Source organism: Oryx dammah, unplaced genomic scaffold (assembly GCF_014754425.2).
Source record: "Oryx dammah isolate SB20612 unplaced genomic scaffold, SCBI_Odam_1.1 HiC_scaffold_10, whole genome shotgun sequence".
Classification (NCBI taxonomy): Eukaryota; Metazoa; Chordata; class Mammalia; order Artiodactyla; family Bovidae; genus Oryx; species Oryx dammah.
Genome location: NW_024070194.1, coordinates 20,457,472 through 20,528,450, shown reverse-complemented (window position 1 = coordinate 20,528,450; position 70,979 = coordinate 20,457,472). Strand labels below are relative to the sequence as shown.

At 49.3% G+C, this 70,979-nt stretch overlaps 2 protein-coding genes across 2 annotated transcripts; both read left to right on the top strand.

The window, feature by feature from the left end:
- The first annotated feature begins 20,521 nt into the window (after nt 1–20,521).
- On the top strand, nt 20,522–44,316 carry BPIFB1 (BPI fold containing family B member 1). Its single transcript, XM_040247531.1, has 16 exons — nt 20,522–20,608; nt 22,910–23,059; nt 25,466–25,601; nt 26,282–26,389; nt 27,363–27,512; nt 28,247–28,328; nt 32,017–32,080; nt 34,600–34,685; nt 35,682–35,861; nt 36,804–36,857; nt 37,320–37,478; nt 40,067–40,134; nt 40,602–40,647; nt 41,531–41,594; nt 42,558–42,634; nt 44,144–44,316. Exons 2-16 carry the CDS (start codon nt 22,945–22,947, stop codon nt 44,174–44,176), a joined length of 1,422 nt encoding a protein of 473 aa, XP_040103465.1. The 5' UTR covers nt 20,522–20,608; nt 22,910–22,944; the 3' UTR covers nt 44,177–44,316.
- Nucleotides 44,317–51,084: 6,768 nt separating this feature from the next.
- Nucleotides 51,085–70,753, top strand: LOC120869446. The gene is given in 18 exon segments (XM_040248764.1): nt 51,085–51,193; nt 51,784–51,856; nt 52,095–52,151; nt 52,277–52,455; nt 52,458–52,491; nt 56,575–56,679; nt 57,906–58,037; nt 59,028–59,112; nt 59,220–59,283; nt 59,732–59,817; nt 60,265–60,447; nt 62,816–62,869; nt 64,141–64,293; nt 65,577–65,644; nt 65,894–65,939; nt 66,434–66,497; nt 68,344–68,423; nt 70,721–70,753. Coding segments are annotated over 18 exon segments (1,605 nt in total).
- Nucleotides 70,754–70,979: the final 226 nt, after the last annotated feature.

Here is a 70,979-nt window from a genome sequence, read left to right as displayed (position 1 = left end):
TGCTATTAGATGCTTGGCCCTAAAAGTAGGGTGCCTGATCTACCAATAAAAATACCGGACACATAGTTGAGTTTGAATTTCAGACAAACAATGAATATTTTGTGTGTATGTCCCTGATATTGCATGAAACATACTTAAACTATGAATTATTCATTTGTGAGCTGAAGTCCAAATTTAACTGGGCTTTCTGTATTTTTTCTTCTGGAAAATTTACCCTAGTGGCATTTGCATTTGTATCTCCCCCCTATACTCCATTCCCCCAGAGATGGGAATATTTATTGAGCATCTACTCTGCGCAAGTTTTGAGTTGAGCCCAGAGCAGTCGAGGTCTCTGCAGAAGCTTCAGGCTGCAGTTCAAGCAGCACTTGTTTGAGCCAGATGATGAGACAGAACCCATGGTACTAGAAGTATCTGTGATGGATAAAGATGCCATGTGTTTGACAAACCCCACGCCATCTTCAGCAGACAACTGTACACCATTAGAAAAAAACAGCTCCTCACTGGGTCATCAAGTGACCGTGAGGCCAGAGCTTCCCATCATGCACTAGGCACAGTTATCCAGCAAGTTGTAAGGTCGGGCAGGACCTATAGCCATCCAACATCAGGTAGAAGTAGTACGTCTAGCTTGAGTTTAAGGTCCAGGGGGCATAAATAAGCTGCAAGAATAAGTTAAGCATGAGGCCAGACATCCACCTTCCGTGTCATATGTCACCTACTAGTGTTTTTGCCCTCCCACTTCTCTCTTGGTTCACACCTATGGCTACGTGACCAGTTGATGGAGGAGGAAAAAAACTGAGCATGGTCCTTTAAGAGGTTGGTGTAAACTGAAAACAGATGCTGTTTCACTATAGCTCTGCTCACTCAGGAGTGACCCTGAAAGATGAGAATGAGAAGGAATCCTGAAGTGGGCAAACTTCAGGCTGCATACGTGGTCATCCAACGGAGAAAAGAGAGAAATGGCCAGATAGTCACTGTTTTGTGGGCTGAAGAAAATGCCTTAATAATTTAATCATGGACCTGGAAGAAATAAGATTTAGAGATTGGGAATGCCAAAGCAGCTTTAGTAACTGCCACCGAAGGTATGTATGACCTGCACCAACAAAGGCCAGCACTGAGTGCCTGATGCGGTACCGTCCATTAAGGTGACCAACCAGCCTCTTGGCCGAGCAGAAGCACTGAGGATTAGGGCAACTGAGAACAGACAGCATTTTGAGTATCGGCTGAGGCCCTACGATCCGCTGCAATACCATGGACTCCAATTATTAATAGTATGGAAACGTCCCATGAATTACGACTGCATCAGTTTTGTAGGGAAGCCATAAGAAAATACTACAGAAATGTATTTTCTCACAGTTTGGAGGCTGGACATCTAAGATCAGGGTCCCAGCAGAGCTGGTTTCCTCTGAGGCTCTCTCCTTGGCTCACAGGTGTCCTGCCTCTTGTTGCTTCTTCACATGGTGGCCCCTCCATGAAACTTCGCCTCTGGTGTGATCTCCTCTTTTTATTAGGATACCAGCCAGCTGGAGTAGGGACCATGCTAATGACTTCATTTTAACTCGATCACCTTGGTGAAGGCCCTGTCTCCAAATATAGTCACAGTCTGAAGCATTGGGCAGTTAGGGCTACAACATATGAATTTAGGGGGACACAGTTCAGCCCATATCACCTAGAATTCTGGAGTGGCTGAGCCTGCAGAGAGCCAACTTAATATGAATAGCAAGTCGGCCTAAGCAGTGAAAGGAGTGGGCTACAGACGCTGGCACTCTCCCCCTACCCCTCCTCAACTGGGCAGAGCCTCACAGCTCCGCCTTCTCTAGAGAACAGCTTTCAGCCAACAAGATGGGTCCCACCCCCTTGGGGGACAACCTGCCACAGATGATGGACTAATATGAGGTTGGGAAAGGCCAGTCCCTGTGCCTGAGAGTGGAACAACTCTGTGCGTGCTTTTCCACTCCCTCTCATAGCAGATGATCAGAGCTGTGGGAGGACCGGCTCAAGGTACCATCTGGCACTGAAAAGGGTGTGAATTCACGTGCCTGAGATGCTCATTATTGGAGACAAGGGGGAAAGTTTATGGTAAATACAGCCTGTGAAATGAAAGACTCAAACTATGTGTGCTGATGAGGGAAAACCTCCAAGACACATTAATGATGGGTGAGGGAACAAGGTGCAAAACACAGAGCAGGTTGATCCTTCTACAACTGTGGCAAAAGGATAAGTCCTTTCTGGAAGGACAGACCAGGAAGTATCTACAATGAATACAACTCCAAGGGAGTAGAGTGGTTGGAATGAGGAAATTGTGTACCTGGGCTTCACTCAACATCCTTCTGTATTGGTGAAATTTTTATCCTATGCATGTAAGACTTTCCCCCAACATTTTACTATAAACATATTTATACATATAGGAAATTGCAAATAGTTACAGTAAACCCCCACATACCTACACCTAGGTTCTATAATGAACACTCTTCCATACTTGCCCCATCACATAAAGGTCTGTCCATCCTTCCATCTTATTTTTCAAAGTAAAGTAAATCTGTATTTCAAAGTAAATTGCAGATTGCAGTCCACTATGTCTTTAAACACTCCAGGAGACGTTTCATTGACTAGAGTTCGGTAGTTGTGCAAGTTTTTTAACTTTAAGGTAAAATGTATGTCAAATGAAACGCACAAATCTTTGTGTATGTATGTATCATTTTAAAATTATTTTGTTATACCTTTACGCTAGCATACACCTCTTTTTTCCTTTTTTATAAAGCCATTATTTTATTTTATTTTATTTTATTTTATTTTATTTTATTTTATTTTATTTAGTGAGTTGGTTTTGTTTTGTTTTTTCAGCCACACTGTGTAGCATGCAGGATCTTAGTTCCCCAACCAGGGATTGAACCCACACACCCTGCATTGGAAACATGGAGTCAACCATCGGACCGTCAGGGAAGTCCCCTCTGTGAATCATTTTTATACTTGATTTTCTTAAAGACTTTTTTTAAAAAAAAGAGTGCAGGCACTGGCAACCACTGCTGCACTTTCAGCCAGCACGTATTGAGCCCCTACTCTGTGCCACATAGTATGGCAGCGTGCTGGGGGCGATTCAGTGGACAGGACCAAGTTGCAGTTCTCATGAGCTCCTCGTCCAGTGATGGGGGAAGAGAGCAAACAATAAGCACATAAAAGAATAAGTAAATAAGATCATTGTATATTCAGTGAGAGAAGCCAGGTGCAACCCGGTACGTACAATGTGTTCTGTTTATATGAAAACCAAGTACAGACAAAACCAATTTACGGTCGGAAAAAATGAGAACCCACTCCCCCTACGGGGACAGAGGGTGTGAAATTGACTGGAAAGAGACAAAAGGGAACTTTCTAAGGGGATGGCGAAATTCTGTATTTTGATACAGGTTTGGGTTACACAGGTGTACACATTTGTCAAATCTCAGCAAATGAACTCTGAAGATTTGTACTTCTCACTGTGTACTGAAAGTTTTTCCACTGCAGCCCACTGATTGGACAGCCCCCAGGATCACTTCAATGGTTCCAGAGAGTTCTCTAGCTAAAGACCAGTGCACATCTATCAAGCAATGTCGACAGCCTTATCAAAAGTGATATTTCCAAAGTGCTTAATGTTTTTCTGCTCCTTTCTGTCCCTGCATGGTTCCTTGAGGGCTGTGATGTTTGAGCCTGTGTGTTCTGAACGGTCAGTTCCACTGTAAGCCTCAGACCCTTTTGGTCCCCAGTTGCCCTGGCAATGTCATCACCAAACTTTTTTGGAGAGAGACCAAGGGAGCCAATCTGGGAGGCCAGGGCAGACATGGCCCCCACTTTCTCATGGGCACACGACTTTGATCTCATTGGGATGAACCTGAACATCATAGAGGAGGCAGCCTATGTTGAATTCCAGGTGCCAGACAACCGGAAACAGGTACACCTTGGCCTCCTTCAAGCTGAGAGCCCAGCTGCAAGCAAGGTTGAATTCCAGGTCACCATACACGTGCTGAGGACGTGGTGGGAAGGGTACTCACATCTGCAATTTAGTCTGAAATGCATCAAACACATATGGATGGGCAGAATTTAGGTGGTAACACCAATGGCAACCCACTCCAGTACTCTTGCCTGGAAAACCCCATGGGCAGAGGAGCCTGGTAGGCTGCAGTCCATGGGGTCACTAAGAGTTGGACACGACTGAGTGACTTCACTTTCAATTTTCACTTTCCACTTTCCTGCATTGGAGAAGGAAATGGCAACCAACTCCAGTGTTCTTGCCTGGAGAATCCCAGGGACGGAGGAGCCTGGTGGGCTGCCGTCTATGGGGTCGCACAGAGTCAGACACGACTGAAGCGACTTAGCAGCAGCAGCTGCAGCAGCAGCAACATGTAGTGTTATATGTAAAACTAACTGCTCTGTGTTTGAAACTTTCTTAAGAAAACACTAGGTCTCTGGCTATACTGCAGAGAGGAGTTTTGAGGGGGCCAGACCAGACTGACTGCAGTTGCCTCAGGGAAGAAATGATGAGGCCTGAGTTGAGGCCTGGCAGTGGCATGGAGAGGAGGGAGGCCAGAAACACCATTTGGAGGAGACTCCAGAGGCGACCAGGAAGGTGAGAAATGACTGAAAACAGGCCAGAAGTCAGGACCCCGTGAAAGCCCAGAATGACCTCTCCCAAGAGCTGCAGATCCTGAAAGTGCAGAGATGATGGGCAGGAGAGCATCCTGAACGACCCTTCCCAACACAAAAGGGAATGTTGAAAAGAGGCCCTGTGATGCCCCCAACTCCCAGGTGGGTCTCCTGGGTCACCCACTAACTCCCTCTTTCTCCTCTCCTGGAGGACCGGGTGACCGAATGAACACGGGAACCTCCGTGGGGTGACTTCGAGGGAGGTGCCAGATGGGTCCCTGTGCTCTCCTTCCAGCCTCCAGGAAGTCGAGATAAGCCCAAAGCAAAACATTCACAGGCCAGGGAGGTCCCAAGTTCAGAAAAGACGCAAAGAGATTTGAGAACTCACTTGGTCTGGGTTTTGGAGCCTCCACTGGATCCTCCAGGTCAGTCACACTCAGAAAGAGCTCCTCGCCTTTCTTGGTGCATGACAGAGAGCTTGGTGCAGGTTTTCCAGAAGCCGGGCTGCCTCCCACACCATCGCTGGGAGTGAGAAAGGGGATTCCCCTTCTGCTCTTTCTCAGTCCTCCGCAGAGTTTGGGTATATCTTGAAAGCCTCTCCAACCACCGCCTGTTCTCCCCTCTAGGTGCCTTGAGTGGGTGACATTTCCAGCTAGAACCCCACAACTCATGCTGTGGCTCACCGTGGCTTTAGAAAAAGTATGTCACCTCTCTGAAGAGGAATCATCCACAAAATGAGGATAAAATAGTGCGCAACTCCAGGCATTGGAGTGGGCTTAAATGGTTTAACTCAAACAAGGGTGCATGAGTGCTCACTAAGCTTAATTATAGACTTTATCTTATCTTAATTATAGCCATTATCTCATCTCTATAATCCTGCTGTCACTTTTTTTTCTGAGAAGCGATATTGTTCTTTCACTTTTGGTAGTGTTATACAATTTTATGTTAGAAGTGGAAAATCAAATGTATTTAAGCTTGAAACTGATTCCATTTACCAAAATGCATGCTGAGTAAATAGTAATCTCAAGGGCAGGCAGATATTGCAAAATGTAAATGCAGTTGTGGCAGGCAAGGGAAGGTGGTACACAAAGCACAGGAGATGATGGCTGGAAGGTTGAGAGCGCAAGTTTCAGAATCAGATGAACTGGAGTTCAAATCCTGCCATCGTGTCCCCAAAGCTGTGTGAACTTGAGCCAGTCTTCCCACCTTTGTGTACCTCTATTTCCTTATGTACAATGGGGAGAGCTTCCCTGGTGGCTCCATGGTAAGGACCCCACCTGCCAATGCAGGAGACTAGGGTTTGATCCCTGGGTTGGCAAGATCCCCTGGAGAAGGAAATGGCAACCCACTCCAGTATTCTTGCCTGGGAAACCCCATGAACAGAGGAGTCTGATGGGCTACGGTCCATGGGGTCGCAGAGTCAGACATGATTTAGCTACTAAACAACAACAATGGGGGGAATAGCAATGACCTTGCAGGTGGAGGCTGTATCTGGCAGGTAGTGAGCCCTCAGAGGTGGTAGGGCTGTTCCTAGACTATAAAAGTCAAACTAGGAGAGATTTATACAAGGAGTGTGTGTGTGGTGTGTGGATGGAGGGCATCCAGTTCCCAGGCTGGCTGAAACCATTAAAGCCTCGTGATGCTCTGGTAGTACACTTCCAGCATCCCAGGTTTGCCTTTATTTTTGGTCTCTGTTCTCCAGAGGCTCACAGAGTCCTGCTCAGTCTCAGTTCAGGGAACTGGGTGATGACATCTCTGGCCACTTCTGCCAAAATGGGCATAGTCCTGCCTCAATTTGGAGAACAGGCATTGAATTGGACATATTTCTGAGTTCCAGGCCATGGATCTGAGTCTCATATGATTAAAATTTCAATCCCTTGGTCCTCTATTTTAGTGTAACAAACTCAATTAGTAGTTGGAGGAGAAGTGATAACTAGAACTTTTATCTAAGTAGATTTTAACTTCCAGTGGGGTATTAATATATACATAATTTCAGCCATTGGCCACTACACATCTCCTTTTTCTCCTAATATCTGATCTAAAGCAATTTCATTTTCTAAAAACTTAATAGTTATAAAAAATTTTTTTTTAAATTTAATAGTTATAAGAGGATACCTTGAAACCATAACTATAGCTACCAACTGCCAGCAGACATTGTTTTGAGAGTGGCTGGTGGCATCCCAAGTCTGACACAGCTCAGAAAACTCAAGTTCTTCCTAATTCAAGGACTTATCTAAAGTCGGGTCTATAATGCCACCTAGTATTACCTTGGACATCTGAACCACAGCTATTCCATTTTTACTTTCAGCTGCATTTCTGTCCTTAATGGCCAAAGCAGATGTCACCCACAGTTAATGATTTTGGTGTTTTTTCCATATATGAGAAGATACAAGAGTTTGGGCTCTTAAAAATCATTTTCTGAAAGTGCCTAACTATCTAGAGGCCTGTTCTGCCAGTTTTTCCTGGAGCACAAGTTGCTTCATTCCTGATCTCCACCCTGAACTCCTTTCAAGGTATGTTGAAGGTTGGTGGCCATGGACCTAATTCTTGCAGAGACTGACAGCAAGTGCCAGTTTGCAGTTGGCAGGGCCCCTTCGGGGTCATGAATACAACCATGGCTTGAGGAGCAGTTTATGACCATTTCATCCCATGATGCTAGGAATGTTCATTCCCAGGTCTGGCAAAAGTTTCAGTAATAGGCCACTCAATGTGCTAGGTCTTATCAACAGTGCCCAAAAATCTGGACTAGGTCTTATTAACAGTAACCAAAGGTCTCTGGACCATCTGTCTTACTAGTCCCTTATATCCAGGAAAATATTCCCCCTGTTGCCTCTTCCCATATCTAGAGTTACACTATTATAATCATTGATCTCATATGGGACTATATCATCATTTTATCAGAGGTTTAGTCATACATTTGGTGATGAAAGAAACAATTTCATAAAATAGGCAATATAAAAAAATAATATAGCAAGCAGTATTAGTAAGGTCATAAGGAAGAATATAAGTCAAGAACTTCCATTAGGTGCAACCCAGTATATCTCAGGTCTCTGACTTAGTCTGTTCTGTATCAGTCCTTATCTTTAAGGGAAATTATATTGGCACTGTCCATAAGGCACCCAGCCCAATTTTCTAGTTTACTAGACTGATTATCTTTAGTATGATTTAACTGTTCCCAATATAGAGAAGCCTTTAAACTTAAATTACCATAATTATGGGAGGTTTTATTCCTTTTATTCCAAGCTCAGTTTTGCCTGTTGCTCTGATTGAGCTTGAGTATAGAGGAAAATTCATGTTTCTGGCAAGGATCAGAGCAGGCATTATTAGTTTGCCAGGTGAGGGAATTCTACCTAGTAATATAAATAGTGTCTTCAACAGGACTATAACTTTTTTCTTTTAAAATATATTTCCTAAAAGCCAACCAATTAGAGCCTTAGAGTGGAGAAATCCACCAAAGTAACTCAGAAGTGTTGTAATTGGTCACAAATCTAAAATTGGATTGATTTTTTAACATAGCATTGGATCATGCCCATGGTAGAAAAACATTTGATTGATATGCAAAGTTCAAGAAGTCAAGAAAACATTATAAATAATGATATGAGTCAGGTGGAGAATCTTGAGCTAGCTATCTACTTCTGATGTTGTCTTCTTCTTATGCTAGTAGGAGTGTAGTTTCTCCTCTGTTTGAACATTGTTTTAAGGTGAGTCTTAGTAAATACAGACCTCCATTAACGGAACTGGAATTTAATATCCACTGAAACATAATCTGTTTCATCTCTATAATTAACCTCATTTTTACCAAAGTACCAGGCTTCTCTGGTGGCTCAGACAGTAAGGAATCTGCCTGCAATGCAGGAGATCAGGGTTCGATCTCTGGGTCAGGAAGACCCCCTGGAGAAGGAACTGGTAACCCATTCCAGTATTCTTGCCCAGGAAATCCCATGGACAGAGGAGCCTGGCAGGCTACAGCTCATGGGATCACAAAGAGTCAGACATGACTGAACAACAAACAGTTTCAGTTTTCAGTTTTTACCAAATATAGCCAAATTAAGACGAATCTGTTTGCAAAATAAGCCTGGTCTCAATAAACTTGGCCTGATGATTTATATAAACTATAATTGATGATATAGGCCTATTTTGCTTTGCTGAAACTTTTATAGAGTTTCAGACTGAACTTTTACAAGACTTCTCAGGGCTAGGAAAGTCATGCCAAGAGCTTGTCACAGATATCACCCACAGGTCAAGGTGAATTTCTCCCTTTTCAAGGTCGCCAACATACCTTGAGATTTCTGTACCTGTTAGTGAGCCTTCCTAATTTATCCTATAAAACTGCTGGGAACCCAAAAGTTTCCAATCTCTGTAGGGATCAGACAGAGAGAAATGTAAGTGTTTCAATTCTGTTTTCAAAGGTATAATTTACCAAGTGACTTGAAGTCATAATGAGTTTGAGGGGAAGGTTTTCCTTACACCTGGAAAACACAGATCAAACCAATAATTTTTCAGATGGAAACCATAAAAATTATAACTATATTCACCAGTTCACTCAGTCGTATGTAAGTGATCCTTTTTGTTAATAGTTTTATGAAGCCGTCAGGTTTCCCATCAGGGTTTCCCAGGTGGCGCTAGTGGTAAAGAACCCGTCTGCCAGTGTAGGAGACATAAAAGACGCGGGTTCAATCCCTGGGTCGGGAAGATCCCCTGGAGGAGGGCATGGCAACCCACCCCAGTATTCTTGCCTGGAGAATCCCACAGACAGAGGAGCCTGGCAGGCTGCAGTCCACAGGATTGCAAAGAGTTGGACATGACAGAATCAACTTAGCATGCATGCATGCAGGCTTCTCATTAGAATTCTTCAATTTCTTAGTTCAGCTTTATGGTGGGGTTTCCCTTGTGGTTCAGCTGGTAAAGAATCCACCTGCAATGGAAGAGACCCCAGTTCAATCCCTGGGTTGGGAATCCCCTGGAGAAGGGAAAGGCTACCCACTCCAGTATTCTGGCCTGAAGAGTTCCATGGACTGTAGTCCAGGGGTTGCAAAGAGTGGGACATGACTAAGCAACTTTCACTTTCTTTCTTTTTCTCAGCATTATGGTATGATAGTCAGAAACTTGTATTTATCCAAAAATTCTTTCTACAAATCTTCTTGAGGAGGGAGCATTTTTGCAAAAAGTTTAGAGTGAAACTGTCAGTGTCCATGAATGACAAAAAGATTTAAAACCCACAGTGAAAAAAAATAGATTACAATGCAACTGACAAATAAATTTGGCTACTGCTGTAACATACAACACTTGCAGATAATTAGAATCATAATTGATAATATTTTACCAAGACATATCAGAATTTTAGAAACTCAATATAATTTCTAGGATATCTATATTAATAACACTTACCAAACAATAAAACTTAAGATTTACTACTCATCAGACTATACTTCCCATGTACTTTAACACACCACATGAACCTAATTTGTTTAATATCCTCCATGGGGTGTTTCAGGAGCCCTTTGAAGAACCCCAAAATTAGCTAGAGGTCAAAAGGACTTCATTTGAATTTTCTTTAGGAAGTTTTGTCAAGAAAATATCAAAATGATAACTTTTCAATATTTTCCTTGACAAAACTCAGTCAGACAGAATCAAAAATCACTGTGAAACAATAGTTGTTCACTTAGCCAAAGAAACAATAAAAGATGTGAAAGACAAATACAGACCAGATGACTTAAAGGTCACAACACTGGAATTTCAAGTTACCAAAATCTAGAGAGACTATTTTTAGATAGGTATTCTTAAACATAATTATTCCTATAGAGTTTACCTAAAATCTCTTAGCTCATTTGCATTTAATTCACTTATAAAATTTCATCATACCAAGATATTTTTCTTGCTGACAAATTTGCAACAGACGTAATAAAACCTTATTTAATTTTTATTAAACCTAGGCCCAGTAAAAGTATTACACTTAATGTTGATGACTGTAAAAGTACGTCTATTTTCATTAGATCAACAAGTTTATACATTAATTCCAGATAATAACTTAATACTAAATATTTCCCAGTTTGCATTAATCTGAAACAAATTCTGGCCAGTTACCTTCTGTACTTTGCAGAATTTATATAAGCACTTAATTTCTTTAAGCCAATTAGATAGAGCTCATTGACAAATTAGCTTTGATAATACCCTCCAAAAGTAAAGTCAAAGATAATGTCTACATACACATAAAGACAGACACAATGTGAGATCTCATAGCTTCACTTTCTAAACTTTCTCATGAATCAGAAATTATAATATAAAACTCACTAGTTTATAAGCAACAGTTGGAATACATAACCTGTTAAAAGGCTTCTTCCTTGTTATATTTTTTTCCCTCAGTCTTAGGAATTAGAGATGGCCTAAATAAGATAAGTGTTCCTGAGAGCCCTGGTTTCAAGACCTCAGCCATGTCTGTCTCTGCAGCCCCATGGACTGCAGCCCACCAGGCTCCTCTGTCCATGGAATTTTCCAGGCAGGAATACTGCAGTGGGTTGCCATTTCCATCTCCAGGTCTCAAGGCACAGGGAAAGAAAATCAAGTTCTCCTAGTAGGACTTGTTCCAAGGTCAGAATTCTGAAAAGACATTTTTATCAAGCTTGCCTTTTATAGGCAAAAAGAACTAGTTTGGGAATTTTCAAGAGTTTTACCTAAACCAATTTTCTCTGGATTCTAAACAATATCATGGCCACATAATGTTGTAATAAAATAGTATCTCTTTCTTAGTCATAGGCTCACAGCTAAAATATTTCCAGTCAGACAGAATTCACTGAAGACAGCTTTGCCGTGGAACAGAACCAGAATTTCCCATTTCACAAGGCAAAATGGCCATCACAAATCACAACACACAACACAAAGTATTAACATGAGGCACAAATAGGCAAAACCATCCTCATCACACACTCCCTTAAATACAAAATTAGAATTTCTCAGAAAACCTCCTACAGAGATACCGAACTTCAGATCTGAGCACTGAGAGTAAATAGAAATAGCTCAGATTTTCAAAGATTTCAAAGAGAGGGAAGAAAGGCAAGTTGAAAGAAGTGGGTAAGGAGAAAGGACAAAAGAGATGACCTTACAGACGTCTCCTGCCACCTGCAGTGCTCAGATATTACAGGACTTTCCCTTGGGTTTCCAGGAAGAAAGGTCAGGAACTCCACCCTAGCAGAAATCAGAAACCAGATATGAGATCAGAATCTGAGTTCTCTGCCCACCAGAGGTGATCAGGCTCCGACCCTCAGATCAGGCTGAGACCCCTCAACCTGACTCCTGCATTCAGGATAATGGCAGAAGAAAAAAGGGTAGGATAGGAGGAGTTGAAAAGAGGAAAGGAAAGAGGTCAACAGAGTCTCTTGTTCCTTACCCAGTCAGGGTCAGGGCACTCTGACCAACCATCTGCATCAGGAGGAGACCAGGGACAAAGGGTCCCAGGTAGTGACCACTGGGTCTGGTCCATTGGCAGGCAAGCTTGTTCCCAAGTACCCCAAGTGATGGGGATGTCAGTCGTGGCAAAGAAGAGATCCCACCAGAGTCGCCATTTGTTGCAAGAAGAGGGCCTCCTTCAGGGTCTGAGAGTGGGCTCTCATCTCATACTCAACAGTGAATTGTCCGAGGAGACGCACGTGCTGTCAAAGCATGAGATTTTATTGGGAAGGGGCGCCTGAGTGGAGGGCAGGAGGGTAAGAGAACTCAGGACAACTGCTCTACCACGTGGCTCAGTCTCAGGCTTTACGGTAATGAGACAACTTACAACCTGTCTCTGCCCAGTCATTGTGATTCAGGGTCTTTCCTGGCCATGCGCATTGCTCAGCTGAGATGGATTCCAATGAGAAGGATGCTGAAAGCTTGGTAGGATGTATGGACTGGCATCTCTTTTCTCCTTTTGACATTTCCCAAATTCTTCTGGGTGGTGTTGTTCATTCCGTATTCCTTACCAGGACCTCATGTTGTATGATAACTCATGGTTTCTACTGTGGTTAGTAATAGTAAAGTGATTACTATTGTGCCTGGCCAGGAGGTGTGGGAATGGGCAGTGGCTTTCATCAGCGGTTCTCCTAACATTTTGAGGGTTAAGTGAGTTAATAGTGCTTAGAACAGGCCTGGGAAGGGCTTATGTGTCTGTGTGGTTCCATTCCCACATCCACAGCTGAGCCAAAGTCAGCCGCTGCTGGGTGACCTCAGTGACGAGGGCAGGGCCCAAGGCGTTTCTGACAGCAGAGGGTCATCTGTGCCCTCCACAGGGCTCCCCCTAGCTCCCTCCAGGGGCCCCTAATGTGGCCCCTGAGAGATGGAAAGAGAGAGACAGAAGGAGACAAGAAGAAAGAGATAAAGACATAGAGAAGCCAGTCTGTGTGAGAGATACAGAGAGGCCCTGGGAGAAATGGCGTCACAGAGTTCAGACAATCAGCATTCCGCAGGCCTGGTTTAGGAGGTTAGACCACACTTTCCTTCTGCCTGAGGGAAGCTCCATTGCAGCCTGCGGCTTTCTAGGGTGAGCCAAGGGGCTCCTAGGATCCCCGCCCGGCTAGTGCTCAGTTCCCATCGTCCACCTCCAACCCCGGGTCTTGTTTCCAATGGAAATGGCCCAAGCCCACTCAGATGTTACCCAAAAACTGGTTGCAATGCTTGGTGGGTGTTGAGCCAAAGATCAGAAGTAAGGACTTGTTACTTGCAGCCAGCAAAAACACCGGGGTTTTTTCCCAAAGCAGTGTCTCCCTGAACAGCAAAACTGGGGAAGTTTAAAGCTAAGGGTACATGTATATTCGTGAAGGGCTTGAGCAGAGGAGAATTCAGCACAGACTTGGGGCCAAGGTCTTCAGAGTCCAAGATTTAGTTGACTGAAGTCAGGAGGGCCAACATCATCATTCCGTCCACACCTGAGTGGGGGCCTGAGTTCCTGCAGAACCCAAAGGCTGTATGAGATTGTTAGGTATATCCCACAAGGAGGAAATTGGACTCTGTTTTGTCACTGAGCTATTGTTTCTCGACAGTTTTTCCTTTGTTCCTGCATTCACTCACTTCCTTTGAAATCATTGATTACTGAGAACTGTTCAAGGGCAAGCACTGTGGCCAAGTTTAGATCATAAAATGGCTTAAGCCAAAATGGCTTCTCTTATGTCAAGAAAGCCTTCTTTGTCCTCTTTCTCCAGAGGAAGAGACAGACAAGCCCCAGACTCACTCTCCAAAACCCACCTCCTTTCTTTGTCCTTCCACTTGGAAGGTGCTCTTCTCTTAACTCTCCATGTCAGCTTCTCCAACTCACCAGCCCAGATGAAAAGTCACCTCTTCTGTGAAGCCTTCTCAACTATTACTCTCCCCAAACAAGCAGGGCACCCTCTCCAGGCTGTTGGCAACTGTCATAGTCAAGACAGGTGTGGACCAAGCTACATGCTCTATCACCTGACACCTTTTGCCTGACTCCCACACTCTGGCCTTTGTATTGCTTGTCTGGCCCTGCTAACACTCCTGTGCCGACCTCCATCACAGCATGTCCAGGAGAGCGGAGGTTTATTGCAGTTTCAGCCTGGTAGCTCTGCCTGGATTTCCCTTTCTTAGAGCACTTGCTTACCAAGGCCAAGCTGACCACCACCTGATTCCAGGCTACCTCATTAATGAGAAATCACAGTCTTTAGCTCTCTCCCTGCTTTGACCCTCATGTGACCTGTCCTTTCTGTCCCTGTAAGACCCCCCACACGCACACACATCCTTGACTGTGAGTCCTACAAGGGCAAGGCATACCTGACCTTCCTGCAATGTCCCTCTTAGATCTAGGAGTCTGGTTTAGCCAAGTTTTGTTTGCATTGAATCTTAATCTATTCCTGCCCCACAAAAGAGGGATTGTACCCATGAAGTTCCAATACAGATTTCTTTTTTTCCTTTCTTGGTGGTTCCGGGACTAAAGTGAAGGGACTTTTGTTCCAGCTATCAACCTTGTCCCTGACAGTGCTTCCCAGGAATCTTGAGTTGGTGGGGGCTTGTGGGCCAGCTCTGGGAAAAGAATGAGTTTTCCTCCACCTCCTTGTCCTCTACCCAATCTTTATTTATTCATTTTCATGGGATTGTTTTTTGATCCAAAATATGACTTCAGCGTAACCTTTGTTAAATTCTGAAAACAGAAAGACAACAGTAAAGGTCACCGATGATGACACAAACCCAGAAAAAAGCATTGTTACTGTTTGGGTGTATTTCCTTCCAGTATTTTATCTAGATGGAAAAAAAAAATTTTATACGAAGCAGAAGAAACTATTTCCTTTTTCACTTGCTAAGAGTCTTTAATTAGTTTCTCCATATTGCTTTGTGACTGCTGCCTGGTGGCCCACAATTTATTTGACAAATCCCCTGTCGATAGACATTTAAACTGGTGCCACTTGATACATAATGTTGCAGTGTGCATCCAGTTTATTTGTCAACATCATCAACCTCCTGGTTCCAAGTGGTCTAGGGTCTACATGCTTGTGGGCAGCATATAGTTAACTTCTTCCACCCGGTAGGGGTTTCAGTATCTGTGACACAGACCAAATGACATGGCTCAGGATATTACCTATAGCTCTAGAGGAGGAACTAAAGGAACTTGGCCATATAATGGCTAAACTAATCTTATTTGGTCTTGCTTCACCATTTTCCTTTATTTCTTCATTTTCTTGCTATTCTGATTAACTTTATTCTCAGGAACACAAAGAAGGAGGCTAAAGTTTTTCTACAGAGAGGAGGTAGGGGTGGGAGAGGGAAAGTTTGTCCCAGGAAGCCCCATAGGATGCTGCTCAGTTACACTAACGGTCCATTTTGCCCACATCACTGGGCAATTCCCTCGGACAGAACTTATGCACACCCTGGGTCATGGATATGAGTCTTCCTAAGAACAAATTTGCTCTCTAGAAAAGGTCATTCCACACTGCATATTTACCAAGCTCCCACTGCTATAAGCAAAGGTTATCAGAGCCAGCCTGACCCACAGCATCAAAGAGTCCAATATCGTTATCTAACAGTTAGGGAGCCTAAGGCCCGGAGATAAGAACTGATTTATCTAAAGGCCTTAGCAAACTCTATGTTGTCTAGAGATTTTCTCCCTACTCAGTTATCTCTCTGACATTTTGCAAGGGAATGCAAAATCTTCAACAAGGATGCAGGTGGGATGGAGAGAGGATATAGCATCTATATTGCTCACGGCAGACATTGCTAATCAATCATCATAATTTCTTCCAACACTTGAGGACATCTCCAGCAGTCATTACCATGCAACAGGAGTTGGCACAAGAGGTGAAATGTTTCTGGTGGCATTTTTGGTGCCAACAAAGAGCCTTTTCAAATTGTGAGCTTGAGCCCATTTGAGTGAATGTCTCATGTGGTTTTCTTCTTGCCCTCTGAGACAGAAAAAGTCCACAAGTTCTCCTGATTTCCATCTGTCTAACGCTGCCATGGTCTCAGAGACCCTTTCTGATTTTCCACAGATTTCCGAGAAAAGGGTGCCCCTCATCCTACTTGGGGTGATGTGTTGGGCTGGGACAGAAGGGCAGAATGGGCTGCCTGAGTCGGACAGAACTGAGTCCAGATCCTGGCTCCAGTGAGGCCGTGGGCAAGTCACTGTCCTTCTCCAAGAACCTTCCTCGTCTGGGAAATAGGGGTGTTAATACTGCTCTTCTCTCCCTTCTGGCCCCTATTTTTGGTGATGTGTAGAATAGAGATGGTCTTTTCCACTCTGCCACTTTGCTGTGTTGGAGTGAACTTCTCTGGTTCAACAGCAAACTCTCCCCACGCTTAACCCAGGTTTCTGTGTATCGGCTTAGCAGGGGAAAGGAGCTCGCTTGTTCTCTCTGTCTCTCTCTCTGTCTGTCTGTCTCTCTCTCTCTCTCTCTCTCTCTCTCACACACAAACACACACACACACACACACACACACAGGAACACACATTCACCTTTTCTTCCTCTCTGGCTCCATCTGGATGGATCACAGGCAGGGAGAAGAGGGCAGGAAGCAGGAGAGAGTTACCTGGATTGGTACTGTTGCAAGATGGCTTCCTGAAGAGGCAGAAACTGTTTAGAGTTGAGTCTCATGGGCACCTTCATGGGGGTGTTTCACACCTTCATGCCAGGCCTCTCAAGCCGCAGCGCCAGAGGAGGGCAGAGCTGCTCCAATCGCTGACCCCCCTACATGCCACCCCAGCTTCTGGTTCTCTGGCACCCCTTCCTCACTGCCCAGAGGCTGAGAATGGGAAGAACGGAAATCAGCCCCAGACCAGATCGCTCTCCTGCAGGGTCCACACCAGGCCTTTGGAAAATCACACAGAGACACACACACACTTTTACCACATCCTTAGTGAGCAGAGAGCAGTAATTTTTCCCTCTCAAATGCCACTCTGCCCACCTGAGCTGATGATGTCAGCTCCTCAGCCTGTTTCTCTCAGGAATGAGACAGGATCCTGTCCATCGCACGTCCCAGGTCCAGGGTCACACCCCTCTAGGCCTGGACTAGGGCACACAGCCCTGCTCGCCTCACTGAGCCAGTGGGGGAGGGGCCCACAGCTGTCTGCTGAGAAGCATCTTCACAGATCTGCCTCCTTCGCCCTCTTGACTCCTTTCTCACCTTAGTCTGGGCCAGGAGCCCCCATAGGAGGGACCCAAGAGCGCTGCCACTGCCTCCTGGCCGCCTGCTCACACTGCGGTCTGGCTCCTCCTCTTGCTTTATAGCTTCTGTGGAAGTGTGGCGCCTCCAGCGATACTTGAGCTTGGGGACTTGAGGAAGCGCTGGGGAGGACACTCATCCATGGGCAGCAGCCAGGCAGCTTGAGGCAGATACTGCCTCTGAACTGGGCCTTGAAGGTCAATGATGTTAATATTTCAATAATAATAATCGCCTTTCCCTGGTGGCTCAAATGGCAAAGAATCTGCCTGCAATGCAGGAGACCTGGTTCGATCGCTGAGTCAGGAAGATCCCCTGAAGAAGGGTATGGCTACCTACTCTGATATTCTTGCCTGGAGTATCCCATGGACAGAAGAGCCTGGCAGGATACAGGCCATGGGGTCACAAAGAGTCGAACAAGACTGAACGATTAACACTTTCACTTTCACTGGCGGTCTAAGCATTTCACATTTTGTTATGTGTCCCTCAAAACAGCCCCATCTTACAACTGAGGAAGTGGCAGCTCCCAGAGAGGAGCCTTTTTCCCCCAGCCACACAGCTGATGAGCCTGGAACAGGGCTGGGTCCGCGGCCGGACTCCAGACGCCTGCAGCAGACAGGGCAAATGGAGTTCTCAGGGGCTGGGCAAGGCATTCTGGGAAGGGACACAGCACAAAGGCCCAAAAGCTGAAAAGAGGAAAGGCTGGGACAAAGAGGCCCTGAGCAGTTGGGGTTGGGGGGAGGGAGCTGAGTGGCATTGAGAGCAGGGCCGTGGTGCCCTGTGGCTTCCAAGGTGTGCCAAGACTTAGAGGCACCGTCACACCTGCTGACCCCAGTGAGTGCCTTTGGACCGAGAGGCAGGAAGCAGGAGCTGGTTGAGGCCTAGGCCCTGTCACTGAGCTCAGGCCTCCCACAGAGGCCCATTGTCCATGGGTGGCAGCAAGGCCAGAAGGAGAGCCCAGGAGGAGGCCTCTGCCCTCTGGAGATGTGCCCGGGGAAATGGCAGGCTCCCTCCAGGAAGTCTCTCCAGTCCCAGAAGCTTCTCACCATTAGGTGTTTGGAGCCGTGAGCCCGTTTCAGACATGGCAGGAGGGCAAACACTCTTGCCCTCTTCTCATCTCCAGGGAGGGCAGCCCTACCAGGGCCCGGCCATGTACTGGGTGTCCCCACAGCCCTCGCCGTCCCCCGCTTGTCCCCCTGCACAAGGACTCAGGATTCAGTACCAGTGCTCGCAGCTCTGAACCACATCCCCGGCCTCTAGACTGAAGCTGGGCAGCAAGGATTCCCCAGGCCCTGTTTGAGTCCCACCTCCCAACACTAACCTGGACTCACCAGGGACGGGTGGCATAGTGGTGAAGAGCATGTCATCTGAACGAAACAATACACTCAAGCCCCAGTTCCGGAAGCGCTGAGCGTGGACCTGGAGCAAGTCACTCACTTCTCAGGGCCTCAGACTCCCTGGGTACACTCAAGGCCAGTCCCAGGCAGTGTGCGAGAGGGGTCCTGCGGAGCAGTTCATTTGTCCCCTTGGTTCAAAACAAAGCCTCATTCGTTCAATCCATAAATATTCACTGAGATTGCTGAGGCCACAGGCAAGGCAAAGCCAGTGCTCATTGCTGCAGAATAACTCAGCCTGGGCCGAGTGCTGGGTGAGTGCGCAGCTCAGTTCACACTCTCAGCAGCCTGGGTTACCATTATCCCCATTTTACAGATGAGGACACTGAGACCCAGAGAGGTGAAGTACCTTGCCCACAGTTACACAACAAAATGGCAAAAATGAGATTCAAACCTGCTCTCATGGGTGAATTAATTCATGGATATGCGTATTCCTAAATCCTAAGATATGTCTAGGAATAAGGGATGGGCAAAGCTCTTCCTTCCATCCTCCCAGTCAATATGATTGTAACCTCTCTGCAAAGGCTTATTCTATTGTAAGAAATAATATTAATACAAAAGCAAAAAGCACACATTTATTGAGCACTTACTCTGTGCCAGGATGTATGACCCATGTGCTGACATTATTCCCATTTCACAGATGAGAAACAGAGACTCAGAGAGGTTAGGAATGTGCTCTGAGTCACACAGCATGGAAATAGTGGCGCCAGAACCTGAACTCAATCTCTCCCAGGGCCCCCTGCCTCCACCAGGACATCCCTAGATAGATTTTGAAGTCCAAGTTCCGGTTTAAATGTGGCTCTGCCATTTATTGGCTGGTGAAGCTGGTGCCTTTGTGGCAAAGTCAGGATAGCCATGCTGACCCTGGTGGGAATGAGACTCTGTTGATAGGACTGATGTGAAGCCTGGGGTGGAAACTTCTATGTTGCGGGTGCTTAATACATCATCCCTGCCCCTGTTCTCATCACGGTCCTGTTCTCATCACTGCCCTGTTCTCATCCCTGCCCCTGGTCTCATCTCTGCCCCTGGCTGTCCCTGGTCTCATCCCTGCCCCTGGTCTCAACACTGTCCCTCTTCTAATCTCTGTCTCTCTTCTCATCTCTGCCCCTGTTCTCATCTCTGCCCCTGGGCTCATCCCTGCCCCCATCCCTGCCCCTGTTCTCATCCCTGCCCTGTTCTCATCCCTGCCCCTGTTCTCATCCCTGCCCCTGGTCTCATGTCTGCCCCTGGTCTCATCCCTGCCCCTGTTCTCATCCCTGCCCCTGTTCTCATCTCTGCCCCTGGGCTCATCCCTGCCCCCATCCCTGCCCCTGGGCTCATCTCTGCCCCTGGGCTCATCCCTGCCCCTGGGCTCATCCCTGCCCCCATCCCTGCCCCTGTTCTCATCTCTGCCCCTGTTCTCATCTCTGCCCCTGGGCTCATCCCTGCCCCCATCCCTGCCCCTGGGCTCATCTCTGCCCCTGGTCTCATCCCTGCCCCTGGTCTCATCTCTGCCCCTGGGCTCATCCCTGCCCCCATCTCTGCCCCTGTTCTCATCCCTGCCCCTGGTCTCATCCCTGCCCCTGCCCCCATCCCTGCCCCTGGTCTCATCTCTGCCCTGGTCTCATCACTGCCCGTCCCCATCCCTGTGCCTGCTGCCATCACTGCCCCTGGCCACGGGAATGGCTGCGCAGGAGGCAGGGAGCCCTTTGCACAGGGCACACGCTGTCTGGCCCAGCTCCCCTGCCATGTGCCCCAGTGCCCCACCCTCACCCCCCACGTCAGCCGGATCCTTGTTTCTCCAAACTTCAGGAAACTGGAGTCCCAAGTCTGCCTCCCAGCAGCTCTGTGGTTTACCAGATGCCACAAATATTTACTTTGGAGACCTCAGTCCAAATGCAGAGGGTGTGCAGGATATAAGGCTGGGCTTCCAGACCCAGTGCCCAGGTGAGGAGAGCAGCAGGCCGAGGCATCTGCGTGTCCAGGTAAATGTGTAGGGAAGGGGTGAAGGGCCTACATCACCAAGAAGGGTCTGAGCTAGAGACACTTGTTGGGGTCAGGTCAGGAGCAAGAGAGAGGCCTGACCCCAGGGTCAGGCCCCTCTCAGTCCACTAGGACCCTGTTAGGGTCAGGGCCGGGGGTAGACAGGAGTCCATCTTTTTCACCCAGAAGACAAAACAGCAATGAGGAGGGAACTGGACTGGTCCCATCTCTCCCTGACCTCATCCCAGTGACATTAACCCACTCCACGCACACCAGCTGCTCTATGGCCAGCCCTGGGCTGGGGTGATTCTAAAGACAAAACTATCAGACTGTCCTGGACCCCAAGATACTCCCAGGATGGACCAACATGCTATGCTCGAGGAGAGCCCAGGGACATGGTGGTAGAGGACAGTCAGGGAAGGTTTCCCGAAAGAGGTGGTATATTGGTGGAGAAGCTGAATAGAAATTGGCTGGACAAAGAAAGAAAGAAGGGTATCTCGTGCAAAGGGGACAGCATACTCAAAGAGGCAAAAGCCAGGGGGCGAGATGCAATGTGGCGGGTGGGCGTATGGTGCTTGGATTTGTAGAGAAGACAATTTTCCACAGGAGGGAAGGCAACCATCCACTTGCCCCCCTGAGAGCTTCTGATCAGAGGAGAAGAGAGCAGTGTGAGTTAATAATGAAGGGAAAACAGGGTCAAGATACTTGAAACAAAAAGACAATGGAGTGGGGATGGGGGCTTCCTGGGCAAAGGAGCAGGTGCAGGGAGGGCATCCCCTCTGTCTTCTGGCTTTGACTGCAAGGTGGCTCCTTCTGACCCCAGAATTAGCGACAATACCTGTCATTATCAGAATAACAGCTAACCCTCATCGGGCACTTGTGGCATACGAGGCCACAAAGGGATGGTCCCATTGAATCCTCCCAACAACCCTGCGAGGTAAGTATCATTATCATTACCCCTTATTTTATAGATGAGGAAACAGACAGAGAGGACAAGTCACTTGCTTGAGAACACCCAGCAAGTTGTAGAGGCTGCCCTCCCACTCGGGTCTGTCTGACTCCCAAGCCCACAACACTTCTCTTCCTCCTTCAGGCATCCAAGACTCAGGAACGAGGGTCCTGTGAATCGACAGCAGCTCCCCTGGCCCAGACCTCCTCAGTCTAAGAAACTCACACTCCCCCATTCTTCCAGGGCTCCAGGGCCGTTCATTCATTCAGCAACCACTTATTAACCACTGTGTGCTATGCTGAGTGCTGAGGACTCAGAGGGGAGCAGGTAGACCCAATCTGTCCTCCTGGAGCTCACAGTCTGGTCGAGGGGATCCTGCGAATTAAGCAAAACAGCTTTCCTACCACTTTGCCTCCTACGTGAATGCTCATCTCCTTCCAGCCTGCACTTCCTGTCCTGGACACACACTAGCCCCCAGGGCGACCTTTCTGCAAGTATGGGCCAGGCTCTCAGGTTCCAGGAGAAGGAAATCTCTACAGAGAAAGGGACACGTGAGTGGAGTTTTCAAGAATGAACAGGAGTTCAGCAGGCAGATAAGGAAGGGGGACAGCATGGCAGGAAGCAGGAAGAGCAGGCCAAGGACACAGAGGGGAGAGAGCAGGGTTTGTTCTGGGAAATTCAAGCAGCTTGGAATGACTGGAACTTCATAGAGCAAGAGGGGAAACCCAGGGAGGGAAATTGGCTGAGGTTGAGGGCTTTAAGTGCCACAATGATGGGTGGGGAAAAAAAAACAGAAGCAGAAATGTTTTGTCCTGAGCACTGAGGGTGGATGTCCTGTAAGAAAATAACTAATATTTACCAAGTGCTCACCTTGCATGCTTGCATGCTAAGTTGCTTCTGTCGTGTCCAGCTCTTTGTGACCCTATGAACTGTAGCCCTCCAGGCTCCTCTGTCCATGGGATTCTCCAGACTAGAATACCGCAATGGGTTACCATGCCCTCCTCCAGGGTTTCTTCCTGACCCAGGGATCAAACCCAAATCTCTTATATCTCCTGCCCTGGCAGGCAGGTTCTTTACCACTAGTACCACCTGGGAATCCCACCATGCAAAAGGCATGGTGCTAAATGCTTTCTGGATATTATCTCATGTAATCTCGACTCCATGAAGTAGCAGTCATGATGCCTATTTTCCAGATGAGAAAACTGAGGCACAGAGAGGTTAAGCTGATTGTCAAAGGACACAGAGACTCAGTCAGGCTCCAGAGCCTGCTCTCTTAACCCCAAGTCACCAAGTATGGCAGGCCTGGCCTGGGCCTTCTCTGCTCAGTTAACGGAGCCCTCTGTGCTCATCCCAGGTTCTGCCACGTACCACCTCCCAACCCCGAAGAAGATGGCCTACCCGTGGACCTTCACCTTCCTCTGTGGTTTGCTGGCAGCCAACCTGGTAGGAGCCACCTTAAGCCCTCCTGTGGTTCTCAGTCTCAGCACAGAAGTCATCAAGCAAAGTAAGCCTTGGCCACCCAGGCCTTATCACTGTAAGGCAGGGGGCAGGTGGAGCAGCCCTCCAAGGGAGGGAGGGAGTTCCCCATCACTAGGGGTATACAAGGCCTGGTTGGATCCCAAGTCTTGAGTGAGACTTGATGGGGTGAGTTACAAAGGTTGGGAGGGTCTATGATCTCAAGTATTTATGATTCCAAGATCCCTTTCTTAAATTCCATGATTCTAAAATCTACTACTCTGAGGTCCACAGCCCTCAGAGGAGTATGCGGCCACCACATGCGATGATGGAAATGCCTCTCCGGCTGCTCTTGCCTAAACCCCGTTGCCAGAGCCCCTCCTCTGGGTTAGACCTAGTAGGCAGCTAGTCTCCAAAGCAAGCACCTTCAGCTGGGAGTCTGGCTGCCTGCACCCCAGGCACAGCTTTACCAAGCTCCAGCTCTGAGGCCCTGGCAGCTCCCTGAGCTTTGGCTTCCTCCTCTGCAAGAGGGCCTCCCCACTCCCCAGGTTCTCAGGATCATCCAGTAAGTTAGAAAGTGACAACGGCTTAATGACCTCTACAGCTGAACTTCTCAGCCTCAGCACTGCTGACTTTGGGGATCGAATACTTCTTTGTTACAGGGGGAATGCTGTCCTGGGCCTTCTAGCTGTTTAGCAGCATCCTCGGCCCAGCTGTGACACCAAAAATGGTCCAACTGGAGCACAGAGACCAACCTTCTGTGTACAGTGGGCCTGGGCTGTGGCCCTGTGCATGGGCCAGGTCCTACACGGCTGGAAGGCACTATAGCCTGTGGATGTATATATTCACTGGAGAGGATGGATCCCCTAGGATGGAAGGAGAGCTGAGAACTCCAGGCACTCCTGGGGGAGGCACATATGCTCTAGGCCCACACTGAGTTGCAAGCACATGGAATTTCAGCCAGAAGGAGCTTGGAGAGGGGCAGCCATTTAGGTTCCCCAGCAGCAGAGTATGAGTCGAGGAGCTGTGTCCAAGCGGGTGGTTTGGGAGAGCGGGAAGCAAGTCAGGAGAGGCAAGCCAGTTATCACTGGGAACTGGGGCTCAGTCCCACTGAGCAACTGCATTAGTCAGGGCCAGTCAGAAGGCAGAAACCACACAGTAAGCCCAGCAGATGGGTTTGTATCAGATATTATTGGCAAGAACTGAAACACTGGGAAACCAGCTAAGAAGGAAAAAAGAGAGAATGCCAAAGACTCCCTTAAGGGTTGGGACACAGCAGGGAGCTGAAATCCAAGTACAGAAAAAACCTGGTGGGGAGAATCCTCCCCCAGAACTCATGGAGGGAGAAGGTTGAAGCCCCCAGAATGGTGGGGAAATTCCCTGAACTGTCCCAGGTCAGAGTTGGTCCTTGGTTGACAGGCTGAGGTTAGATGGCAGAGAACTGCCTGCCAGGGAGCCAATGGAATTCTCTGCAGGAGGCACTACCATTGATTCACTGGGAAACTGTCTCTGGCAACTACCTAGAAGGGAGCCGGGGGTCACTGGCTGCCCGAGGAAATCCACTCAACTCCCAGCCCGATGTCTTGGGAGGTGATACCACTGGAGCTAGGCAAGAGGAGCATGCCAGGGCCAAGCTTCTTATTCCTCCTCCATGTCCTTCCAGAACCTCGACAGACAGTACTGAACAGTGCACTGGCTGGCAAAGGAGGCTTATTTATGGGGGCCAGCTCCATCGTCACAGTGCAGGCAAAAAGGCTAGCTTGGTCTCTGCGAGGCACTAACACGCAGGGATTCTGGGACACGGTGGGGGACATACACCTGAGTCATCCTGCCCAGGGGTGGAGGGAGGGAGACAGGGTCTTTATACACCAATTCCCACCAGTCATTCATTGGCTGAGGGCTGCTGTCCAATGCAGCTCTCAGCATCAGCTCTCCAGCACTCTGACCTGCTCTGCACACAAGCCAAATGGGCTCCAGTCAGGGGAGACATCCAGCAGGGACCAGAACCTGGGGCTCCTGGCTCTTCCTTTCTCTGTACAGCACCTGGGGCTCTTCGGGCAACAGCCTCATGGAATGCAGATGCCAGGGAATCATTAGCAAGTTCGTTTCAGCAGCAAAACAGCCCCAAACAAGGCCTTAGGAGCTCTCTGCCTCTCGAGTGTTTGCCAGTGGATAGTGAGAGACACGTAGGTCCATGTTCCAGGTGTCCTGGCCGGCACTCCTGGCGGAGGCTGGCAATGTTCAAGGTGGGAATGGTCCCGCCCATGTCCAGCCACAGTCTCCATGTGAACACGATCCATCCGGACCATCATCCTCAGAATGAAGTCATCCCTCCCCTCAGCTTATGTCCCAGTCCAAGTAGCCCTGAGTGATGTCCCCTCCCAGCCTGGAGCCCCCACCAAGCCATCCTCCTCACCCCTCGCACTGGACCCTGATCCTTGGGATCTGTCTCCAGTGCTGGCACAGAAACTGAAGAATTGCGACGTTACCAACACCCTGCAGCAGCTGCCACTGCTCACTGCCATGGAGGAGGAGTCGTCCGGGGGCATTTCCGGCAGCCTGGTGAAATCCATCCTGAAGCATATCCTCTGGTAAGTGGAGCAGAACCAAGCTGGGAGCTGGCTCTTTGCCCACTCCTCTGCCCAGGACACGCTTTGCATGCTCAATGGATCAGTCAACAAGTGTCGGTTCATGTCAACTCTATGCCTGACCGTAAAGGATGGATCAAAAAAAGCCTCTCCTTCAGAGGCTCCCAGAGGAGTTACCAAGAACCATAAGAGGGACCCAGGAACCCTAAGAGGGAAGACCCCAGAGGAAGATCGCCTGGGGTGGGAGGATGAAGAGAAAAGGTGATGCTTCTCAGTGGTGGGGACAGATGAGCCAATGACTCCATGCTCACCAGGAGACAAGAAGAAATGGCATTTTTGGCAGTGAGACTGACCTGGGCAGAGGCAAAGGGTAGGGGTGAGTCAGAATGGCTGGTGCTCAGACCCCAAGGCCAAGAGGGAGAAGTCAAAGGGGCCAGGGCACAGAGGGTCTTACAGGTCAGCCCCAGAAGCTCAGGTTCATCTCCTGAGTTAGGAGGGGAGCCATGCAAATGTTTCAGACAGTGGGGAGGGGAGCAAGACCATGCCAAGGGGAGTCAGCGGACAGGGCTTGGGTCCAGCTGCCACCTAGACACTTTGGGGGACAGCTAAGATGGGGACCAGTCTTGGGATGATGCTCAGTCGAATACGAAGCATGAATCTCAACCCTCCCGTGTCCCATCCAGGCTGAAAGTCACCTCAGCCAGCATCCATCAGCTGCAGGTGCAGCCCCTGGCCAATGGCAGGCAGCTGATGGTCAAGGCCCCCTTGGACATGGTGGCTGGATTCAACACGTGAGTATCCCCTGAGTCAGGCACCGCGAGCCAGACAGTTTCTTCCACTCATTCTCCCCACCCCCATCCTCCATGCAGGAAAAGAGAGTTCCAAGCAGAGGGGAGAGTAAGGGCAAAGGCTCTCAGGCAAGAGTGCAGTTGCTTGGTTCACAGGGTGGCCTAAGGAAGGAGGGGCGGGGACAGCCTGGTGGGAGGTCAGATTGTACAGGGCCTGTGGGCCAAGGTGAGGACTTGGTTTTACCAAGGAAGACAGGAGCCACGCAGGGCTCTGAGCAGAGGAGGGACGTGACGATTTCACATTCTTCAAGAAGCCTCCTGGCTGCTGTAGGGGGAGCGGGCAAGGGTGGATGCAGGGAGGTTATCCAGAAGCTACTGTAATAATTCAGGAGGAGACAATAAGAGTGTGGACCAGGGTTTAGGAGCAGAAAGGTAGTGAGAAGAAGCTGGATTCAAAATATGTCTTGGAGGACACAAGAAGATTTGCTGACAGATTCAATTAGGGCTCGGGGTGGGGCTAGGGTGGTGGGGAGGTTGAAGGGTCAAGACAGTATGGAGTGGCCAGAAAACAAGGCAGGGGAGATCAAGAGAGGAGAGGGGTTGGGGAAGGATCCGTAGTTCAGTTTGTGCATATTAATTGCTCAGTCGCGTCCAACTCTTTGTGACCCTATGGACTGTAGCCCACCAGGCTCCTCTGTCCATATACACATTAAATCTGAGACACCAGTAAGACGTTTGAGAAAGAAGTCAGGTATAAGTTTGGAAGCTGGCATGCATAGAGGATTTAAATCAGAAGAGGAATCCAAACACCGAGGCTGGGACACAGTGAGGTATACACATGAGGGGATGAGGAGAACCCAGCATGGAGCCCGAGAAGGGAAGAGCAAGAGGCAGGAGGCAGCTGTGGGCAGCAGAGGCAGTTGATCCAGCCTCGAGCCAGGCTGGAGCTCACAGCCTGGGGCTCCTCCACTCCCAGGCCCCTTTTCAAGACCCTTGTGGAGCTGCACGTGGAGGTGGAGGCCCAAGCCATCATTCACGTGGAGACAAGCGAGAAGGACCATGCCCGCCTGGTCCTCAGCGAGTGCTCCAACACCGGCGGGAGCCTGCGCATCACCCTGCTGCACAAGTGAGTGCCACCACCTCTCCCCGGGCCCCTTGCACACCTGGGAGGGAAGCAGGTGGTGCCCTGGCCCCATTTTACAGATGGAGAACACTGAGGCCCACAGAAAGAAAGGGCCTTTTCCCTCCTGATTCCTGGTCTGGGGCTCCTTTCAGGAAATCTGTGACACCAAAGAGGGCTCAAGGGTGAAGCAATAATGATGGGATTTCAGGCATCGTGCCAGAAATTGGAACAAACATTTGAAAGTGGAGAGGAGGCTCTTTTCTGGGCCCCAAACACCACTGGCAGGCTTGAGTGCAGCCATGGGTCTAAACTATGGAGTCAGGCGAGCATAATGCAACTCTCGCATTCACTGTCCAGGCAACATTCTGGACAAGTCACCTCCCCGTGCCTCACCTCCACAGTGAGAGGATGAGATTGGGCAGTGTCCTCAAGTACCCAGCTGAGTGCAGGGCACACAACAGCTGCTCAAAGACGGGATGCTTCCCTCCATCCCTCCTTAGCAGGAGAATGGGGGAAATGCCCACTGCCTTCATTCCAGTGTCCAGAGCCCATGTCCCTTGAACCACCTGCCACCATCTTCCCCAGGCTCAGGGCCTACACCCAGCCCTGTCTCTAACAGGCCCTGTGCCTTGGGCAAGTTCCTTCCTTCCCTGGACTTGGTCTCGCCTTCTATAACACAGGGGAGAGGTGACCATCCCTGACCCACCTCATCTCTCTCCTCTTCTCCTCCCTCAAAGGCTCTCCTTCCTGCTCAAATGCTTAGCTGACAAGGTCATAAGCCTTCTGATGCCAGCGCTCCCCAAACTGGTGAAAAGCAAGGTAAGCAGAGTCAGGGTCTCTCTGGTCTGTGAAGCCTGCCCCCCTGTGGGTCAGAGGTGGAACTGCAGGCTAGTGCTAAAGGACCTGTGTCTCCCTTGAGTGGGAAGTTTCTGGGCTTGGGTCATTCTTTCAGCAGTGGATCCTTGTGGTCAAGGTAATGAAACTGCCAAAAGACAGCCGAGGGACCTTGAACAATGATGTGCTGATAAATTGTTAACAATCGACTCAGGAAGATTTGGAGGAAGGAAGCCCTGATTTGTAGCACTCACTGACTTCCCTGATGTAAACGCCTCTTCTGTTGCCAATTTCAAGCTGCTAGTGTGAATTCACGGAACAGAAATTAGGACAAACATTTGAGCAGGGTCAGGAAGAGATGTTTGGTTGCACATTACTGGATGGTGTTTCCACCATGCAGATACAATAGACATATATAATCTCAGGAGCAATGGATAACGGTAAAATAGAACAGAATAATTAGGAAGCAATGAGTTTTGAGTTGACTTTGCTCTTAGCATAATTTATTTAATTGTAATTGTATACAACTTGATTTTTAATAATGTCAGGTTTAGCACCAAGCTTAGAAATTTCTGAAAATTTAACAATTGGTTCTCAAAAATTGATCCAAGCTAGCTCTAGCACAGCAGGGTCCCACACTACCCTGGTTGTGTCATCAGGGGGTTGTTACCCAACAGGTCTTGTTGGATTTATTTTTCTGAGTCAGTGAACACGAGTCCATCTCCCTTTATACATCCCTTATATGTCACAGATAAGCTAAAACTCAATGCTGCTGCTGCTGCTAAGTCTCTTCAGTCATGTCCGACTCTGTGCAACCCACAGACGGCAGTCCACCAGGCTCCCCCATCCCTGGGATTCTCCAGGCAAGAATACTGGAATGGGTTGCCATTTCCTTCTCCAATGCATGAAAGTGAAAAGTCAAAGTGAAGTCGCTCAGTCGTGTTCGACTCTTAGCGACCCCATGGACTGCAGCCTACCATGCTCCTCCGTCCATAGGATTTTCCAGGCAAGAGTACTGGAGTGAGGTGCCATTGCCTTCTCCATAAGTTGGATTTATCTGCCATTATGACCATTGATTTTCACTGTGAATTTCAAGATGTGCTCATACCAGTGGTTCTCCTGGGGTTAAAAATACCTTATCAGATAATTAATATATTTTTTATAATAAAACTTTTTTGACTGAAAAATGCAATATAATAACCAACACTTTGGGAGAAAAATGCCCATAATCCTCCTACATTAACTTAGCAGCTATTTTTTCTTTTGTATATTGTTTTCCAAATCTCCATATTTTTATGTGGCTGCACTCAGCATCACTATTATTTGATATCCTCTAAGTTATATCTATTTCCTATACCACTGTATGACAGTCACAACTATTTTAATAGCTGCGCCATATTTAACACATTCTTTAAATTTTTATGTATTTTTTTGTTTTGTTTTTTGGCTGCTCTGGGTCTTCATCGCCATGTGAGGGCTTTCTCTAGTTGCAGTGAGCAGGGTTATCTAGTTGCAACTCATGGATTTCTCATCGTGGTGCTTGTCTTGTTGCAGAGCACAGGCTCTAGGCACATGAGCTCAGTAGCTGCAGTGCACAAGTTCTAGAGCGCAGGCCCAATAGCTGTGGTGCACAGGCTCATATGCTTCCAGGATGTGGCATTTTCCCAGGGGATCGAACCTGTGTCTCCTGCATTGACAAGCAGATTCTTATACACTGTATCACCAGGGAAGTCCTATTTAATACTTTCTAAAACCTTTCCAGAGAGCCTTTTGAAAGGAATAATTTTGTAAAATTTAGCTTTACTTATATGAGTTTTTTTTTTTAAGAAATTTTTCTTCTACTTAAAGGTGATAGTTTCTTAAAGTAGGGCTCAGCTGGAAATTTTTTCCCAGCTTCCAGCAAAATCACATTTTAACTGGCATTATACTTTACTAGCTAAAAATATATCTTCCACTAGAAAAGATAGCAAGAACCTGGGATTATAAAATGTTCTTTGCATAATGGTCTGTTTTTAAGGGTGAAAAGCCGAATATAGTGAGCAATTTGAAAAACTGAGAAACAATTTGAGAAAATATCTGCTTTTAAGGGTGAAAAGCCAAATCCAGTGAACAATTTGAGAAAACTGGCCTTCCATCAATCATCATGATTTCCCACCAGGAATCACTGGATTTGAAACTACCTCCTATGAATATTTCACTTGGCATAAAAGGAAAAGGGGCAGCATGTTTAAATGTGGCAGGAGCCCGCCTAGAAAATGCAAAAGCCCCTTTCAGCATGGGTCCCAATGCCAGTTGCCCATCAGAACTTCCTGGAAGGGCTTTTTTAAAATACTGATATCAGGGTTCGACCTCAAAGATTCAGATTTAATTGGCCTGGTGGGGCCCTAGTATCTCAGAGGATTCTAGCTCCCCCAAAGGAGGATTTTAGCATGTCACCATGGTTGAGACCCGGGGCGGAACTAAAGGGCGGGGAATTATGACAGGGTGTTCAGAGGGGGCCAGGGGCACCTTTCCCACGAGGAACAGGCAGAGGATGTTGGGAGTCCCTGAGCCCAACTCCTCCATCCTCCCTGGGTTCAGGGTTGGCAAAGCAGCTAGAGAAGGGAACTGGCTTTTCATAGGAAAAATTAACATTTATCAAAGTGCATAGTCATTTCTCAAAAGTAGCAAAAGGTGGTCAACCAGAAGGTTCTTCACTGGTGAAGTTTAACCTAAGACAAAATGACTGCCCTGGAAAACAGGCTGCTTAGAGCAAGGAGCAAGGCCTCTGGGGCCCAGGACCAAGTGAGGTGAATGTTTAACTTCCTTCCCAAGCAGAACAGCTGAGGCTGGGGTTGTCACTGTGACACTTGGTCCCCATAATTCTTCGTTTCGGGGCTGTCCTGTGTACTGAGGGATGTTTGGTATCATCCTTGGCCTCCACCCACTAGATGCTAGTAACACTACCCGGTAAACTGCGACAATTGAAAATGTCCAGAAATTTCCAAATGTCTCTTGGGAGACAAAATCACCCCTGCTGAGAACTGCTGGAATTTTTTTTTTTTTTTAACTTTTTGGCCAAGCCACACAGCACGCAGGCTCTTAGCCCCTGACCAGGGATTGAACCTGCATCCTCTGCATTGGAAGTGCAGGGTCTTAACCTCTGGACTGCCAGGGAATTCCCGAGAACAGCTGGAATTCTCAGGGGAGAAGAATTCAAGGGGCAAAGAGATGTGTTGGGGCTCGAAACCCACAAAGAATGTTTACCAGTCTGGTTGGGTCTGTCTTGCTGGCCTCTGTTCTAATGTGACACATGCGAGGAAGTCAGTACCAAGGGCTGACTGAGAAGTGAATGAAGGAACGCATTCTGGATTTCTCTCTTATGGAAACGTGGGCTTTTCTGAATACGATGAGTCTCGTGGGGAGGACAGCTGGCGGGTCAGACACACCTGGACACAGGGCAAGGGACAAATCATTGCAAAAGACCCCGGGTGACACCAGCCGCTGTGGTGATCTCTGAGCAGCAGTGATGGTTGGAGGAGTAGATGCACCACTGAGTGCTCCGGCACACGGGTGGACATTTGGCTGGCCGTGGGCACAGGGGCGGGGCTCAGCCAGGCGCGCTGGGCACGGGTCGCTGTGGAGCTGTGTGCTGGCCCTGGCTGATGGAGGCCCTGCCTCTGTGCTGTTGCAGCTGTGTCCTGCGCTCAAGGCGGGCTTTGAGGACATGCGTGGGGAACTCTTGAACCTGACAAAGGGTAAGTGCACCACTCTCTCTCTCTCCTTTTCCCTTGACTGCTGAGCTGACCTCCAAGCACTGCCTTTGCCCTCTGCCCAAGGCAAGCCTCCCCTGGTCAGGCCTGAGCAGCAACTCAGCCCGGTAGCAAGAGGGACAAGCATCATCTGATCTCTGCCCAGGATGAACAGACAGGAAATCACCACAGCTGTGATTTCATGAGTACATAATACATGCAAGGTTCTATGTAAGCCAGTGGGTGCCCCAGATAAACCCAAGTTCAAATTCCAGTTCTGCCACTGATTTGTTCCATGGCTTTGAAAAAGGGGGCTTATACATCCCTACCTCCAGGATTGTTGAGGATTAAAATTTTATGGGAGAATGCCTGGTACGTGGCAGATGCTCTGCCTGGCACAGAGAGGTGCTTACAGATGTGTGCTGGATGTATGGACGGATGGTTGGCTGGATGGCTAGATGGATGGATGGATGGATGGATGGTTGGATGGAGGGCTGGATGGCTGGATGGCTAGATGGATGGATGGATGGATGGTTGGATGGATGGATAGATGGATGGATGGATGGATGAATGGTTAGATGGACAGATGGATGGATGGATGGATGGTTGGATGGATGGATGGATGGTTGGATGGATGGTTGGATGGATGGTTGGATGGCTGGATGGATGGATGGTTGGATGGCTGGCTGGATGGATGGCTGGATGGATGGATGGTTGGATGGATGGATGGATGGTTGGATGGATGGATGGATGGTTGGATGCCTGGATGGATGGCTGGATGGATGGATGGTTGGATGGCTGGCTGGCTGGATGGATGGATGGATGGATGGTTGGATGGATGGATGGATGGTTGGATGGATGGTTGGATGGATGGATGGATAGATGGATGGATGATAGATGGTTGGATGGATGGATGGATGGATGGATGGATAGATGGATGGTTGGATGGCTGGCTGGCTGGCTGGATGGATGGTTGGATGGATGGATGGATGGATGGATGGATGGTTGGATGGATGGTTGGATGGAAGGATGGATGGATGGTTGGTTGGATGGCTGGCTGGCTGTATAGCTGGCTGGCTGGCTGGCTGGCTGGATGGCTGGATGGATGGATGGATGGGTGGCTGGATGGATGGATGGATGGATGGTTGGATGGATGGATGATATAGAGACTACTGTGGACCATCAGAGAAGAGGGATCAAGGGAAGAAACAAATTGTATCCTCAGACCCTTCACAGTGAAAGTCTGAATTCTTGGACGCCCTCAGAAAGGGGATTGGTAGGGAGAAGAAAACTCTACCATCTAATCTTTGGGGATCTGAAGAGGCCCATTCAAAGAGCCACCAGAGAGGGCTGGGAAGAGGAGAATGGAATCAGTAGGTTTTCAGCATCTAGAGCACCCACTTTGGGCCAAGTCCTTGGGCTGAGTATTTTATTTACACTGCTTCACTGACTCCTCAGATAACTCCATGAAGTAGTGATCATTATCCCACTTAACAGATAAGGAAACTAAGGCTCAGAAATGAAATCATTTGTCCAAGTTCACAGGAGGAATTAATGATAGGGGAAGGCTTAAACTCAATTCTCTAAGTTTCAAGTCTGGTTCATTCAGATCTGAGTAAGCTGATTTTGCTAGGTGTCAGTCCTGTACAATCTACACGGCAAGGATACTACTGCCTCCCCATTTTCGGCCTGGAGAATTCTAGAGACTATATAGTCCATGGGGTCACAAAGAGTGGGGCAGAAATGAGCAACTTTCACTTTCACTTTCCCCATTTTAAGATGAGGAAACTGAGGTTCAGAGGCGGGAAGAGGCTAGCCAACGCTACTAGGGCAAAACCCCCAAGTCTATCCAGCTCCTCTGTTCCCTATGGGCAGAGTGGGAGGGTTCCCCAGGCTCCACAGGCTCCACAGGCTCTCCCAGAAGCAGGCAGACCAAGGAACGAACTTCCCACATCCCTCCCTGGTCTCTATTCGCCACTCAACAGCTAGGGTAGATGAGACGCCACTGCCACCTGGTGGCCAAGTGGGGAATCCCGAGGAGGACGCAAGGGATCCCTAGGACAGACCCAGACCCTGCCAGGGTTGGGGGGTACAGATCAGACTGGTAGGGGAGGTGGAGAGGTATAAACAATAGGTCAGTTTTGTTCCAAACCAAAATGTTGACACAGGACCAACTGGATTCAGATCCTTTTACAGTATGCCCTTGAGCAAGTCATGTCACTTTTCTGAGCCTTGGTTTCTCTATCTGTGAAATGAGGGTAATAGCAGGACCTAAGGTTATTGTGAGGATTCCATGAGCTAACATGTGTATAATTTAATGCATTACCGGGTGTTTGATAAATGTCAGCCAGTATCTCATCATACTTATCATTGTCCTTATCAACATCATCATGACTCCTGCCCCTACCCCTACACACGCGCCCCCCTCACCCTGTGCAAAAATGGTGCTTTAGCCAAAAGAAACTTCCCACCAAGGCATCCAATACTGCCCTCCACCCTCACAGAATTTTCTTCTCCCTGAGCAGTGCCCATGCCTCTCAACTCTGAGCACCTGAAGCTTGATTTTATTTCTCCTGTCATCGACCACAGTGTTGTCCATCTCATCCTGGGGGTGAGTGTCATGGGACATCCAGGGGAAAGTGGGGACATTCCTTCCCTTCTCTGACCACCGGTAGTCGGAGACCATTGGCCTGCTTCAGGTGAGAAAACACGGGTCACAGTACACACAGGCAGACTTAGAAGAGTCTCAACAAGCTGACCACATTCCAGGTAAACCGTTCTGGCAAAAAAAAAAGTCAGCAACTGGAATGTACGGGCCACACACTGAATATTGACCCCAATGACCCAACCTCCTCCAACCTTGCTTTCCGCCATCAGGGGCCAGAGTGGGAGGGACTCTTGGTCTTTCTCTCAGGCAAGCCCCTGACAATCCTCAAATATCTGGTGATTCTGAATAAGAGCCCAGGATGCAGACACATTATGGAGGATTACACAGATCTAAATTTCTCTTCCAAAACTCTCTGGCTGTGTGGACTTGGGATAAGTTTCTTCAACTCTCTGATCCTCAAATTCTTTTGTAAAATGTAATAACACAGTCACTAAAGAGAGGAGGAAACGATAGTACATGGGGCCTGGCAGGCAGGAAGCGCCCAGTAACCATCAGTTCTTTCTAAAATATGGAGCCACCCACCACACAGGAGCCGGACACCCTCTGGGACCAGGCCAAGAAAGGCAGCATGAACCTCAGACCCATTTTCATGGACCCCTGGAAAACTGCAGCATCAAACATTCCCATCCATTCTGCTGCAGTCTTGAATTTTCTCTTCCTCTAAAGGATTTCTAGGGTGTCTGAGAAGTTGAAACCTAAGTACCAAACGAAACATCTAGATTTTTTTTAAACTGGAGATTACCTGAGGGGTGCAGATGGAGTAGATGTTGCTAAGTAGCTGAGATAGCTCTTCATCTACAACAGCAAGGCACTGACTGCCAGGCTAAGCTTCCTGGTGGCAACTGCAAAAAAGAAACAAGCTGGAGGGTGTGATTTCCTTCTAGGTTATTACTAGATACACTGTGGAGCTTAAGTTCTCTCTGCTCTGTGTCTCTGCAGGCCAGGTTGTTCAACTCGGAAGGAAAGGTGACTAAGCTGTTCAGTGATGTTGGGGATTCCCTGAATCTGCCCACCCTGAACCAGACCCCCTTCAGGCTCACCGTGAGGAAGGATGTGGTAGTCACTATCATAGCTGCCTTGCTCCATTCGGGAAAACTCACAGTCCTGTTGGACTATGTGGTAAGTCTCAGCATGGAACAGAGCCTGAAGCCAGCTCTCCTGCATCAGGGGGATTTCCTGAAACAAAGAGGGAGTAAGGACCCCCCGCCCCCCACCAAGCAGGAACCTCCTTTCAGGATCGACTTACATACTTCCAGCAACGGAGAGCTCGCTCCTTCCTTGCACAGAGCCTGTCTCTGACATAATATAACTAGAAAGCTGAAAACCTCCTGTAACATCCAGCACCAGTCCTCGTTCTGCCTTCCTGGAGCCTGAAAGACCTGCTTCCTCTAGCAGATAACAGTCCTGTCCAAAGGGCACCCTAGATATTGACTGGCCCGGGGACGGCGATGCACGGCTGCCGCCCATAGCAGTGCCCACGGCAGACACCGCTCATCCCCCAGGGCCCTCCTGCCTGTTGAGCCTGGATTCTGTCACAGCCTCACAATCCTTATTAACCCAGCACAACAGAAAACCACCACCAGTCCACTGGGGTGTGCCATCTCCTCCAGGTGACCGATGGGGCCCCGAAGAGGGCAGGGTTGGCCCAAAGAGAGGGGAGCAGGGCAGGACTTTAAGTCAGCTGACAGATCACCAAGCTCTCGGGGGATTAGAAGTCAGGGCGAGAGGCTGGAAAGACAGGGAAATGGGTGTGGTCACCAGCAACAACATTCCCAGCTCCAGTAAGAACTGGGTTGCTTCTCTGTGTCCTCTGAGAACAGGAAGCTGCCCGCAGACCCACAGGCACCACCAGTCCACAGTAAACGTCCAGGCTGGCTGGGACTTCATTCCCCGCAGCCACTGACACAGAGGCTGTTTCCCACCAGGGACAGACACGTGCACTGGGCCACCAGACTCTCCCAGCTTCTCCGGGGTTTGGGGGGATCCTGGCAGCAGGACTGCTGGAGGTGTGTCTCGCCTCTCCCCATCAGCTGACCAGCTCTGACCTCCTCTCTTCCTCAGCTTCCTGAGGTAGCCCGCCAGCTGAGGTCAAGCATCAAGGTGATCGACGAAACGGTTGGTCCATTTGCCATCTGCAACCTGGAGGGTGTTTACTGTGGTCTGTCCGCTGGCGTCTGGGGAGGGAGGGAGGTGTGGGACCACTCTGTCCCCCCAGCACTGGTGACTGTAACACACTGCTCCCTGTCCTCATGGAGATTTCACTCTAACAGGACAGTTAGTGGTGACAAAGGACAGACAGATTCTAGGGGTTATAGGAGAACTGCCAGGGTATCTGAACCAGCCTGGGAGATGAGGGAGGGCTCCCCTGAAGGAAAACATACTCCAGACAGAGGGAGAGGCCAAACCAAAGACTGTGAGATGGGCAGAACAACAATTTATTCCAGGATCTGAGAAAGAACAGAGAGGAAAGGGGGAGGCCAGGAAGGTGGGCAGTGGCCAGGTCTCGCGGGCCACATGGGGCTCATGGATGATGGGGAGGCACTTGGGAGGCATCATATGGGTCTGATGTCCTTCCAGGCAGCAGAGCAGCTGGGGCCCACACAGATCGTGAAGATCCTGAGTCAGACGACCCCGATGCTCATTCTGGACCAGGGCAATGCCAAGGTGGTCCAACTGATCGTGCTGGAAATATTCGCCACCGATAAAGACAGCCGCCCCCTCTTCACCCTGGGCATCGTGAGTTCAGTTGTCTGAGATGTTGGCAGCAACCTTGGGAATCCCCCTGTTCACTGCTCTTGTTCACCCCCTCTTGCTTTGCTAAACCTTTCCACCATTCTTGTTACCTTGCGGAGCCAGGGGAAGGGAATTTTAAACCAAGAATCAGGGGCTTTGGGGGCTCAACTCTTAATTAGTCAGAATCTTTGGGCAGACATTTAATTCACATGCACAAAAAGAACTGCATTAGCTCATATACCTGAAAAGTCCAGGTCAGTGCTGGTTTCCAGAATAGCTATATCAGGTATTCAAACAATGTCATCTTCATTCTTCTCTCTTCCCATCTGGCAGCATTGTTTTCCTTTGTGCTGCCTTCATCCTCAGGCAGTTTGTTCTTTCTTGGAAGTGCCCCTAAGCCACATCAGGCTTATAACCTATCAGCTTGGCAACCTCAATGGAAAAGCTTCTCTTTCCCAGTAGTTCCAGCAAAGGTTCCAAAGCTGACTCTCATTGGATGACTTAGGGTCAAATGTTCACTCATGAACCAATCAGCGTGACCAGAAAAATGAAATATGTAAATTTTCTGAGCTGGGACACACACACACACACACATCCCAAATTGGGAGCCTGGGGTTGGCTCTATCCAAACCACAGGCCTAGAAGGAAAGGGGATAATTCTTCTTCCTCTTCCAAAGGATAAACAGAACTAAGTCATCTCCAAGTAAGTTCTGAATTGCTTTTCTCAGTAACGAAAGCAGGTCAGATCTCAGAGCTTCCAAATTTATTTAGAAGGACTCTGTGGATAAAGATCTGGGGGTGGGCTCATCAAAGGACAGGCCTAGTAGAAGATATCTTAGGTAGGACCCCTAGAAACAGGCCCAAGACAAAAACCCTTAGAAAAGTGCTGTACTGGGGGAGAGCTCCCAGGAGAAGGACCAAGCAAGGATGTGGCCTCAGCTGGAAGCTGGCTTCTGCTTCATCCCACAGTGAGCTCTGGAGCATGGTGGCACCACGGGGTTGAGCCCAGGCTGAAACAGGAAGGCCAGCTTCTTGTATGCCCTTGTCTGTCAGTTATTGATCACTAACTGCCCCCAAGGTAGGAAGAACATAACCTCCCAGCAAGGTCGATCCAGCAAAGGCAGGTCCCCAGACCAGGGAACGGCTGGGAACTGTTAGCAGCTGTGACACTCAGCAGCTGAGGAATAAGTGCCCCACCCAAAAAGGGGGATCTGAGTGGGGCACCAACTGCATCCTACAGAGGACAAGGAGAAGGAAGAGATGAGGCAAGACCCATGGTTGGGCCCTGGATAAGCAAGGCCTTCCATGCCTAGCCAAGGAGTCTGGACAGCATCTGGTTGTCAAAGGCCAACATTACTCTCTCCTTACAGGAGGGTGGCTGCAGGCCCTGTGCAAGCTGTCCACACGCCTTGTCAGTGGGCACCATTCACACAATTACAGGGTGCATGGTGCCCTGGCTTCCCATGGGGGTGTGGGGATACCCGGATCCCCCGCCAAGCAGGGAGAGGGGACCGACCGCAGCCAGCCTCACTCCCTGGGGATTTCCCTTCCGTGGCCAATAGCAGGCACTTTTCAAAGGCCACCATCCTTGGTCAGGGAACTAAGACGCACATTCCACATACGTTGTTTAGTCGCTCAGTCGTGTCCAACTCTTGGCCACCCATGGACTACAGCATGCCAGGCTTCCCTATCTTTCACTACCTCCCGGAGTTTGTTCAAACTCATGTCCATTGAGTCAATGGTGCCATCCAACCATCTCATCCTATGCCACCCCCTTCTCCTGCCCTCAATCTTTCCCAGTGTCAGGGCCTTTTCCAATGAGTCAGCTCTTCACATCAAGTGGCCAAAGTGTTGGAACTTCAGCTTCAGAATCAGTCCTTCCAACGAATATTCAGGGTTGGTTTTCTTTAGAATTGACTAGCTTGATCTCCTTGCTGTCCAAGGGACTCCCAAGATCTTCTCAAGCACCACAGTTCAAAAGCATTCCACCCGGCATAGCCTAAAAAGAATCAAAAATTAAGAAAAGACCTCCAAGCCCAGGCCTGCCAGAGAAGTCTGTTCTCTGGGTACAGCTGCCCTGGAGCCTGGTACTCAGCTCACCTGAGTCTAAGGGTCAAGATGCTGGATGTATCTACCTGTGTTTGAGGCTGGCTTAGCTTCTGACTTTTGCAATAATAATAACAGTCACCATCCGGCCTGTCCCTCAGTTTACACACCTCTACAATGGGATAATAATGGGACTTATTTCACAGAGTCATGAGGATCAAAGGAGATAATCAGATAAAGCTCATAAATCACCATCTGACACACAAGGAGGGCTCCCATGGATATTGGCTACTGTCATCATTGTCCTCATCAGCAGTCCTATGTGCAACCTTTTCACTGGGGCATGGGTACAGGTATCAGCCCTGTACCCATAGAGAAGGAATCTGAGGCCCACAGAAGTCAGACCCTTTCCCAAGGTCACAGCCAACAGCTGAGATTCAGATCATGTCAGCTTGACCCCAGAGCTTCCGTGCAGAGCCCCACACCCAACCCCTGACAAAAATCCTCTAAATAAATGGGTCCTGGGTTTCTCTCTCTTGTTGCAGGAAGCCTCCTCGGACGTTCAGTTTTATGTCGAAGATAGCCTACTTGTGCTCAGCTTTAATGAAATCAGGTAAATACAAAAATTACTGAGAAGGTTCTGGAGATGGAAATGAGTCTGCCTGGTGACCACTGCTTTCTTTAAACACCCAGGGTCTTGAACCTCTGGGGTGTGAGTGTCACGTGAAGGCTGCTTGGGGATGGGCAGAAAGGGAAAGGCCACCTTGCCTGGATGGTCTCCTCCATTCACCATGGTCCTTACTCCTGGGGGTGATCCTTCTGTCTACTTTTTGGGCAACCATGTGTTTGCTGTCTCCCCCACATCCCCCGCACATTACAATGTAAGCTCATTCCAGTGTATGAGGGCATTACAATATAAGCTCAAAAAGCAAGGATTTCATATGGGTCCCTGCTGTATCCAGAGCCTGCGCCGTGTCTGGTGCATAGTAGGTGCTCAGTAAATAGTTGTGGAGTGAAAGGATGGATGGATGGATGGATGCGACTCCAAAGGACCAACCTCATGGGCATCTTCCCTTGCAGAGCTGATCGGATCCATCTGATGAACTCAGATATCGGCGTGTTCAACGTGAGTATGAACAGATTTTCCCTGGGGATGCAGGAGATTGCCCAGGATGATCCATCGCAAAAGGAGACATTGCCTAGAAATGGCTTTGAATTAGGTCCCCACAGGCAGCTCCATGGGGAGCAGGCCAGCCTCCCCGATCTCAGCGACAAAGTCCAACTTCCTGGCTCAAGTGTTTACTGAGCACCTACGCTATGCCAGATACAGCTGAGAGTCTACACATTTGCAAACACACAGATACACACAGACTTACTTTCTGTAAAGTTTTGACCATAAATTAGAAAACAAATCTATTTTGTAACACATTTTGCTCATATAGACTCATCTCAGTGACCCTGGGCAGACCCTTCCCCTGAATCCTCAGTTGCCCTAAAGAGTCAAAATGAATCAGAGACCTCAAATTGGCTGAATCCTCTCTTCTGCCATGGTGGGGTATTTGTTTCTTTGTTTGGGTGTGGGAGGCATATTTTTCCAACCTTTTGTTTTGCCTCTTAATTCTTTTTTAAATATTTTAAATGGGGTAGTTTCCACATGAAAATCGGGACTTCTGGCTTCCTTTGAGAAGTCAAAAACTCAGGAAACAGGATGAAATTCCTTTGGAGAAATCTGCTGGAACAGAGCAGTGGAGCCCTAGAGATTCGGGGCCAGATGTGCATCCCAGAATGCACCCCAGTCTCCCCACCTGCCCGATCTAGGGCCAGGTGGTTTGCTCCACCCACAGCATGTCTGATCCTTGAACCCTTGCAACTCTGACCAGCAGGGAACCTGAGATTCAGCATCTTCACCTGCTGCCCTCACCACAGGGCAGGGCCATGCCCATCTGAGGAATGGCTGAGAGGACTTACAGATTCTCAGCCAGGGTGACGGGGCCGTTTCTCTTTCACAGCCTAAACTTCTGAACAACATCACCACCGAGATCCTCACGTCCATCCTGCTGCCAAATGAGAATGGTGCGTCCCTTTGCTGTCTGTTCCCTGCTCCCCAGGACATTAAGGGCAAGCGCTTTACCTTCTCCTGCCTGTGCCTCCATGTGGGGCCCCTTTCATTTATTTTCCAGCTATCCTCAGAGCCTTGTTCTAATTCTGCCTCCTCCAGGAAGCCTTCTGGGTCATCCAGCTGGAAATGAGCTCTCCCATCTCCAACACCCCAGCCCAGTTTTCTCACTCATGCCAGAACTTAGGCATCCACAGAGGGTGCAGGGAATGTCCCAGGCTCACAGGCTAACAGCAGGAGAGAGACAGAAGGAAATAGACAACCAGAGCATGCTCAATGGACTTACAATACACCTGGGCTCTGGTGCTGATTCTTCTTCTGCTGGCTGCCTGGCCTTGAACAAACTACCTTATCATCCTCAGCCTCAGTTTCTCCATCTGTAAAATGGGGAAAGAGCAACACCTTCCTCAGAGGCATAAAGAAGAGGTTTTTACAGAGAAGAGAGGGGGCGCCTGACACAGCCAGTGTCAACAGTTCTTGCTGTTGTTGGCTGTAGCTGGATTGCTATTTGTGTCACTAGTGAAGGAAGCCAAGAGAAAAGAGGGGATTATTCTTATTGAACCTCAGGTCATGGGGGTGGGTAAACTGGTAACCTATGTCCACCCTGCTTTTTTCATGTCTTTGTTTTATTAGAGCGAGAAATGTCAAAGTATAAGCCCCTCTTCTGTGGATGATGGGAGCCCCTGATGCTTCTTGAGCAGGAATGTGAGAGGATGTGAGGGTGCCCTCTGAAACAGCCAGAAGCTGGGGCTGGAGGCAAAGAATGGGGAGACGAGGCAGGGTGGATGCCAGGGCCAGAGAACAGGAAGCAGAGGCAGAAGTCTGAATCAGGCATGCCACGTGCAGGAACTGTGAGCCCACTGACAGCTACCCAACCCCACCACCAGCTCACGAGTCTCTGACCGCATTTGTGATTTCAGGCAAATTAAGATCTGGGATCCCAGTGTCAATGGTGAAAGACTTGGGATATAAGTCGGTTTCGTTGTCTCTGACCAAGGTGAGTGGAGTTAAACACCCTCCCCCCAGGGAAGGCACAGTCAGAGGGAGAGCCCTGGGATGGGAGATAGGGGCTGCATTCAATCCTAGCTCCTCGGGTCACTTGTGGGGACATTGGGCGAGTCCCTTCTCCTCTCAGGGCCTGGTGTCCTAGTCTATAAGTGGAAGAGGGTGACTGTCCTAGTCTGGGGTCATGTGCCTCCAGCCTTTTCCATCCCACCTGTCATTCAGGCAGGGGAAAGGAAAGAGGCTTTGTTAACTGGCTCCAAAGACATGTTGACATTTGACTCATTTTCAGCTGTCCACCTTCAAAATCTGTCCATACTTCAGCTGGCTTTGATGGAGAAGTATGACCACATACTGTGCATGATAACAAAAGAGGCTAAGTCTAGAATCAGGAACCAAAGAACTGGTTCAAATCCAGCTCTGCCTATTTCTAGCCACGGATGTCTGAATACACAGGTCATGCACTAGTGAACTATTACATAAAACGATTCAATTATCACATAAGCAGTTTATCTAAGACACATGCCGCGCTTAACTCATGTTGGATGGACAACTGGTGTCCATATAACTGGGTGGCTAGAGCTTAGTGTATTTCATGTATCTCTTATTAGGGGGCATTTAGCAACTTTCTCTTCTTTTTTTTTTTTTTTTTTAAATCAAGTTGCAAACCATAATTCATCACTGGCAGTTTGGGTTGGAAAGGTATCATTTCACTCTTTTTTTTTTTTTTTATGTTTTCTCCAAATTTCCTGTTTTGCTCTATTCCTTTGTTTAGGACTAGCATCACACTGATACCCTGTTTACAGTCTTATGTTCTAATGAATAAATGGATAGATCTGAGATAAAACAAGTATGGTTTAAAAAAAGTTAATGGTAGAACCTAGGTGATGAGTATACAAATATTCAGCATAAAATTTTTTCAACTTTGCTACATATTTGAAAATTATCATAGTAGAAATTTTGGGGAGAATCTAATAGGTTCCATTCCTCGTATCACACTTAGTTTCCCAAAAAAAGTCAGAGTGTTGTTAAAAATGTTAGCTGCCTAGGACCCAATGGACACAATCAGGAATCTACACTTAAGGAAACTTCTTGCGAGATTTGGTGATCTGCTGGGGTGGAGACACTTGTCCTATATAATCCCAGACTGTGCACCCGGCTACTTCATCCATGCCCCAGACCCCTGCGTGGTGTCACTAGTCACACACAGACCCTCCTACTCTGACCCTTCCAAGAACCCTTTATGAGTTCAGGGTCCTGACTCCCAGTGTTAGCGGTCACCTGGTGGAGGACAAACCACCAAAAGCCACAACAGGGCAGGATGTTAAAAAATGTTTCGAGGGGACTTCCCTGGCTCTTCAGTGGCTAGAACTCCATGCTCCCAATGCAGGGGGCATAGGTTCAATCCCTGGTCAGGGAACTAGATCCCACAGGCCACAACTAAGACCCGCTGCAGTCAAATAAAATTTTTTAAAGTTTTTTGACTTTTCTCCTCCAATTCCAGGAAGCCCTTGTGGTCACCCCAGCCTCCTCTTAGAACCTCAGCCCACTTTCCTCTCTCCCAGTGAGGACTTGCACTGTGGCCCTCCATGGAATGCTGTGTCTCAGCCCGAGTGTGGGAGCCAGCGCTGTAGTCTGTCCCTCCCTACAATAAATAAACTGTTTGTGAATCCTGCAGTCTGGAGTGTGTCTTTGTCCCAACTCAGGGTCATTTCACCCCCGGTAAGCTTAGGGACCAGACATCCAAGCCACATCTAGGTCATGTTCGAGCACATCTGAGTCATCAGGGCCACGTCCAAGCCATGTCTAGCTGACATCAAAATACATGTGGACAAGGTCCAAGATTTTGACCACCTCCCTGAGCTTCAGGAATGAGAAAGCCAGTTGCCACCTCTTGCCTTCCATGTCAGTTTCTAGACCACCAACGGTAGGATAACCTCTCTGGCGGGGACACACGTTGAGTTGAGCTTGGTGATGTGGTGGGTCGAGGGCTCACTGAACAGTGTGACTCTTGGAGGCAGACTTTGAGCTCTGATCTGGACCCCTCGATGGTTGTTTGACCCTGGGATGTGGCTCCCCTTCTCTCGGCCTCAGTTTCCTTCTCTGTAAAATGGAGAGACTTGTAGTCCCTACCTTGGAAAGCTGTGGCGAGAATGAAATGAAAGAAAATGGTTCCTGGCACATGGGAAGTGCTCCAACAATGTCATCCTTGGTGATATCATTGTCATTCTTGTTACCTGAGCTCCAGGATGTTGGGTCTTATCACTGAAGTCCCTTCCAGCTGAGATGGTGCATGACTGCCATTGCCTCCCTGGCTCCCCTGATGTCAGTAGGTTGGGGAAGGATAATAAGTCCTCTGTTCTCCAGCCTTCAGGCCCATCCCGGCACACAGAGCTCATGTCCCATGGGGGCCTGGCAGGAAGGGGCGGGCGGGTGTTTCAGGAAAAGACGCTACCCAACTTCACAGTAAAAACAGCTATAAGAACACCTCAAAACGTGGAACGGCAGCCAGAAAGGAGTTTCTCCAACAGGACATGGCTAGGCCCACACAGGGTGCTAACACCGGGGTCAGTGAACACTCACTGGGCAATTCTGAGTACCAGGCCCCATTATGCCTCAGTTCCCCACGCACTCTTGACCCCCAGCCATGCTTTGAGGTCCACATCCTACACACCACATTCCATTATTTTTCTAAGTCATGTTAAATCTGGGATTTTGAGCCCCCATTCACAAGGCAGATGAAACAGTCCATCTCCATCCTGTCTAGGGTGGGGCTCCTCTGTCTCCCTAGGGTCCTACAAGGTTCAGTTGTGAGGTTTCCACGGAGCCTGGAGGATGGGGCTGACCTCTGGTCTTTGGTAACATCTGGTCCTGATGAATAGATGGCCACCCTGCCCTCAAGATCCTGTGTCAGAGATGAACGGCACAGACTTCTGGCCACACTGGGGCACTTGTCCAAAACAGCCATGGCCGTGGCTCCCAGGTCCTGACCACCCACGATCCCTTGGCTTCCTGGAGTTCGGTGGATAAGTAACCCTCCTCTTACCCCGTGGGAGCAGGGAACCTCTCCACACTGGCTCCTGTGGCACCCCAGAGGGACTGAGCCCCAGGTGTCCACGGGTCGCTTGCTTGATACACACTTTTAGGGGCTGTCTCCCTCCCTGCCTCACTTTCCCCCTCTTCTACCAATGTCTCCTGGCACCACCTCCCAAATCAACTACCCGCTCTCAATCCTGGTCTCAAGCTCTGCTTCTGGGGAACCCAAACCAAGATGAACATTTGTTCTGCAGGAGCAAGCATCTTACAGACCTTCACTTCCACAGCCTTCTCTACAGCCTATGGCACTCCGACCTGACAAGTGAGGACATTGAGGCTCTGACGGCTCAGCCTGACTACCAAGCAGCCCCTAACCATCACACCATACTGCCTCACTCTACTCTCTGCTCCCTCATCACTCTGCAGGGTCTCTGGCCCCCATAAAGAAGAAGAGAGGTGGTCTTCTGTCCAATCCCCTTTCAATTTGCACCCCAAAGCACAAGCAGCATCTGTACACCTCCAAGGCAGGAGCCCCAGATCCGAAGCTCCAAGATTTCAGCCCCTTCTTGGACTGGGGGAGGGAAAAGTCCTTGGCTTCCTTCTGAGCCTTAGCAGCAAACAACAAACACCAAGTGATGTCTCGGTAACTTTCCTGCCTCAAAGCAATCATTGTATTTGTCTTACAGATGAGAATTCAAGTGCCCACAAAGTCATTGAAATGGTGGGCACCCAAGCCTTACGCACTTACCCCAGCCTCCCATCTGAATCCACAGCAGGACAATGACCCAGTTTTCTTGTTCCTCAAAATAACAGGACAACTAATAGCCTCTGTTCCCTTAGAGTTACTCAGTTCCCAGCACAGGGCTAAACACTTTCTGTGGGTTAACGTTCCCATTTTACAGATGAATAGACTGAGGCTCAGAAACAAGGGTAAAGATGTCTTTTACCTCTCTGTGTACAAGCTCTTCCCAGAGCTTCCTTTTCATGGAGGAGACACTCAGGAAATCTCCCATCTCTTAGCAGAGACTAGTCAATAAGGTAAACAGAATCCATGGCACTTCAGCCAAAATATTCCCTCCTATTCTATTTAGAGGAGGCAGATATTGGAAGGGAAGGGAGACCTTGTGCGGTCTCTGCACTTCTACCAACATCCTGCACCAGCCCTCGGTGGCTCAGATGGAGAAGTTCACCCCAGAGCCTCTTTCTGCCAGAGGCAGGCTGATGGCAACTGACAGTAATCAACAGAAATAAGGAGGACCTCCCAGCTCCTGAAGCATCTTCCAGGAAAACAGTCCATGATTTTACGAGATCCTAGGAAAAGTGCATCCCATCTGAAATATTGTCCCCAACCATATTAACGTTAGCCATTAGTTTTGACACTAGCTAACAACATTATCCTAGCATTTCTGTGCAGCTGCTGCCTTCTAGAACCAGCCCTTCCACCCCAGCCCCTCTGCCCCATGCCTCCAGCTCAAGAATGGAGTTCAACACCTGCCCTGACTGCATCTCTGATGGTGAAAGGGAAAGGAATTATCCACAAGGAGAACTCTATGGAAAAATCTAAAACCCTCCTAGAGGTGAGTCCTGCCCATCATTGGGATGGCTGTGCTGGCTGGGGGATGTTGACACAGCCAGTTACACGCATTTACCATGTGTTACCAGTACCCACAAGAGAGGACCTTCACAGAGCAGTTTGGTTGGAAATGAGGACTCAAGGTCTTGGAGCTGCGTACATAGTAACATTGAATTTCCCTTTCACTGGGTAGCCAGTTTCCTCTCTGAGCCTTGATTTCAAATCCCAGTTTTGTCACATACATGCTGTGTGTGTGTATGAGTAGAATACTTAGACTCTCTGGGTCTCCATTTTCTCATCTGTAAAATCAAAATTATTTAACTTCTATGCAGAGTACATCATGAGAAACGCTGGACTGGAGGAAGCACAAGCTGGAATCAAGATTGCTGGGAGAGATATCAATAACCTCAGATATACAGATGACACCACTCTTATGGCAGAAAGTGAAGAGGAACTAAAAAGCCTCCTGATAAAAGTGAAAGTAGAGAGTGAAAAAATTGGCTTAAAACTCAACATTCAGAAAACTAAGATCATGGCATCTAGTCCCATCACTTCATGGGAAATAGATGGGGAAACAGTGGTAACAGTATCAGACTTTATTTTGGGGGGCTCCAAAATCACTGCAGATGGTAACTGCAGCCATGAAATTAAAAGATGCTTACTCTTTGGAAGAAAAATTATGACCAACCTAGATAGCATATTCAAAAGCAGAGACATTACTTTGCCAACAAAGGTCCATCTAGTCAAGGCTATGGTTTTTCCAGTGGTCATGTATGGATGTGAGAGTTGGACTGTGAAGAAGGCTGAGCGCCAAAGAATTGATGCTTTTGAACTGTGGTGTTGGAGATGGTGTTGGAGAAGACTCTTGAGAGTCCCTTGGATTGCAAGGAGATCCAACCAGTCCATTCTGAAGATCAGCCCTGGGATTTCTTTGGAGGGAATGATGCTGAAGTTGAAACTCCAGTACTTTGGCCAACTCATGCAAAGAGTTGACTCATTGGAAAAGACTCTGATGCTGGGAGGGATTGGGGACAGGAGGAGAAGGGGACAACAAAGGATGAAATGGCTGGATGGCATCACTGACTCAATGGACATGAGTCTGAGTGAACTCTGGGAGTTGGTGATGGACAGGGAGGCCTGGTGTGCTGCGATTCATGGGGTCGCAAAGAGTCAGACACGACTGAGTGACTGAACTGAACTGAACTGAACTGAAAATCAAAACTAAAATAAGCAACTTTGGGGACTTCCCTGGTGGTCCAGTGATTAAGAATCCGCCTTCCAATGCAGGGGAAGTGGGTTCGATCTCTGGGTGAGGAACTAAGATCCCACATGCCACAGGGCAACTAAGTCCGTGCACCGCAACTACTGAGCCCATGCACTCTAGAGCCTCTTCTCTGGAATAAGAGAAGCCCGTAAGTCTCAATGAAGACCCAGGACAGCCAAAAATTAATTAATTAATTATTAACTAAGCAACTTTTGGGGAACCCTTCCTATGTGCCAGGCTCTGACAGCCTCATGACTTGCCCTACTGACTCTTCACAATACCCAAAAGACATAGATAGATTTATTATTCCCATTTTGCAGACATGAAAAGTGAGGCTCAGGAGGGAAAGTAACTGGCCCACACTTACACAGCTACTGAGTGACAGTGGGGAATTGAACCCAGACCTGTTTGGCTGCAGAGGCGTGGCATGGGTGACATATATGGAAAGGGCATGGGGAGCGGCCACGGGTGGTCACTGGGCCCTTCCCACGCTTGCCTCCACCCCTCACCTGCTCTCCTCCACACATACTCCAACATCCATCTTTGCTCCCTTGGGTTCTGTGACCTCTGCACCCTGCAATAGCAGCCTCCTTGGGTCCCTTCTGAGAGCTGGAGGCTCAGCTGGAGGCTCTGCCCCAGGCTCCACAGCTCTGAAGTGGCTTCTAAGGGAAAGGGCCCACCCCCCAAACCACAGGCCCCCACACATTTCCTCCTTGGGGTCTGCTGACCCAGGACTAGAGCCTGATTCTGGGACCCCAGTGACTGGCCTTACCAGTTTTAGTCAGAAGCCCCTAACAGTCTGGTGCCAAGAGGACCTCTCCCTCCACTGAAGGGCTCCGCTGAGCGCAAACCCCGCCAGGAGGCTGGACTTCCTGCCCTGCTCCTTTCCACCCGAATTTCAGAGCTCAGGTTATAAAAGTCTTGTCTTTCTGAGAAGCTGGTGACTGAGGCCAGGCAGAGGTTCCGGACAGCCCTATTCTTGGAGAGGTAAGGACAGGGAGGCTAACTTGGGCATTTCTCAAATATTTCTTGAGCACCTACAATAATGTGGTGATGTGGCACAGAGATCCGTTTCCCAGTTTCTCAGCCAAACTGGGTTTGAATCCAGGGTCCACAGCTACTAACTCTGTGACCTTGGGTGAACCACCTCTCCTCTCTTTTGCCGATTTCTGTAAAATGCGCCTGCTTCAGTGATCCCAGACTATCATAGTAAGGATTCAACAATGCAATGAAGCTCATAAAGCTTCCGTCATGGAGCGTGCTACACAGAAAAGACTCTAGTCTCAGCCAGTATGATTCAAGACTGGTGTGACATGGAGAGGGCTAGTGAGAAGTACTAAGGGCAAGAAGCGAGGAGAGACGCGACTTGGGTGAACTGATTGAGAAAAGTGCCTGACATGGGCACTGGCTAAACACTGGCTGGATGAGGAGTGGATGAGTTTCAAACCACCCCAGTAGCTGAATATAAATAGTTTATACCGTGAATACAAATTTCCCAGTCCAAACTTCACAGCTGCAAGCAAACAAGAAGGTCTCTTTCTCTAGGGCCCAATTTAATCACTAGTTTGAGTTCCTGCCATCAAGCAACAAAAACCTGGATGTTGCTGATTCAAGGCAGTGCCAGGATGCTCTCGGGCGCTCCAGAATAGGCTCAGCCACTTTGGGGGCATCCTGTCCTTGCTCAGGGCCAGCATCTACTCTCTGGGTGGCTTCTTCTTGGGCACTGGGATGGAGGTGTGCTGCTCTCTAATGGGTCCTGCTTACGCTGGCATGTGCCCTGGAGGGGTCTTCATCCAGCTGGTCTCTGCCTTGCAGTTCCAAAGGCTGCATCTCCTGGGCACAGCCTTGCCCACCTGGAGAGCCCCCTGCCGCAGGCTCTGGGGTCCCAACTATACCCCCTTGGCTGCCTGGGCAGGGCTGAGGTTCAGCAGGCAGGAACCAGTACGAAAGTACTGTTTGAAATATTGACATATCTTCCTACTAGTTGGTAAAAAGCCCTGACTTCAAGCCCCTCAAGTGCCTACCCTGGCCACAGTGGTGCTTCTTCCAGAACCCCTACCCCATGTCCTCTCCTCAAGATTCAGAAACCTCCATGGTTAAACGGGAGTACTACCTCTTTTAATGTCTCACAATATCACATAGCCACGTTAACAGCTATTGGGCACACTACTTGCTAAGTGCTTTGCACATATTACTGAGTGCATTCCCCACAATAATCTATGACTGTCTCCCATTTTATAGATGAGAAAACTGAGGCACAGAGAGGCCAAATAATCTGCTCAGGGTCATACAGTCAGGAAGTGGCAAAGTCCAGATTGGAAGCCAGCCCATTTGAGGGAAAAGGACATTTCAGGCAGAAGGAATGGAAAGCACTGACGTGAGATGGTGGGAGGCACAGTTGTGTTCAAGGACTGGTAGCTCTAGAGCAAGGGGAAGAAGCGAGGAAGGAAAGCTGGAGAGATGGCTGTAGAAGAGGCAGAGCGGGGAGATTCTGGGCAGCGGGTCCCCACTGAGGCCATGGAGGTGGCCGGTGGGGTTCCCAGCCCTGTGTCCCCAGGTCCTGGGCATGAGGATGCTGCTGTTCTGGGGGCCACTGCTCTGCTGGGGGCTGCTGCCCCAGGTCCAAGGTGAAGCCCAGCACTTCGTCTTCATGCGCATCAGCAAGGATCAGCTGGAGACAGGTAAATTTTAAGGGGTGGGTGGTGGGAGGCAGGAGTTCTTGGAAGAGCAGCGGGGAGGGGCGGCGGGGGCGGGGAGGGGGCAGCGGGCGCGGGGAGTGGCACCACCTCCCTGCTCAGGGCTTTTCCTCCTCTGGCCTCCCCACCAAGCAGCAGCAGAATTTGCCCTCCTTTGCCCAGAGCTGACCCCCGCATCCCCTGCTCTAACACTTGCTGTGGCTCCCTAGTCACAGCCTTCAGGAGATCCTCCACGCTCCTCATCCTGGTTTCCAAGACCCTGCCTCTCCAGCCTCTTCCACCACTTGCCCTGACTGGCCTTGGAGACTTCCCAGGCTCCTTCCTTTGCTTGCACTGTTCTTTACCCGTTCTCAATCCCCCAACACGACGGATTCTGATTCGTACCTTAAGGCCAAGGCCTAACAGTCCCAGTGTCTGTCCCAAGAAGCAGGTTTCTTCCACTGGGTTCCCACAGCCCTTTGATGAAGCCTTGTCTATGGCCTTATCCAAGCATATTATACTTGTGATCCTGTCTGTCTGTCTCCCTAAGTCTGCTATGAGGTCCTGCCTACCCATTCACCTCCTACCCCATTCAGCACGATCCACGCTCACTGACCTTTCTGCTTCATACACCCACCAGGCTCATCACCACCTCAGGGCCTTTGCATGGTCTGTTGCCTCTGTCTACTTTGCTCTCTCCCAATATCTTGCAATAGTGGATTTCTCCACTTCATTCAGGTCTCAGCTCAAATGCCTCCCCCCTCAAACAGGCTCTCCCGGACCATCGTATCTAAAACTAACTTCCCCCCATCATGCCCCAACTCAACTCCATTTTATTTTCCAAAAATTGCTTTGCTTGCTTATCTAAGGGCTCAGCTGTTGCCTTTCACTGCCCCCACCCCTACAGTGTAACCACCTTGGGAGCACAAGCCACGGGGCTCCTGGTCCCTGAGCCCAGAAGAGAGTAAGCGCTTCATAAGTACTTGCTGCTAAATGACTAAATCGCTGGCCCAGGGCAGGTGCTGGTGGGCAGCTGTTGAATGACTGAATGAAGGGTGAGCCCCGCCCTGAGGAGCGTCTTGTCCTCAGACATTTCAGCCTGTTCTTTAAACACCGCGTCTTGGACCGTGTGACCAGGATCCCTGTGAGGGGGGCCGCAGGTGAAGCCATTGCCATCTTAGACCACATGCCCTTCGTAAGAAAAAGCCTCTCCAAGAAGAGCAGTGGGATGGACCTGCCACTGGTCAGGGGTCTGCTCTCGGGAAGGGCCACTCACCGCTGAGGGAGCTGCTCCAGCTGGGGAGGTGAGTTCCTTCTGGCTTTTCTCCCTGCTCAGGCTCAGTTCTCCTCTGTCAAGTGGGACACTGGGTGGGCGGTGGGAGCCCCAGTGTCTTTGGAGCTTTTCTCCATCTGGAAAGCCCTCAGCAAGTGCATTTTTGTTGTCCCTAAACCTCTCAAAAGGAAGCTTCCCTGGAGGCTCAGATGGTAAAGAATCCACCTGCAATGCAGGAGACCTGGGTTCAATCGCTGGGTTGGGAAGATTCCCTGGAGAAGGTCTTGGCAACCCACTCTCATATTCTTGCCTGGAGAATCCCCATGGACAGAGGAGCCTAGTGGGCTACAGTCTCAGTTCAGTTCAGTTCAGTCGCTCAGTCGTGTCCGACTATTTGTGACCCCATGAATCGCAGCACGCCAGGCCTCCCTGTTCATCACCATCTCCCAGAGTTCACTCAGACTCACGTCCATCGAGTCCGTGATGCCATCCAGCCATCTCATCCTCTGTCGTCCCCTTCTCCTCCTGCCCCCAATCCCTCCCAGCATCAGAGTCTTTTCCAATGAGTCAACTCTTCTCATGAGGTGGCCAAAGTACTGGAGTTTCAACTTCAGCATTATTCCCTCCAAAGAAATCCCAGGGCTGATCTCCTTCAGAATGGACTGGTTGGATCTCCTTGCAATCCAAGGGACTCTCAACAGTCTTCTCCAACACCACAGTTCAAAAGCATCTATTCTTCGGCGCCCAGCCTTCTTCACAGTCCAACTCTCCCATCCATACATGACTACTGGAAAAACCATAGCCTTGACTAGACGGACCTTAGTCGGCAAAGTAATGTCTCTGCTTTTGAATATGCTATCTAGGTTGGTCATAACTTTTCTTCCAAGGAGTAAGCGTCTTTTAATTTCATGGCTGCAGTCACCATCTGCAGTGATTTGGGAGCCAAAAAAATAAAGTCTGACACTGTTTCCACTGTTTCCCCATCTATTTCCCATGAAGTGATGGGACCAGATGCCATGATCTTCGTTTTCTAAATGTTGAGCTTTAGGCCAACTTTTTCGCTCTCCTCTTTCACTTTCATTGAGAGGCTTTTTAGCTCCTCTTCACTTTCTGCCATAAGGGTGGTGTCATCTGCATATCTGAGGTGATTGATATTTCTCCTGGCAATCTTGATTCCAGCTTGTGCTTCTTCCAGCCCAGCGTTTCTCATGATGTGCTCTGCATATAAGTTAAATAAGCAGGGTAACAATATACAGCCTTGACATACTCCTTTTCCTATCTGGAACCAGTCTGTTGTTCCATGTCCAGTTCTAACTGTTGCTTCCTGACCTGCATACAGATTTCTCAAGAGGCAGGTCAGGTGGTCTGGTATTCCCATCTCTTGAAGAATTTTCCAGTTTATTGTGATCCACACAGTCAAAGGCTTTGGCATAGTCAACAAAGCAGAAATAGATGTTTTTCTGGAACTCTCTTGCTTTTTCCATGATCCAGCAGATGTTGGCAATTTGATCTCTGGTTCCTCTGCCTTTTCGAAAACCAGCTTGAACATCAGGGAGTTCACGGTTCACGTATTGCTGAAGCCTGGCTTGGAGAATTTTGAGCATTACTTTACTAGCGTGTGAGATGAGTGCAATTGTTCAGTAGTTTGAGGATTCTTTGGCCTTGCCTTTCTTTGGAATTGGAATGAAAACTGACCTTTTCCAGTCCTGTGGCCACTGCTGAGTTTTCCAAATTTGCTGGCATATCGAGTGCAGCACTTTCACAGCATCATCTTTCAGGATTTGAAACAGCTCAACTGGAATTCCATCGCCTCCACTAGCTTTGTTCGTAGTGATGCTTTCTAAGGCCCACTTGACTTCACATTCCAAGATGTCTGGCTCTAGATTAGTGATCACATCATCATGACTATCTGGGTCATGAAGATCTTTTTTGTACAGTTCTTCCATGTATTCTTGCCACCTCTTCTTAATATCTTCTGCTTCTGTTAGGTCCATACCATTTCTGTCCTTTATCGGGCCCATCTTTGTTGAAATGTTCCCTTGGTATCTCTAATTTTCTTGAAGAGATCTCTAGTCTTTCCCAATCTGTTGTTTTCCTCTATTTCTTTGCATTGATCGCTGAAGAAGAGTCAGACATGACTGAGCAACTAAGCACACCTCTCAAAGCCACTTAAAATCCTCCAGGGAACAAGGTAGAATCACAACCAGGGATCTTAGCCGGGCAGCCCTCGAACCCTCCACATTCAGCCTACCCCTGGGTATTGCAAACTTGCATAGTGTTTTTGTTTTTGTTTTTTAATAAATCTGGAGGGTTTTAATAAAAGCCCAGGTTTTCTGATTGTATTAGTTTGCTGGGACTTCTGTGACAGAGTCCAACAAACTGAGTCACTTAAACAACAGAAATTCGGGAGACTGGAAGCCTGAAATCAGGCATCTTCCATATCTCTCCCCTAGCTTCTGGAGACTTGCTGGCAATCTTTCGTTTCCCTTGGCTTGTAGAATCATCACCTGATCTCTGCCTTCATCTTCACTTGGCAATCTCCCCGGGTGTGTGTCTATGTCTGTGTCCAAATTCTCCCTTTTGACAAGAACCCCAGTCACATTAGACAAGAGCCCCACCCTACTCCAGTATGACCTCATCTTAACTCTATCTGCAACAACCCTATTTCTAAATCAGTTCACATTATAAGGTATTGGGGGTTAGGAACTCAATAATATATGAACTGGGGGTAAACAGACACAGTTCAACCCATAATAGAAATTCTCTCCATAACCAAGATCTGGCCCACCTGGCCTGATCCCCCCCAATGACAGTCATGGATGTAGGGTCCTTAGTTCCTAAGTCAGTCCCTAGTCACAACTTCTGGTAAAATAACTACCAGCATAAATGAATGCTGCTTATGTAGGTTGGGGCATGGGTTCCTCCAAGGTCAACCTCAGTAGTCACAGGTATGCCTCCAAATCCACCTCTCAGTGTGAGCGGGGAGAGCCAGAGAGGCCCTGCAATGAGAGTCCAGAAGTTTTCTGATGGGGGTGTAATGGCATGAAAAGTAAGAGCACTAGGGAGAGTGGGGGTGCTTCCCAGAGAGGCCTGGAGGGGGTGCTGGGCCCATACTTGCCCCAGTGAGTGGTAGGTCTGGCCACCACTCACCCCTGCCCATGCATTGGCACCACATCTGCCCACCAGCTTAGCACAGGCTTGGAAAGGCCATAGGAAAAAACACACAAGGTCCAAGTCATACTTCAAGCTCTTTGGAAGTTTCCACGCTGGAAGCAGGCATATAGCCCTTGGGGAGTCTGACCCACCCAGGTCTTCCTCCAGCACTGGAACTTGTTGCTGCCCCTCCAGTCAGCATCAGATGAGACACCACCTTATATCTAATATTTAAAAAGAATTCTGAGTTCCTCTGAGCTCAGAGAGATGCAGGGACCTGAGGCCACCACAGGGAGCAGAAGGCTCATGTCCTGACTCCTGGATGCTCAGCTGGGCAGGTGGTCCCTGGGCAGAAGGCAGTGGGATCACCAGCCATCTTGCTTTCTCTGACTTCTGCTTGCTGTCGTCTTTTTTTGCAGAATGCTTTTATCTGAATTCAGACCTGTTAGATGGGCACAGATAGCTCCTCTACTGTATTCTCATTTTGTGCAGGGTGGCACTGACACCCAGAGAAAGGAAGGGACTTGCCCAAGTCTTCAAGGCTTAGAGGCTGCAACGAGAGCCCACTGTTCTGTAGCCAGGCCGGAGGTCATGGTAGTGAAAAGTGAAAGTATTAGTTGCTCAGTCATGTCCGACTCCTTGCAACCCCATAGACTATAGCCCACCAGGCTCCTCTGGCCATGGGATTCTCCAGGCAAGAATACTGGGGTGGGTTGCCATTCCCTTTTCTAGGGGATCTTCTCGACCCGGGGATGGAACCCAGGTCTCCTGCATTTCAGGCGATTCTTTACTGTCTGAGCCACCAAGGAGGACCTGAGGGTCATGGAAGGGGTTGTCCCAAAGCTGCTCCCCCTTTCCCGGTGTCTGCCCCTATTCTAGCCAATACAGAAACACACACTCCACAGAGTCACAGGGGGCTTACCAGGCAACACAAAAACGTCCCCACGCACACTGCTCACAGGTTGGTCATAGAAGATTCCGAAGGACCCGAGGTCACCTGGCAAGTCCTGAGTGACAGCCTGCTGCAGGTCACGTTGAGAAGCAAACTGTACCTCTCACTCCAGAGGTGGGTGCGTGCGCTGGGTGGGTGTGTGCTTTCTCCCCACCTCTCTCGGTTCCAGGCAGCCGTGCAAGACTAGCCAAAGCCTGCTGCCTGTGTCACCGTAAGGATCACAGTAATCCTTGAAACTTGGGCATGTTTCAAAGTCATTTTTCCTTTTTTCTAAATATTTGTTTATTTGGCTGCATCAGGTCTTCATTCCTGCACGTGGGATCTTCACTGCGGTGCCCAGGCTTCTCGAGTTGTGGCGCAAGGGCTGGTAGTTGCAGCAGGCAGTCTTAGTTGCCCCGTGGCATGTGGGATCTGAGGTCGCTCACCAGGGACTGAACCCACGTCCCCTGCATTGGAAGGCAGATTCTTAACCACTGGACCACCAGGGAATTCCCCAAAGTCATTTTTTTCTGATGGAAAAACTGTAGGAGAGGGACCCGCCTACATAGTGACTCACGCAGTGAATCTGCAGCAGAGGCTGAGATAAACCCTCTGACTTCCATGTCAAGGGACACGTGTCATCTGGAGTAAAAGGCGGATGCTTTCACGGGATGATCCAAGGAGGGTCTGGTTCAAGCTCACCCTGAGGCCCAGCACACTGGAACTCGGCTTGAGCAAGGCCATCCATCCTCTTGGCTCATCCACAGAGAGTTATGATCAAGTCCTCTGCTGCCCTTGCCTGTTGTGAGAGTTCACTGCCAGTCTGAGAGCTCAGACCACGCACTAAGCGGTGGAGGATACGCCATCCTGGGGTTGTAAACACAGCAGACAACAGAGGGAGCGATATGGGCAGCCTTGGCACATAAAATAGGAAATCTCCTTGTGTTGCCCTTAGGAACATCCAATCTCACCAATAAACAAAATTATTTTTGTAAAATATGGCATTTTTTCATTTAGATTCCCTTTCTAGTTGAAAAGTAAATAGATCTCTGAGAAAAATATCATCACCCTTATAATGAGGCACAGTAAAAATGCACTTGACCCTTGGCCTGGTGGGGACTGTATTAAACTGAAGCACACGTGGCCCACGTCCAGCTCACATCAGCCACCCTGTGAGGACGCTGACCCAGAGCTGCCAGATCTTTTAGGCTTTTCCAAAGTTGGAATTCCGTATTTTTAATGCCATCTCCTAGTTTTTCACTTGAGCCCTCCAGACAATGGCAGGGCCCCACCTGCCGGTGAGTTCTGGACTCTGTCTTGGGCTGCGACTTGGAGCCTGCCCAGACATGCTGTGCCTACAGGATCCTGCGGCTCAGAGTCATCAAGAACATCCGCATCGGGGCTCGGCTGGAGCAGACGGGGAACAAGACCCATGTGGCCTTTGAGGAGTGCCACACCCCACCAGGGTACTTGAGCATCGAGGTTCTGGAGCAGTGAGTACCTACCCCCTTCCTGTGCTCAGCCCTCCACTGAGACTCCAGGCTAGGGCTGCCTCTCCCCAGCCCAGGTTGTCAGGGACAGGGTCAGCTCCAAGGCCACCAGCTGTGCACACCGTCCATCAGCATCTCCTGCCCCCATGTTGACTGTTATGGTCAAAGTGTGCATCCATGCAGGTCAAATCTTGGCTCAGCTGCTTCCTAACACTGGGAGCCCTGGCCAAGCTATTTGACTTCCAGGAGCCTCAGTTTTCTCGCCAATAAACAGTATCACTCAGAGAACCCTGGTCGCCCAGGGTGGTTGTCAGGGAGAGATGAGCTAACCTATGTGAGCTGCTGAGCACAGAACATTCCACATAAAGTGGCCACTGCCTGTGATTCTTTTTTAAAAACTATGTATGTATGTATGTATTTTTGGCTGTGTCGAGTCTTAGTTGCAGTACGCAGGCTCTAGAGAGCATGGGCTTAGTTGCCCAGTGGCATGTGGGATCCTAGTTCCCTAATCAGGAATCAAACCCAGGTCCCCTGCCTTGGAAAGTGGATTCTCAACCACCGGGCCACCAAGGAAGTCCCCTACCTATGACTCTTAATATACCTAACACAAAAGCCACCTCCTCCAGGAAGCCTTCCATTGACCACAACTGCCAGCTGTGATCTCTCCCTCTTTGAAAATCCCAGAGAACTTTATCAGAGAGAGAAATAAAGCAACAGAGGCAGAGGGAGACTCACGAAGAAATAAAGTTGAGGAGGACAAAGTCTGGGAGAGAGAAAGCAAGAAGGCAAGAAGGGGAGAAAACAGAAAAGGAAAGTGAAGAAAGAGAGGAGAGGTGAGAAGAGGGACACCAGGCTGGGAAGGAAGCAGCCATCCTGAGCCTCCTTGTTACACAGACCCGCTGGGGTCTCCTCCACTCTGTCTGGACTACCCGCTCTGGCTTCAGTTTCCCCTTCCAGGGTGTCTGAGACCCCATCTGCTCTCCACGCCCCTAGGATGAATCCCCTCCTGGTGAACGAAGCTCTGCAGTTGGTGACAGATGTCCTGGACGAGGCATTGCCCTTCCTCCTGCAGAAGATAGTAAGTTGCTCGTTGTCCCTGCCCCCTGAAAGAGGGGTATGACTCCTAGGTCAGCCTCTTGACCTCACCCCAACCTCAGTGATGACCCCCTCATGCCTTTGCTCCAGGTGTGCCCCACTGCCACAACCCTGCTCAACTCGCTGCTGGAAGACCTGTTACACATCACTCTGCGTTCGTAGCTCCTTGCCAAGGGGAAGTGGGGCTTATCTGCTGTCCCTCAACTGCATGCCAAGAACTCATCTAGGCTCTGGGAATATGATGGGAAATACACAAAGCTTTCACATGGGGAAATCCTACTTCCTGTGGATAGAGGGAAGGGGCATTATTATGTCTTATCACCTTGATAACTCATTTCCCACTCTGAGCCTCGGTTTCCCAATCTGTGAAATGGAATTAACCACAACCTCACAGAATGGACCATTGTGATAACACATATAACCTGGCACAGAGTTATGGCTCATTAAATGTTCATTGTTACAAGACGCTCAGGCCATCCCACAATGAACATAAAGCTAAGCAGAGAAGGAAAAGGAATTTCTACTGCTTCGAAGCATCCCCACACCCTTCCATCCATCCCCCCTGGAGAGGCTGAGGCCCAGCCTCCATTTCCTCGTTGCAGCCCCAGCCAGCTCGGGCCCAGAAGACTTCCAGTACTATGTCACCACCACAGAATTCACGGAAGAGGCCATCCTGATGAAAGTCCAGGTGAGCCAGCCCCTGGTCAGGGCAGACCCTCTGGGGACATCCACGGGTCTGGGGGAGGATGGACACGGAGAAGAATGAGGAGCAGGTGGGTCAGGAGGACAGGAGAATGTGAGTGATTAGAAAGGAGGCGCTGTTAACAAAGTCACAGAGAAAGGATTGGAGTTACTTGAGCGATAAGCAAGGAGGCAAAGCTCATGGGTTCAAAACCCCGCTCCACCTCTTACCACAGGTGGGATCTTAAAAAGTCACTTCAGCCCTCTGGGCCTCGTTTCCTTACCTATCAAATGGTTTCCACCACCCAGTGCTATTGTGAGCTTGAAATGTGCCTGTAAGTGTTCAGCACTGTGTCTGGCACATAGTGAATCCTCCACATGTTAACTATAGCCAGTTTTTGGCCGGGGAAGTTGTACTCACTGAATTTCTCCTTCCTTCTTCATTTTTCTGAAGCTTGTGACCCCCTGCGGTCCAGGCCAGAGAGTCCCAAGGCCTGACCACCTGGCCTCCAAGCCCCTCCCAAAATTAGCCCAGGGCAGCCTGGCAGACCTGGTCTTTTCACTGGAAACCTACAATGACATCCTGTCCTGCCTGTACACCAGCAAGGAGATCCATGTGAACCCCCAGGACCCCATGGTGAGTGCTTAAAGAAGAGGAGTACATTACTTTATTGCTCTATTTTTCACATGAAGAAACTGAAGCCCAGTTGGCAGAGTACCTTTCTGGTGGGTCCAGATAAGTCACTTCCTCTCTCTGGACCTCACCTGGAGAACTCCTATTCATCCTTCAGAACACAGTATTGAAGTTGCCTCCTCTAGAAAGACTTCCTTGAACACCCAGGCCCCTTTGTTTTTCCTCTCTTCATAACATTTATTCTGCAAATATGTATTGTAGGCCTACTGTGTACCATGCCCTGTACACACAGGGTCTCTGCCCTTGAAGAGGTCAAAGTCTATTGGGGGAATAGAAACTAAACAAGAAAACAGTCAGATAAATAAAATAACGTATCTATTTATAATGAGCAGAGCAGTGGATAAGCAAGTGACTGGTGGAGGTGAGAGGGCTGCCCTGGACATTGAGGTGAGTAAAGACATCTCTGAGGAAGTGGCCTGAATGGTAGCAAAGAGGCACACACACACACAAGTCTACAGGAAGAGCAAGTTCCCAGGGTCAACAAGGGGGTCAAAGGAGGGAGAAATCCAGATCGATCACTGCTCAGCAGCCCCCTGCGTCTCCCCGTCACATTCTGAATAAAATCCAGTCTCCTCCCCGCAGCCCTGGAGCCTTGTGTGGCCTGGCCCCGCCCACCTCTGTAGCCCCGCCCACCCACTAGACTCCAGTCACACAGGCTAGACCGGTGCTCACCTCAGGGCCTTTGCACACACTCTGTCCCTACCTGGAACAATCTTCCCTCCGCTGTTGTTCTTAGTGCAAAATATCATCACCTCAGAGAGCCACCGTCTGGCCACCACATCTAAATATCTAAAGTGAGCTTTTTCTCTCTCTACCCTGTCTCTCTATTATTTTCTCTTCAAAATATAGATCAAACTGTGTATATGTGTATGAGTAAAGTTATATGTGCAAAGTCATATATATATATGTACATATGTAATATATACACATAAACACACATACATATATTTGTGTGTTCATTTCCTTAGCGTCGTGTGTTCACTGTCTCCCTCATTTTGAGGCTGGGGACTGTGAACAGTATACTCTGTGAACACTCTGTATACTCTATACACAGCGAGTGCTCAGTAAATATTGAAATACAGAATCCCAAGATCCATATCTGAACGAAATCGAGTGTTATTGCTGCATTTTTTACATGAGGAAACCAAGGACCAGACAGGGAACGTGACCTCCTAAGTCACCCAGCAGGTAGGATCGGGGCTAGAGCCAAGACTCCTGCTTCCGCACGCTGCTCCCTCCTTTCCACACAGGTGGCAGCTCTAAGTCTAGATATGAACCCTGTGAATCCATGTCCACAGAAATTCTTACACCAGTGGGTACATATGCAAGGGTCATCTTTGCAGCTTCACTTGTTACAGGGTGAAAAATAAAGTTAAACTAGGAGCCCATCAATAAGGAACTGGTAAAAAAAAAATAAGTCATGTTATGGTGGTATATGGTGGGATACCAGGCAGCTGTTTAAAAGAATGGGGTTGCTCTACAGGAACTGATGTTGAGAGGAATAAACAACGCGCAGGACCATGTGGTTAGAATGTTCCCATCTATTCATTCCATGTGTGTGTAGAAAACAGTCTGTCAGGATATACTCCAAAATATCAATAGCGGTTACCCTTGAGAATAGGATTTAGGGGAGAAGGGGGAAAAGTGTTCGGATGGACTTTTAATTTTTACTGTATACATTTTATAGTGTTTGCTCTGGTGATTTATGATTTTCAAAAATCAACAGAGTACAGATAAATACATGATAAAGCAAGTGCAGGAAAATGTTAATAGAAGAATCTAGGTAATAAGTATTCAAATGTTCTCTATAAAATTCTCTCAACTTTGCTGCATGTGTGAAAATTTTCACATGGTACTTGGTGGTGGTCCAGCGGCTGGAAGTCCACGCTCCCAGTGCAAAGGGCCCAGGTTGGATACCTGGTCAGGTACCTAGATCCTTCATGCCTCAACTAAGAGTTTGCATACCGTAACTAAAGATCCTGTGTGCCACAACTAAAACCTGGTATAGCCAAATAAATAATAACTATTATTTTTTAAAAGAAAGAAAACTTTCACAATAAAACATTGGCCGGGGGTGGGAGGTGGGGAAGGGAATCATTGAAACAGTAATGTCAGCCTTTCCATGTAAATCATGGTGAGAAGCCAAATGAATGGCTCCTCCTGTGCTGAGACTGTGGTGTGTCGGTGGTACCTTCAGCTGGGGACAATTCCATCTCACTGAACCCCACTGACACCCCTCCCAACCCATGAACCTGCTCAGAAAGGATCTGCAGGATTCTAAAGGCCAGCACATATCTTGCCCGTTCTCCAGGCCGCCAGCCTCATCCAGCTATTGTCACTGAGCACGGTGGAGCCTAAGCCCAAGGTGGGAGTATTGCCTGCTTCTCCCCCAGCAACTCAGGCAGGATCTCAGGAAAGATTCTAGAACAGAGGACAGGATTGGGCCACACAGACACGTTGCATTTGGCCAGATGTTCCTACTGTGTACTCTGGAAATCACTGTACCTTCTTCACAAGTGATTAAAAGGGACAGTTCACTTAGCTCATTATGCCACCCAGGTGACATGGCCCTGTGGCTGTCATGATTCACTATTGAATAAAAAACCCCAACCCTGCTAAGGCATACCCAAGCACACAGCAGAGAGCAGTGAGCAGACTGTGCGCCAGACCGCTCCACCTACTTCAGCACAATCCTCGAAAAGCCTGCCCTCTCACCCGCTCTCGACACTTGTGCAAACTGAGGCTGAGCAGAGTGACTTCCCTTGCCCACACTCACACTGCTCAATAAGAGGAAGAACCAGGATTTGTTCTGGTCCCAGACGCCAAGATCCATGCTCAGCATCCTCTCTCCAAAGGCTCTGAGAACAGGGAACCTGATGAACACAGAATAATGATAATAACCACAGCAGAAAGGGCTTCCTTGGTGGTTCAGATGGTCAAGCATCTTCCTGCCATGCAGGAGACCTGGGTTTGATCCCTGGGTCAGGAAGATACCCTGGAGAAGTGAATGGCAACCCACTTCAGTTTCCTTGCCTGGAGAATCCCATGGACAGAGGAGTTCATGGGATCACAACAGTCAGACACGACTGAGCGACTAACACACACACACACACACAATAGATAACAATAGTGCTACTCGATGTAAAGTTCCTTTCTAAGCACTTTACATTAATTTACTCATTTAATCACCACAACAACCTGATGAGGTAGGTATGATTATTATCCCCATTTTATTGGGTTCACCAAAAAGTTCCTTCATTCCAAAAGCTGTTATGGAAAAACCCAAATGAACTTTTTGGCCAACCCAATGCAAGCATGAAAATTGAGGCACAGAGAAATTAAGAAAGTTGTCTCAGACCACACAGTTTAGAAGTAGCAGAACTAGACTCTGGCTACAAAATCTATACTCTTATCTGCTTTGCATGTCCAGAAAAAGGAGGATGACATTTCACGTCAGAGGAGCTCAGGAGGGTAAGTGACCTTCCCAAGGTCACACAGCAAGTTGCTACAGAACTAGAGTGAAAATTCAGACACCCTGACTCGTAAGATGGCCTTATTCCTGTCCTTCCCACCTGGGGGCTAAGGAACACGGTCTTATGTCCCAGCCGGCACCTTCTCTCCTTTCACCTTATTTAGACTTCTGATCAGTCCAGAGGGAACGTGGGACTGACCATCAGCATCCCTGACCCTCCCATCATCCACCTTGACGGCCACACAGCCTCCGTCATCCAGCCGGGCTCCCTGGTGCTGGTGGGGTCCAGCAACACCTCCCCCGTCTCAGTTTCCTGGGTGAATAAGCCTCAAAGTTCTTCATTCCCCAAGGAGCTGGGGACCACTTGAGAGCCCCTCTAGGGCCAGCTGACTGAGGCAGCATGACAGAGGGCAGTGGCAAACCTCACCACCATGACATCTGCTAACATTCCATAGCCATGCCTGTTGTGAGAAAATTAAAATACTTTCACACCTGCTCCCCTAAGTCCAGCCCCCGTGCTCCCCAGAGATCTCTTCAGCAACTACAGAGTTTTGCCTCTGATACCCTCTTGACTCTCTCTTCTGGACATGGTTGCATTGAAAGCCTTGTCCACAAAACCAGGAGAAAACACAGAGAAACAGAGTTCATGGAGGGCTAAATGTGTTTGTACTCTCTGCTCCCCAAGAGAGAGGTGACCCAAGCTAGAGAGGGCTGGATCCGGGAGGAATGCTGGGGAAAGACAGCTCTGTCGAAGTTTCAACCCCTCTATCCCAAGCCCCGCTAGGGTTCCTGCTTCCCACTCTGCAGACCCTGAAATTGGGAAGGCGCTGTGGGACATGACTTAGCAACTAAACAACAACTGCGGGGCAGAAAGGCCGCTCCACTACAGGTGAGCTTAGGACCATCTGGTGTGTGCAGCTGGATCCTGGGAACTTAGCTGGCATGATTCCCTGGACCAGACATCAGTCATCTCTGGCTGGCAGTGAAAATTCTGGTTTCTGGTTTTGGAGGTAACCGTGTGAATTATGGAGGCCCAGGGACAACCCCCTCAAAACCAAGGGGTCCTCTGGCTTCCAGCTAGTGATTCCACCACAAAATGGCTCATTGCAAAAGGCCTTCCCTCCACTGAGCTGAGCTTTCCCCTCCCCTCGTATCCAGCCCTGGCTTCCAGGAGAACACAGCACCGCCCCCTGCCCCATGCTCTCTCCCATGGCAACACGCACACATTCGTGGTCTGAACTCACAGGAGCCAACAGCTGGGGCTGGGGAGAAGATGAGGTGAGGGGGGCCAGCCCTGGATAATGTCATGTGTTCAGTTCAGTTCAGTCACTCAGTCGTATCCTACTCTTTGCGACCCCATGGACTGCAGCACACCAGGCCTCCCTGTCCATCACCAACTGCCAGAGTTTACTCAACTCATGTCCTTTGAGTCAGTGATGCCATCCAACCATCTCATCCTCTGTTGTCCCCTTCTCCTCCCGCCTTCAATCTTTCCCAGCATCAGGGTCTTTTCAAATGTATGGTGGGGGTGCAGGAAATCCTTCCATCTAGAATATGAATTCCTCTCCTGTTGTGACCTAATAATCTCCACTCCTCGTAGAAACGCCTTTCAAATGCTGTGTTTTCCTTGAAAAATCAGGAATTAAAACTCCAATTCACTCCAAACAGGTAAACATTTTTGTGTGGGATGTTCAGGAAAAAATGAGGGGGTTGACAGGGAGTGTGGAAGGAGAGAGTGTGATTTCGGGGTGCAAGGCTCCCAGCTCACTGTCAGTTGAATGGAGCCGTTGAGAGGAGGTGGGAAGGAAAGGGGCGGGCAGGGGAGGGTGTTGTGATGTGAAGTCACTGAACAGTGCACCCTTCTCCCACCCCAAGCAACTGCCATGACCTAAAAGGGTGATCTCTTTTCTCTGGTAGCATTACAGTCATCCCGGGCCCTTACCCCGCTGGCCTTGAAAAGCAGGTGAGTCTCTTTCCTTATCCTTGGCCTCTCACGGTTCTGAAGGACCCCCCCCACAGGCCTGAAAGAAGGCCCTAAGTCGTGGGGGTGGGAAGCCTCACTCACTTTCTGGGTGATCTCATCCTGCCCACGGGGTTGGGGAGAACCCTCAGAATGTCAACTTGTCCATTTCATTCTTTCATCCACTTAACAAGCTGGTCCCCTTGCAGCTCTGGCCCTGGGGTTTTCTCTCACCCAACCAGTTTCCTGGACTGCCCTGCAGAGAAACAAAGAATCTTACTGTGACCTGGAGTGAGGCGACCCTTTCTCAGGGCCCCCAGTGTTCCCCAGTCCCTTCACGAGTCTGGTCGTCTGGCTCCAATGCCCTTTAATAGTGGAGTCCCAGGACTACTCCTGGTCTCCTGTGTGCACCTGGACACTGGAGCCCCCCATTCCCATGGCTGGAATCTGCCAGGCCAGCCCAAGTGACCTTCCTGTTCCTCTTTCATTCCTTGTAGAAAGAACGTCTGGAGGCCTTTCTCTTCGAGCTTCTGAACTGGAGGGTCCTGCCCCATCACAACAGTGAGCGCCACCGTGTTCCTACTCAGGCCGGCATACCACGCGGCTGGAAGCCCCATCAGCCATGCCCACAGCCCCACGCAGACAGCTGGCTTCCACGCTTGAGAACTGCAGAGACCCTGAAGTCTAGGGGGTGGGGGGTGGCAGATGGGGGTGGGAGAGGGGCCACCTGTGCCCTCCTGTTCTTTGCTCAGGCCACTAGTGATAACAAGAGCTCAGAGTGGGGCGAGGAAGGGCTTCATAGGGAGGTGGGGGTAACATGATGGAAAGTAAGAAAAGAAGAGGCCCTCAGAGGTGGTGGAGCCCACAGCTCAGTGTTCCTACACCTGTAGGGGCCAGGTAGGTAACCCAAAGGAAGCAGCCCAGATCGGGCCTACGGAGAACACGTCCCGCCTTTAGTGGGCAGCTAGCACTCAGCTGGGGCTTCCCAGGTGGCTCAGTGGTAAAAGAACCCGCCTGCCAATGCAGGGGACAGAAGAGACTTGGGTTTGACCCCTGGGTCAGGAAGATCTTCTGGAGGAGGACATGGCAACCCACTCTAATATTCCTGCCTGGAGAATTCCAGGACAGAGGAGCCTGGTGGGCTGCAGTCCAGGGGGTCCCAGAGTCAGACACGACTGAGCAACTGAGCACGCATGAGCACTCAGCTCAAATGAGAGCAGGGAAGACATGTTTTATCTTTGAGAGACGCCAGAAAGCTGAACTTTTTGAGACATCACCTCCATCTTAGATAACAGCAACAAAATCAAACTTTCCCAAAACACCCTTGATTTAGTTTGGGTTTCCTGGGAAACAGACCCTGAGGCAACAGAGTGCAGGCAGCAGGAAGTGGTCCGGGGAAGATGGAGGGGTGTGGCGAGTCTTCCAGAAATGCAGGACGCAGTCAGGCCCTTCTGCCCCGTGGCACTCACGGCTGCCCTCTCCTTCTACCTCCCCTGATGCGGTCTGTCTACCCATCACTGTCTACCCAACACCTGCTGCCCATCACCTGTCTACCCACGTGATTATTTAGCCATTGCCTATGAGCCAGCCAGAGAGTGAGCTGCCGGAGGGCAGGGACCCCTGCTCTTTGTTTTTTGTGTTCCTACACCTTGTCCAGGGCCTCCCACCCAGGAGACCCTCAGAAAGTATTAATAGATGTAGGATAAATGGTTCAGACCTCACTCACCTCTGAGAAATCACCTGGTTCCGCTTCCTCCTCTTTCAGAGAGGCCCAGAGATGTCCCCCATGGGGTTACCCAAGGGCACTCTGCAAGTCTCCAGCAGATCTGAGCCCAGAACCCTGGCTCCTGTTTCCCTGACATGAGCTTTCCTCTGTGCTCCAACTCCAGGACTCAAGTTAGGACTTCAGCGTAAAGCCAGAGAAGCAGAGCGGGGCTCAAGCAGGCTGAAGGGTTTACCATCTGTTCTGCGGCCCATGGTAGTCAGGGAAGGTTCTGGGCATGAAGTGAGCCAATTCATTTTCAAGAAGGGGAACCAACTGGAGGTGGAGGATGGTAGTTACAGACAGTCCAACAAGGCAGCCAGAGACCAGGTGGGCAAGTGTTAGTTGTGTCCGACTCTTTGCGACCCCGTGGACTGTAGCCTGCCAGACTCCTCTGTCCGTGGAATTCTCCAGGAGGAATACTGGAGTGGGGTGCCATGCCCTTCTCCAAGGGGTCTTCCTGACCCAGGGATCAAACCCAGGTCTCCCGCATTGCAGGCAGTTTCTTTACCATCTGAGCCCCCAGGGAAGCCCCCAGGTGGTCAAGGATGCAACTTTATCTGGGAGAGCAGAGAGGAGGACACACCCAGCCCCACAGACACCTGCCCACAGCACATTGAGCTCCCCCGCCCTCCCCTCTTGCAGACCTGCTCAGAGAACAAGGCCTCCTGCTGCCCAACATCAAGGGCATCTCCTTTGACCAGGCGCGAATGGAGCCCTCCGAGGTAAATGATGGGAAAAGGAGCTTCCCGGGGCCCACATGGGAGGTCAGAGCTACAGGAGCCATGGGGTCCTACAGGTGCTTGTCCCCATCCTGCGGAGGGAGACGCTGAGGCTCCAGCAAAGGTGGCGCTCCCTTGACCTTCCTCATCTCACTGTCTGTTCACAGCCATACTGGGTGAGCTGCCCCATTTACAGATGAGGAAGCTGAAGCTCTGGGAGTGGGATTCTCCATGAATCCCTCCAGGAGCCACACCCCTGGCTCTCCAAGAGCTTCTAGGCCTTACACAGGTGATCTTCACAATTAGCTCCATCAAGTTGACGCTATTACTTCTCCCATTTTACAAAAGAAAGGTAAAGAAACTTGCCCAGGGCAGCAGAGCTAAGATTCCAACTGGGGTTCATCTGACTTCAAAGCCTGTACCCTTAACCTGGACCACCCACCATGCTAGAATTGGGTATCCTGACCCCCCAACACAGGGCTGCTGCCTCTTGCACCTGCTATCTGAATGCCAGGAAGGGGAGATGCTGCCAGAGACCAGAGGGTAGGGGAAACCAGCAGAGGAACCATGGAGGTGGTTCCATCAGCATTTGCCAGCTCTGAATCTGCCCCCAGAGTCGCCTCGCCCCTTCGGCCCTCTGCCCTTCCCTCTGCAGGTGAACCTGAGAAAAGGCTGATAGGAAAGGACAGAGCTTAGAGATGCCCTTCATTTCTCTGTTCCTGCCTTAAACAGCAGCACAGGAAGGGATGTTGGGTACAAGGCAGAAAGAGAATCACAGAACCTCCTGGCTGTACAACCTCAGGCAAGCCACTAGAGTCTCTCAGCCTGTTGTCTCTGTGTAATGGAGAGAAAGATAGTTCTCCTCCTGGGCCAGAAGTGAGGGCTCCCCTCACAGACAAGAGCAACCACTGAGGCCGACATTTGACAGAACGTGACCCATCACCCCAGGCATACAGTTCGAGCTGCAGGACCACCAGTTATGCCCAGTCCTGGACCCAGCACTCCAGTTCCCAGTCCTGACATTCAGGAAACACTAGGAATCTGCTTTCAAGGACCAGAAGTTACTGAGCAGAAGGAGGCAGGAGGGGACAGCAGCAGTTCCTATCACAAAACCCCAGCTCCTCGCCTGTGCTGCTCCCCACCCCCAACCTCAGACTCCGCCCTAGATTCAACCCAGGGTGGCCCTATTTGGGAAGGGTCAGCTCCAGGTGACCCTAACAGGTCAGGGCTGGAGGGGCTACTAGAGGTAACATAGGGGCCCACCTGCTCAAAAATGATGCCACAGATCCTGGCTGTTGGGGCCAGAACCCGGAAGAATAATCAGGGCATAGCCCCTGCAGCTACCACATAACCAGACCTATAGGGGCAGGGGGACTTCCTAGTGGCTTAGTGGTGAAGAATCTGCCTGCCAGTGCAGGAGATGCAGGTTTGATCCTTGGGTCACGAAGATCCCTTGGAGAAGGAAATGGCAGCCCATTCCAGTATTTTTGCCTGGAAAATCCCATGGACAGGGCTATATTCCATGGAGTTGCAAACAGCTGGACATGACTTAGCAACTAAAGAACCATAACAACAACCGAGAGGCAAGGGGAGAACGTGTGGGTGGGCTCAGTGGCTCACTCATTAATTCACTTCTAGACTCTCCCACACTGTCAAGTTGATGGCATCGTGTGCAGCTCTAGCACCTATACCCTAGTGTACATGAATGACACCACCTAGAGTTGGACAGTGCACAACCTGTGCGTCCTTCCATGGCTGCCCTCATCACTCACTCATTAATTCAGGCAGTAAATGTGACTGGCTGCCCTGTGCCTGGCCCTGTGCTGAGTGATGCTGAGATACAGATGAGTTAGACCCAGGGCCTAAACCTTCAGGAGCTCCTATTCTTGTGGGGGGAAAGGGTGCAGGAATGGATGGATTCCAGCAACATGGTCAGGTCTGGCAGAGGTTTGAGCATTGTGGGTAGGAACAAGTGAAAGGCTCCAATCCACCTCAGGGTGACCCAAGCAAGACAAACCCCAATGCTACAAAAATATGAGAGTCACCTTGATACGCAGGCTTTCAGGACAAGCCCCAAAGACTGGTCTGCCCCTTCACTCACAAACATTCCCGAGACCCTCCTCCCCCTCCACTCTATTCCCCTGGCCAGTCAGTTCCTGACTGTGCCCTCTGGCCACCAGGTGAAGGCATGTCCTCAGGGCATACAGTCCCTCTCAGGCGTGGCAGGAGCAGCCTTGGGGAGGGCTGGCTTTGTGTGTGGTGTGGACTGAAGGGACACATCTCCCTGCTTCTATCCACAGGACTACCTGCTGCTGACTGTTCCAAAGGAATAACCAGTTCTTACTGAGAGCCAGTCCCTCCCCTTAGCCACAAGTGCTTCAGGCCCTTGAGAGTCCAAGAATGGCTACAGTCACAGTGGGAAATCACAGTTGCAGTAAAGATGATTCTTGCTTGAGGAGTCTAGTTCTGAATTTGTTAAGGGGTTCTGGGAAGTGGCCAGGTTGCTCTGAAATGTTTCAATGAAGGGATTGTCTCCCCGGCCATTCCTGTTTTCCCTTA

Excerpts from the sequence above, each read along its gene's own strand:
- BPIFB1 (XM_040247531.1), top strand. The coding sequence starts at position 22,945 with ATGGCCTACCCGTGGACCTTCACCTTCCTCTGTGGTTTGCTGGCAGCC. Across the intron at positions 27,513-28,246 it reads CGCATCACCCTGCTGCACAA|GCTCTCCTTCCTGCTCAAAT; the intron begins GTGAGTGCCACC and ends CCTCCCTCAAAG. Across the intron at positions 28,329-32,016 it reads CCAAACTGGTGAAAAGCAAG|CTGTGTCCTGCGCTCAAGGC; the intron begins GTAAGCAGAGTC and ends GTGCTGTTGCAG.